This window comes from Sander vitreus, chromosome 17, assembly GCF_031162955.1.
Source record: "Sander vitreus isolate 19-12246 chromosome 17, sanVit1, whole genome shotgun sequence".
NCBI lineage: Eukaryota > Metazoa > Chordata > Actinopteri > Perciformes > Percidae > Sander > Sander vitreus.
Window position 1 is genome coordinate 25,916,889 of NC_135871.1, and position 72,089 is coordinate 25,988,977.

At 39.9% G+C, this 72,089-nt stretch overlaps 2 protein-coding genes across 2 annotated transcripts in view; both read right to left on the minus strand.

Annotated features, from left to right (window-relative positions):
• The window catches only part of bean1 (brain expressed, associated with NEDD4, 1), a 50,488-nt gene extending 49,920 nt beyond the window's left edge, over nucleotides 1-568 (minus strand). The window contains exon 1 of the mRNA XM_078273581.1: nucleotides 87-568. The gene's annotated coding sequence lies outside the window, so the exon portion shown is untranslated. The remainder of the gene's footprint in view (nucleotides 1-86) is intronic.
• An 8,121-nt stretch (nucleotides 569-8,689) lies between these two features.
• Nucleotides 8,690-45,956, minus strand: cdh5 (cadherin 5). The gene is made up of 15 exons (XM_078272461.1): nucleotides 45,135-45,956; nucleotides 32,781-33,014; nucleotides 32,162-32,441; nucleotides 31,034-31,153; nucleotides 30,679-30,846; nucleotides 30,352-30,533; nucleotides 28,295-28,408; nucleotides 27,965-28,107; nucleotides 27,728-27,861; nucleotides 26,320-26,429; nucleotides 25,356-25,458; nucleotides 21,278-21,408; nucleotides 20,906-21,020; nucleotides 16,557-16,689; nucleotides 8,690-15,588 (listed from the first exon to the last, which is right to left on the minus strand). Exons 2-15 carry the CDS (start codon nucleotides 33,012-33,014, stop codon nucleotides 15,204-15,206), a joined length of 2,352 nt encoding a protein of 783 aa, XP_078128587.1. The 5' UTR covers nucleotides 45,135-45,956; the 3' UTR covers nucleotides 8,690-15,203.
• Between the last annotated feature and the right edge of the window lie 26,133 nt (nucleotides 45,957-72,089).

Here is a 72,089-nt window from a genome sequence, read left to right on the forward strand (position 1 = left end):
GTATATATTTGTAGTTTTATGAGAGCGAGAGAGTTTAGATAGAGATGGAGAAAGAGATACAGTAGGAGAGATGGAAAGCTGCTTACCTGCAAAGAAGATGTAAAAATGTGAACTAGAAGTCCGTTCATCAGCTCCTTAATGTCGCTACACATCACTGACAACAGCAGCAACACAATGATCCCCCAGCCCTCTCTCTCTCTCTCTCTCTCTCTCTCTCTCTCTCTCTCTCTCTCTCTCTCGGGACTTGGCCTCACCTCCTCAGAATAGCGCTTCGTTAAACTCTCGGTGATACCCGAGATTTACTCGCACGATGATCAACACTGAGCAGAGAAGCGCTCCGATCGTCCGAGCGTCCTCCTCCGAGCGGTCCCGTCCTTAGCCTACAACATCCTCATCATCATCACTGTCACGACCCTCCAATCCGCAGATCTTTTATTTATTTGTCTTCTTTCCCTATAAACATGTCTCTGTCGATATAGCGGCATCGCCATTAGCTCTTATCTGCCTTTTTGTTCCCCGCATCCTCATCATGTTCGTCCGACTCTGTCCTGTCTCTGTCCCGTGCCTCGTCCCGTGGCTCGGCTCCGCAGCCCAGTAAGTGTGTCATGCTTGGGGAGAGAAGCGCATCATTCAGGACAGGCATATTCCGATGGTGAGACAGCCAGCCAGGAAATGCCTCACCAAACACACAAAAAACGTGATGCTCTGAGAAACGAGTGCAATGATTGAACTCACCCCAGAGCTACAAGTCACAATGTTAATGAACTGTGAAAATGACATTAAACTCCCAAAAAAAAACCACAGGGATTATCTGGTTGGGCCACAGTTTAGCCCCAATAACACAGATACATTTTAAAACTATAGCGATGCCACAAAATAAAGTGATGCATGTGTACACAGGTAATAAAGATATGGACAAGGACAACCAAGCTCAACAAAGATAAGTTAAAATAAATACACATACAACTGTTATGCAGGCTACATGTACAAGTAGGTACAATATGTAGGTCTATATAATTTATAAAAAAGCAACAATGACCAACAACATACAGTACAATGTCTATATACAAGTGTTACTGTATACATTTTAAACAAATACAAATAGTGAAAAGAAATACATATTGAATGGGTAATGTAATAGATTACTTATAAGTATAATTTGGGATTTCATATTAAATATTATAGTGACAGACAGATATAATGTTAGGGATGATAAGGTCTTTTAAATACTCATAATCAAAGTGCACCCTTAAAGTACATTAAAGTACACACCTGTCCACACACAAATACATGAAGTGGGTACAGTATGCATGTATACAACAGTTACATATTTTAAACTGTAAATATATTATTATATTATATATAATAATATTTTATATTATTTGTATTATATTATATTATATATATTATATTATATATTATATTATTTGTAGTTGAGTTTTAGTGTTACAGGCCTACATGGCATGTGGAAAGAAACTCATTGGGGATGTTATATTGAATATTACGCCAGATATAATATTAGATATGATAAGGTATTTTATTTACAAAGAATCAAGGTGCACCCTTAAAATATACATTAAAGTCCACACACTTTTGTGTACTTTTGTTATGTTTTTCATGGTTTGGGCCCCATCAGCATAAACATTTTAGACAATAGTGAGGTTTTTCCTTTCCTTTGGGGAAAGCTCTCTCCTGTTTCAACATGACAGTGCCCTGTAAACAAAGTGAGCTACAAATAAATGGTTTTCCAGTTTGGTGTGCCGTGCACAGAGCCCTGAGCTCAACCCTATCCAACACCTTTGGGAGGAACTAGAACACCGACTGTGAGCCAGGCCTTATCACCCAACATCAATACACCAACAAAACCACATCATTGTTCAGTATAAAAGTAGTTTTTATTTGTGTACGTTATACGTTGGGATGATTAGGGTTTACAAGAGGGTTAAAAGGGTCGAGGTGAGGGATGCAGGGTCGGACGCACTCTGGAGTGGCTGGGACGTCTCGGAAACTGTGGTTTTGAGACTTGGGGTGTCGATGAGCGTCTGGCTTCATCATCCCCCAAGGTTTAAGTCCAGGGTCTTCTTGTTGTAAGGCGATAGCGCTGAGCTACCATGGTGGCATACTAAGAGGGGAGAGAGGAGAAGAAAAGGGTTTGGGAGAAAGGGAATGGACCTTTTTAACAGCAGACATTTTGACTTGTCATAGTAGGAAAAGCACAGCTGAAATTGATAACCTTAACGATGGCTCAATTCCATCAAGTGTCCCAGTAAGCCATGTCAGTGAGTCAGCATGCACAATACCAGGGCCTCTCCTAAGTGGAATGCAGCCATCATTAATGGTTTTGAATACACCTGTGCTTTTCCTACTATGACATGTCAACATGTCTGCCATGAAGAAGGTCTATTGAGATGATCCTGAGAGAGAGGGATAGACACACACATAAAGGTCTGAGCAGGTGATTTTATAAATGAGTCACAGGTGGGTCAATTAGCGAGACGCAGGTGATTTGGATTAGTGGGGAAGAGAGAGCTGGGGCACGTTCAAGCTCTTCAATCTCAGCCACGGTTTCCTGGTTTAACGCCATTTTTCCTCGGTACGGTGTGAAATGGTGTGCAACAGGCTTTGAGTTATTTTTTCTCTCATTTATTGGCTGTGTCCCAGGTGATACCCAATCAGCAGAGACCTGTCTGTAAACATGTGGTAATAAAAAGGCAGAGCGCTTGCGCACACAACAGGGAGTTGTCACCCCCTTTTCTGTTTAAAAAAAAAAATATGCGTTGCTGCGTTTTGTCTGGGCTGAATGTGGCCGTGGTCTTGTTCCTGAACCTCAGTTATAATAACTCCATTGACTCACCTCAATAATGCTTGCAGGACACATTTCACTTTTATAAAAGACCAGATATTTTGATACATATATTTTAATATGTCAAAGTAGGAAATAATGAAATGAATAATGGCTGGATTGCTTTGGGACACTGGAACAGAACAGAGCTATGATTACCGTTCTTAGTAACACCTGTACTTTTCCTACAATGGTCCCCTGAGCAGAGGTCCAATCAACCAAAATGAAAAACACCTGTTTAGGTGTACAGAGCCTTTAAAAAGAAGTAAATGCAAATACTTCAGTCATTGTCTGCATCAAGTTTCCTGTTTTTGCTTTTGGGGTAAAAACAACTTCCTGTACAAAACTAAATTTACTTAAGTCATGTACTGTCATGTTTTTAGCTGTACTGGTATTTTAATCGAGTATCTTCATTTTGAAAGAGTTTATACCTAGGAAAATGCAGGTATTGTTTACTAAGATTTAATTTAAACATGATATCCTAACATGTTGCTGTTTAATGTAAAATGTTACATTTTTAGGAAGTTGCACCATTAGCACACATTGACTTCTTATCTAAAGTTGTTTTTTTTTAAAAGGGCAGCAGAAATGTCCTAATCTCTAATGCTTCAATTGATCTCAAGTTTAATAGAAATAAATATACATAAATAGGCAACGTAAAGTAATTCCGCACATTGTAATCAAAACAATACACATATGATTGTGTAGTACTACAGGTTATGTTTATTAAATGAAGGCCAAAATATGTTGCTGACTAGAAATCGTTAGTATCAGCTAGCGCTAACCTAACGTCAACGGTAGGTAGCCGCTAGCTAACGCTAACGCTAGCTAGAAGGGTTTGTTGTGACTTTGCCTGGAACGCTACCAAGTCAGGAGTCGTGACTTGAAGTCATAACTTAGGGGCAAAAAATTGTGTCTGGAACGCAGCATAACACTTTATTAGAGGCTATTCTTCAAATGTAATAATTTTACTTTTGATACTTGAGATCATTTTTGATATTTGTTTCCTTCTTGGAATGAAATGTGAAATTAACCAAGATGATTTGAGTGCTTCTTTTATCACAGCTGTATAGCATTCTGTAAAAGGAAAAGATATATTGTATCAGATTGATTTTAAATATAACATTTGAAAAAGCATAAAAAAGGCATTTCCTGCTCTGACATGTTTGAGTAGGCATCAGGGAACATTTTTTGTAGGACAGCTTTCTTGAATAGATTACAATTTACTTATTTTTTTTTACAGATTTACAGTGTATTTTTGTAATTTGCCACAAAACCAGACAAAAACTTGTATGAATGGAAATGACCCAGGGTGTATTTTGTGCTTTAAACCACAGTGTGGCGACAGAGCACTGCCAGTTTTAAGCCAGTTGTCAGTTTGGCTTTTCTTTAGGTTGTGCTGGTTTCTCGTTTTGGTGATTAATAAATGATCTGTTATCTCATTTCCCATGCACGTAATGAGTATTTTATATATATATATATCTCCACCTTGGAGGAGGGTCTGGCAAAGCAAGACTAGTTGTTCTAAACTATCCAAGACTCTTTACACTAGATATGGATACAACTTACTACTACTCAAAAAGGGACAGTCAAAGAGGATGAGAGGATGGGGAAAGGGGATATCCTCCTCTTCACATTGTTGTGAAGTATTCACCGTTCACAGACAGGACGTTAGTCAAATAACATTGGCAGTCATTGTTTATATCACCCTTCGTGTATGTTTTCCTTTACATTACAGCAGCTGATAAATCAGTCTTTAGTGTTGTAGCGCAAAACGCCAACATCTCCCGGCTGATTAGTTACCAAAGCATGTCTTTCTTTTCCAAAACGGGTTCCATTAAACACTGTCGACATGTGCAGCAGCCCCTGCTTTTGTAGCGGTTGTTTTGAACCCAGGTTTGTTTGCCAGCGTGTCAGTGGAATGTTTGATGCAGCTCTGCTTTTGTGATGGTTGACTGCAGTGCTTTTTAAACTAGAAATGAGGACCAGGCCTGTTTCCAGTGGGCATCCATATGGGAGGGGTGTATTTGAGTAATCCTGCTCCAATGTGACTTACACGTAGGGAACTGAACCCCTAAATCTAGAAATGCCGTGTCCTGCCTTCTTAGCTACATGCCGCAGCTTTATTTCTGCCTTTGACAAAGACAAAACACATCTGCTTGACAGACCAACAGAGGACATGAAACAAAAGAGACCCAAAGGCAAATCCTGATCCACAGCATGAGGCCAGAACCTGTGTGCCACAGTGTCTAGTCGGTAGATGGTTGTGTTAAACCACAGTGAAATATTTGCACAGACAACCCAAAGAAAACAGTTTGTCTCCTCCTGCAATAACAATAGAGACAGAGTATTTTATTTATGAGATTTTATCGACAGATGTGGGCAAGGAGACAAGTTGGCAGGTCTTAGAAACAACACTAGCTTGTCGCTGACAATGGAAGACATTCCTCGTGTTGAACTGGACACAGAGACATACAATTTGTTTTAGAAGCATGGCGTCTTGTTTAAACTCGTTGAAATGTATTCTGACTTTCTTGTTTAGATTACATTTCCAAAGATCCCAAAGTGCTCCAGGTGTAATTATCAGGAAATGTGCATCAAATTAAAATATTTTTGCATTCACTGAAATGGTGTCTAAAGTGTTTATATTTCACTCTTAAGTGATATCTAGTGTGCAAAATCATACTTTTGTTTCTTTCAAAGTTCCCTTTAAACAGCTTTTAATTGAGATTATCTTTTTTGGGATGCATCAAAAATTAGGGTGATTCCTGACTCCTTTAACGGGTTCATGGTGTGATTTTTTTCCCCCTAAATTTTAAAAGGGCTTGTACAGAAACTGATTTTAACTGACATACTTTATACTTTAATCTAAGTAAATTGATAGCAAAGTAATTTTACTTACTTTAACCTATGTCAATATAATTAGTATAATATTCTAGTCTAATCTTTCCATCCCTGATGAAGACATGTTGGGGTTTTTACTTTGATATGACCCCAGTTAAGGTACATTCCTGTATTAAGAAGATATGATTATGTTTAAATTAGGTAATGAGATATCAAAAGAGAATACCAGGTTGGAAAAAATACCCCCGAAAAACTTGCTCATAGTACAAAAACTCCCCTGATGTACGTGTAATAGATTGTGCGAAGGTAGCTGCTACTCTTACATCCATCTGTGCTGTTTTTTCATGCTAACAGACACAGACATAGCTCACGTGACACGACGTGGAGTATTCTCTAACTGGATTACATGCTCTAGTCATGTAAACAGCTACACGTATCAACTCCTTTTGCATGTAAACACATACTGCAGCCCACTTCAAAATTCAGACTTTCTTTGATCAGGCTTCAAAGGATTATCCATTCGCAGTCTCCATGTAATCGTATTGAAGGATAAAGCCTGCCTCAGTTTAATAGTCTGGTTTTGTAGTTTGACCATAACGCAATGTTTAGCACGTTGCCGCCAGCTGCTCCTGCCCCATCCTCGCCACAAGTAGACCAAAGTTGAGCTTGAGGTTGAGTGAGGAGGGAAGATGAGATGGAAGTATGCCTCTCTCCTCTCTCACTCACCGTCTTTCTTTCCTTTCAGTCTCGCTCCTTCCTGCAGACATCCGTCACATCTTCCAGCCATCCTCCTCGCCTGAATAACTGATGAAAGAGTACATTTGGTGTCTGTGCAGCGCTCAAGACTCGGTGAAAGCTTTTTAAAAGCATTCCCTATTCCTGATTAGATGGTATTAGAGTGTTATCATAAAGGAAATGAGAAAATATCAAGGGTTGGATGGTGAAGTACATGGAATCATTAAGAGTTGTGTTGTGGTCATACTGTCCATGGAGATATGATGATGAGTCAGAAATCTGCTGGTTTCTTATTTAGAAATATATCATGTAAAGTTTTGGACACTACTTTAAAGTGTCATCTAAATGCATATGCGTTTTCTGAGGTCGTTTACAATGCTCAAAGGTAAGGTAGTTTTTTGGAGAAAAAAATGCAGTATTCTTTCTCCTGTCCACCTGTGCTGAGCTCGTTCTCCTCATTTGTAGTCTCGCTTTGCCAGACCTTCCTCCACAGCGCTGCGGAGGAGGATCTGTCTAGTCCACACAGCATTCTGGGATTTAAGAAAAACGTGCTCTGGTTTATTGGCATTTCTTTAAACCAATCCCAGTCGTCTTGGGTGGTGCTAAGCACCGTATGGAGCAAAGGTGCCGCTGCAAAATAGCCTCGGGAAGGAACTTGTTTTGGTGGAACGTGCTCGTTCAAAAGTTGTTTTAGTCGTGCAACAGAAAACTCTGATTGGACAGATAGTCTAGCTAGCTGTCTGGATTTACCCTGCAGAGATCTGAGGAGCAGTTAACCATAGTCCTCAGAAATCCACCGGAGTTTAAAATGCCAACACAAAGGAAGCGAAAGGTAACGGACATCCGGTTGAAAATGAGGAACATCCGGCGGAATTTCCAGCGGGACCAGAACAATCACGGAAATTAAAGCTTGTTGATATAGACTACCCTCGTTTGCGGCAGCCTGGGTGGGTCGTCATAGTAACTGGCTGCACCTGAGAGATGGGAGTGGCTTTGGATATTTAAGGCCTGTTTTCACCCAGGTTTCACTTTTTTCTTGGGCAGCCTCCATTCCCTCACAACTCCTTAGTCAACTTTAAGTGTATGCTTTGACAGCACTCCTGTATACTTTTATAGTTTGGCAGTATGATATTGCACTAAAGTGGGTGATAAAATGTTCTAGAAAAGACATAATAGGACACAGCCATGAGTTTAGGTATTGCTTCTGTATTAGGAAAATTAGATTTTTCCTATCTTTGTTAAGATAGGACAAGCAGTTAAGATATTTTTCTGTAATGAGGCCCCTGGTTCAACTTAAAAGATGTGTCAAAATCACAAAATATCAGATGTTGATCATAAGAAGTGTGTGTAGTCCCAGCAGGTTGTTAACCCAAGACGTACGCCACTTTGGCATTTCCCTCTCATTATTACCCCTGTGATCTTGTACACACAGTCAGATCAAGTTTTTATGTCTCATATGGATATGATCACATCCATATATGGAGGTCCAACCCCTCAATCCACCCCTACTATAATAAAACCGCATGAACCTGTAGTGAATTTACACTTGGTTTGAAAAAGAAGAAAAAAGGAGGATATCCTCCAACTCACATGTCAAAGATCAAGGTGGAGGAGATCAGAGCTTTTCCTCACACCGCCTCACAATGTGTAACATTTGACATATTGGATCATTTTACAGAAAAGAACAGAGCTGATCTTCACCACATGGAATCTTATATATAAAACACACTGACTTTGTTAAAACTGGCTGCTTATATAAACACTTAAACTTTAAAGTTGCTTAGTTAAAATGTGATACATATCATACACCTGACCCAACTTATTGTTGGGTTATTATCAACAAATTCCACCTTCTCCTTTTTTGGGCATGAAGGATGATTGTTATCATAAAAACCCATAATTTCGTTGTTTCACAACCAACCTTAAAAAATCCAAAGCCCAGAAAGTAGGGGAACTTTTATAACAACTCTGAAGCAGCGGTTTCTGTAAATGAATATCTTTACTTTTAAAATATACAATTGTTTCACGTGCTCTTTTTTCTTTTTACTCTATTTGTCCTCCTGAGCTTGATGAAGGGGAAAAAATAAAAACGTTCTTTCTTCATACTGGTCTCATGGCCGTGAAAGTAAAACCTCCATAAATGTTTGTTTTTCGATAAATAGAAGCTCTCTTTCTGGCTATTATTTGGTTTGATTCATAAAAAAAAAATCAAACTAATGTTGTAGTCATGGTAGAACTTAAAACACACCAAACACAAGACAACAAAAACAGATTTGAGTGTTTTATTTTAATTCTACACTTACAAAAATGTCAGGTAATAAAAAGTAGTTGCTATACAGTACACCATAAAAACAATATATAAAACGTTGTGGTTGCAAAAAAAAAAAAAAAAATGAATTAGTTGTTTTTTTTAAAGAATAAAGGCACATGTTGCTCCCTTGAAGACCCTTAATGTATTTACACAAACATTGTATTTCTATGTGGTTTCTCTTTTGTTTTTTTTAATTGGTTTGACACCCATTTGTTTGTATGTACATGTGCACAATCCCAAGCACACACACAGAGAAACACGCAAGTGGACACACAAACAGAAAATCACATATTCACTCAGGCAGCCACTCACACACAACTATTTCATTTGTAGAAAAAAATCTATTGTTACTTTTTACAGCAATAAAAACAGATTGTGTCAAGTTTGACGTCTTCTAAAACAGTAACATAGGCTAAAAAAGAAAACAAGGTGAGGCCAGAGAAAAATCACTTAGGCACATTTTTTTTTCTATATACATTTCACTCAAAGAACACTCCCTCAATAACATATGGGATACACAGATAAAGCTAAATCACTTAAAGGTCTGGTTTTTGAAGGTAGTATAATAATACATACAGTACGGGGTGTTTGTTTTTTGACATAAAAGGTGAAAAACTTTTTTCTTCCTGGATCGCAACCTGAGAGATTTATTTTCACTGTCTGGATCCAACGTGATTCAGTGTTTGATAGAGGAGACAGATGCTCTCACACAACCATTGATGGACAACAAATAAAAATACAAATAAAATTGCACTTTTTAGGATTTAAATAACTCAACTTGACAAAATGGCATCACTGTTACATTGTGGATTTTGCAAATGCACAATGATGATGGCAAAGAGAAAACAGGAATCCTCATGAATTTAGTAATGTTTTCAATATCTGATGACCACACATCACTAGAAAATAGTAGGGCACTCAGAGAGTGCAGACTTCGGCCAAGGCATGCCCTATCTCACAATGTTCATGCAGACGGGAACTCATGTTTTTGATTATTCACATGAATGCAGCACAAACACTAGAAATGTTAACGAAAGTTAAAAATAATTTGTGTATCCGCCCCGTGATTTCGGATCTGCACATGCTATACTCTTCCACCAAGTTTCATGAAAATCCGGCCAGTAGTTGTTTCCATGTTCCTGCTGACAGACAAACAATCCAACAAACTCCTGGGCGGAGGTAATTAGTAGATGAAAATGGCAGCCTGAAATCACTGTGTTTTACATGTTGAACTGTAAGGAACACATTTCCAAGTCATTACAAAATAAAAACAAATACACTTTTTTAAAGGAATAATGCAACAATAGTCCTTGTCTGACCACATGCTTCATATTTTCAATGAGTTTGATTGGTGTTTTCTATTAATGACTCTTTTAGACCTAGACATTTTTTTGGAACAGAACTAGAAAGTGAAAACACTGCTGGCCAAAATTGTTGGAAAATGTACCATCTACCTGTCCAAATGTCTCAGCTGTTCTCACCCTAAGTACACACAACACTTGTTGCTGTTAGGAAAATATAATGGTGCATCTCTTTCTGCTACAGGTGCTGATTTCAACAACACAACCTTTTTTGGTTCACATACCCAGTAATTTAAAAAAATAAAAAATAAAAAAAGGTGCAATTTCGATAATGGTGATACCGTACAGACAAATATGGCAAGTACGGCAAAAAAAGATTCACAATGTGGGTCTCCATTCTTTGACCCAAACAGATCTGCCTTTTCATTTCACGACCAGAAAGCTTGGAATAAACTGCGAGGCATACTTAACTTGGAATCTTTACCCTCTCTAGACATGTTTAAAAATACTTTAAAGTCAGTTTTTACAGAACAATATTGCTTGTAACAGGTGCCAGTATTTGCCATGATTCTTTTTAGCTGTATGTTTTGTGTCCGTTGTGTTTCAGTATGATTTCTGTCCCTGTTTGTACTTGTGAAACCTTTTATTTTGCTGCCCATTTTGACCAGTACTCCTGACAGAATAGATATTGTATCTCAATGGGACATTTCTGGTTGAATAAAGGATGAATTAAAAACAAAAACAAAGATGGCAGCCAGAAAAGTGTCCAATGAATGTTAAACATGGCTTTAAAACCAGTTTAAAATCATCTTTATCTTGAATTGGATTTTGGAAATGTCTAACAACAGTAAAAGGAGACTTTCCAAGTTTTTCAAAAGTTGTCCTCACTTTTTTGTCTTACAAAAACAATGGTCCACTTTTGATGTTGAATGTAGTCATCAGTGCAAACTTTGAAAATGTATAAATTCTGAAAGTGAGGAGCTGCCTATTATGAATTTAAAGATTCAACAATGGGTAATCTTTATTGATTTCTGAACATTGCATTTAAGGTTGCTTCAGAATACCACTTGCGTGTGTGATGTGTCTCAACGTTCAATCACACACACATCTTTGCTCTCAAGTGTTTCTGCCCAGCTGGAAAACATTACTGCTCTACATTGTTCTCTTCATCTTTCTTGTTTCTTGCCCTCCCATGTTTCTCCTTGCCTCGCTCCCTTTTCCTCTCCAAGGTTGTTTCCCAGGCCGGGCTAACGGGAAGTGAGCACAATGTGTTGCCTCACGGGAGAGATAACACAGACAGGAAGGGGCGGGAGCAACCCCCCAGATGGACAGGAAGTTGACTCCACTGTTTGGTTTAGCTGATTAGAGGACAGAGAGAGAGGCGGTGTGGGAGAGATATGGGGCAGCAAACAAAGGGGAGCTGGAGAACGAGAGAGAGACTGAGAGTGATGTGGAGGAACTAGCTGCTCTAAGTATATATATGAACCCAACAGGAAAGCATTGCGAGGGCTTCCAGCTATTGTATTCTCCGTTTATGAAATGGCATTCCAAGGAGGCCAGAAATTTAAAGAAGCAACTTCAACTCCAAACAAAACAGAATAAACAGGAGAATAAATAAACTATATTCTCTAAACTGGAATGAAATTACCAAAAAACTAAACAAAGGGACTGTCTTGAGTACATGTGGCGGTGTCTTCAGCACAATGTATCTGTGTATTGCATTGTCAACTGGACTGTTTTAAAGAGAATGGGCAAGACTTTACAGTAACGCAAACTGATTTATAAGTTGTCACTACTGACAATGAGTGACCTTTTACCTTTATGACTTTTTAGAAATGACTTCTTGATTTATCCAAGGGGGTAAGCCTCTCCCCAGAACGCATAGCTCCTATGGCACCATTTTGATGTTACCAAGACATCACCTCCCGTTAGCATTCCATTGACTGCCATTCATTTTGGCGCCACTTTGACAGCGAATAACTTTACATCTGAAGCGTTTAAACACTCTATTTGTCCATTGTTTATTTCTAAAGAAACACGACAATGTATAAAAGGCTCCATTACCTTGTATCTCACGTTATGGCTCCGTAGCAGACATTTTTGTAAAAATAGGCTAACGATTGTGTCACAACCACGCGACTTACTGTCGCATAGTAGAGAAATTACCGTATAGTACAGGAGAAGCTCGCAGGCAGTTTCGACTTACATTCGCTGTTAATCAACTTAACTAGCATTTTAGTTAGCAATAATTAGCCTGTGCCTATGTTATCTCCTTACATATACCTACGCTCTGTAAGATTGGCAATGATTGAGATTTCTCTTGGCACAGCTACCAGAAGACTTACAACTTTCAGACAGGTTGCTCACGTCACATCTACGTCGTCTCTCTCAGTTGGAGGCTGCACAGTAACGCTCAGCCATCACCGGAAAAGTGCTTCTAATATCCTTCACTGGTCTCTGTCCAGAGCAATGGGATCTGTTGGTCCAGTTTATATACTGTCTATAGATTTATCTCCAGAGCCTTCATTTAGATAATAAGCCAACATGTCTGGAGTTATTGTTTAAATGCCAATGATTCACTGATAAATAGTTCTTTGCGAATATACAGTATATCCTACATTATCAGAGCCTCTGATAATGTAGGATGTAATATGTATATCCTCTGATTCAGAGGACCACACACCCACAAAAGGGAACTCTTATGTAATGGGCACCAACAACCTGGCAACCCAAGTGAATTACAAAAATGATCTATGTAAGGGATAACACCACGATAGAGCTACAAACGATTAGTCAACCTACCAGATGAATTACTATTAACTATTTTTGCTAATCGATAAGTATTTTCGTCACTTCTCAAGCCATATCCCCAAACATTTTGCAGGCTCCAGCTTCTTTCATTTGAGGTTTGCTGCTTTCTTTCTCTATTATGTAATTGTAAATTGAATACTTTGGGTTTTACATTTTTATATATTTGTATACACAAGGAAAGCCAGAATCTTAAGCTCTGTGACCTCACCTTGGAAATAGTTATGGGGTTTTTCACGTTTGGACATTTCATAGATAAAACAATTCAATTAAATATTCAAGAAAATAACCAGTAAGTTGCAGCCCTAATCTACAAAAAGTCATAGAGTTATCAAAAAATAATAGTTTCTGTAAATATGCTAAAAATCATCTTAAGATTGTCAAGATCAGAGAGTTTGTGACCTGACAGTAGCCAAAAAGGATGCAAGGTTAAAGTTATTCAAGCCACCTCAGAGCCATCAAAACGGCCCAATTGGCTGCTTTGGCCACTCTGTGTTTCCGGAGTTGTCTGAATGACTTTTGTTCTAGAAGGCCTCTGAGAATTGGGCTTTCATCTCAACAATAACTGTGATGATAGGTTCTGTCAAATAAAACCTGGGAGCATGCTGTAATTCTGTCTGAGCAGCAGTAGTGCCATTTCCTTTCAGTCTGTCTGTTGTCTTTTCTCTCCTCAGAGCAGAAGATAAGAGAGAAAATGGACAAAATGACTCATGACTCATTATATCGCATGGTTGGTTTCAGAAAACAAAAAGAGGGAAGGGGATTTTTTTTAGATTTCTACCTTGGAAAATTGCAAGAGTGATCAATATCAGGAACTTTCTGTGCAGTTTTTACTTACAATTGATGTGTCAAGAATTGCTGCAAATTTGCATTAAGGGAAATGCATATTACAAAACCACCTCAACCTCAATGAATGGCGTGCGTTTTCCAGCCTAGAACTTTCCCTAAAGATGACCCTTTTTAGTATTTCAGATAAAGCAAACACAACTGGCATCTTGCTGTGATCAAACACTTCAGAACTCTTTGAGTCAAAACTCTTGTGGCTGCTCAGTTTTTCAGTTCAAACAATAAACCCCTCAAGCGATCATATTTGCAAATCAAATCATTAGCTTCAGATCAAAAATAAAATCACCTCGTTCTTGCCGTGTTTACGGCCCTTTTGTCAAATATAAAAAACATCAAAGATCGAAGAGATTACAGGTCATTGATACCAAAGAGAAGAGTAAGACAGAAAAGTGGCGAAAATCTCAAATCAACAAGCAGTTGTTTTTACATGCACCATTTTGCATCCCCAGTAGGACGGAAATAAAGATATGTAAAGCTTTAGTGTGTAACTTTTTGATATTAATGAACGTCCGTTACATTCAAGCCATTGCCAAATGAGTTGCTACAAAGCTAATTAAGACTCCCAGCTTCACAAAACTTTCTCTGTATTTCTCAGTATGGCTAGGTTCAGAAACTGGTGTCGTCCAGCGACTTTCGTGCGCAGAAACTTGAGTGAAGAGTGAAGATAATTACTTCTTCTGAAGAGTCCATCATGTTTTTTTTAATCCTCCGTGTCCTCCTTGGCTACCAGCAACTGCGTGGAGGACGGGTGGGGCTGTGCACGATCACGGAAGGCTTGTATCATGTGGACGCGCTGACAGTTTTGTTGTCATTACTTGGAATTCCTCATGGGGGCGACAGAAACTACGCACTATAGCATTACATTTATTAAAATGTCATTCATTCTAATATTTCATTGCTAATTTAATAATGCATAGTTTTAGAATATTGTTTTTTTGGTCAATGTAGGCCTCGTGTCCATTTATAGTTAGTTTTTAGTTAGAAATATGCATCATGGGTAGGTGTATATAATTTGGATAACTGTGCAACATTGCTGGCCAGCAGTGACCTGATTAACCCATCAATTATCCAAGATAAACTCTTATTAGCCTGCCTTGGAGCATCATCTGATTGGACTTGCAGATCTTCTCAGGGGGAATATAAGGGTTATGACGTCAAACAACACAAAACTGTGACAGAAATAAAAAGCATCCTCACGGTGTGAACCTCACACTGTCAACTTTGTTTTGTAAATGGCATCATGTCCTGGTGTCACTTTAAAAATCTTTCCAACATTTCTTCGGAGGAGGAGGAGGAGGAGGAGAAGGAGGAAAAGGGAAGCATGTCATCAAAAACAAAAAATAATACTGAAGGTCTTAGAAAGAAACAAAATGGACAGCATCAAAGCCTGGTTCTATGGGTGTGTGAATGTGTATATTTTTTCTGCATGCTTATGGATGTGTGTATGAGTGTATTTTTATGGCTGTTTTTGACGTATGTTTTGGCTTCATATATACTTATTAGCGGACGGTTTCCATCAGTATTGATGGTAGTAGTCAGGTGCATCCACACCGTACAGCTCGGCCAGGGTCCTGAACCTCGGCCCCCAGTCGTTCAGGAAGTCGTAATCCAAGTTGGAACCGGTGGAAGAACTTTGCAGCGAGCTAAGGCTTCCGGCTAAAGACTCCGGTCCCTCGTAGCCGTAGATGTGGAGAGTGTCATACGGGAAGCCGTCTCTGTCGTGATCCGCCTCGTCTTTCTTCACCTCGATCATCACGGCCATGTCGCCCTTACATGCGGTGGGTTGTGCGTGGTGGGGGGGTTTCTGCACCATGGCATAGAGAGAGGGGTGGGGGGGGTGGTCCGGGTGACGGAGCAGGGAGCCATCGTGGCAAGCGGAAGTGAGGATTGAAACATCGTAGCTAAAAGAAAGATGAATACTTGTTAACTTACTAAGAGCTGGTTAACTAATTTAAGAATGGGATCATGGGAGTTAAAGTCATATCAACCATGTAATGTCCATTTTCAAAAACACAGTGAAAAAGTGCTATTAGAGGGAATAAAAACATAACCTAAGATTATATGATATAAAATGCAATCCTATTTCACAACTAGGAAGTATAATATTTCATCTTTTCAAAACATAGGTCATTCAGAAAGCCTTCAATCTAGCATGAATTTCTAGTATAGTATGAGGGGAGAAATGTCATAATAATTTCTACTGCTTGTCTTATCCATTCTTGACTCGGTTCTACCTCCTGCAATGTGCTTATGTTCTCTACTTTGCCCAAGCCAACATGTCTTTTTGACAGCATACGGCATGGTGCAGATATAATGGATAGCGTTTAGGGATTATGTATGGGTTTAATACTATTAAAATATAAATAAGATTAGATTCCAATTGATTAAACTTTAATGATTTCTTTCGGGCAAACTGGGTATCAAGACAGATACATCAAAGAAAATAATGGGGAGAGTTGATAGAGTGTATGCTGTTTAAAGAGCAAAATAAAATAAAAAGTAAAACATCAATACAAAGGAACATTAATACAGTATAAAAAAACATTTATACAGGAAGGTATAAAATGAATATATTTGTTGTATTCATTTTTTTTAAATATAACTATCAAGATGCATGCAGTTTGAACAGAAATATGAAGGTGAACAATATTTAGATCTACTGTACAATGAATCACGTCCTTGTTTCATCATCAGATATTTCATTTATTGATTATACTGTAGTTGTTTTGTTTAAAAGGTTAAAAATCTTTGAAACTTTCAGTATTTTGTGAGAAAGGAATGTGTGGAGAAAGGGTACTGATAAACTGTGTCAGCACATTTCATCCTTTAGAATAAAAGTGTGTTTTTTTGTTTTTTTTCATCTACATACCCATTAGTGTCCATCTCTCCTCCTCCCTCCTCATCGTACGTGACCAGCTGCTCGTGAATCTCCCCGCTGTTCTTCATACTGGCCAGAGAATCCTTCTGGTAGCGCTTCCTCATCACAAACAGAATCACTATGACTGAAAAGCAGCAGAGGAAAATGTCTTTTAGAACATGAACTGAACATGAAAAGAAATAAATGTATGTGGGCCATATATAAAAGATGTCTCCTCTGTTAAAGATATGAGTCTATATTGGTAACAAAATGAAAGACATCCACAGTAGAACACAGATTGTCCTGCCATCTTTCCTGGCGGACCAACCGTTCTATGAATATGACAACATGAGAGAAAATTATGCCCGGAAAACCGAAATATGAAAAAGAATGGGGAGCAAGATACAAGTGGGGAAAGTGGAACACTAACGAGGGATTGAGTCTAGAAAACAGAGCAAGAATGCGGGGAGTAAATGAGGAGCGGATGGTTTTAGGTGTCTGAGATGTTCGCCTCGAGCATGAAAACCTTAGATGAAACTACTCAGCCAGAGACAAACAGAAGGGAAGAAAAGAGAGGGGATCGTTAGAAACAGAGAGATTCAGTAAATACAAAAGGGGAAGTGGAAATGAGTTTGAGAAAACAAAGTGAAGGGGGATGAGAAAGAAAGGAAAAGGAAGGAAAGTTGGACCTGGCAGATGACGAAGAAATAAACAATTGAGAAAGAGAGAAAAGGGGGTGAAGAGAGGGGAAACAGAGGAAAGGAAGTAAAAGAGTAGACAAGAATACAAGGATAAGAGTTTGAAAGAATTTAAATGCCCAACACCGACATTTGCTCATGCTCAAGTGACAAGCAGCTGCAGGAATTATGACTCTTGTCCGTGTAGCTGCAAAGACTGCAGAGGAAGAAGGTCTTGGTAGTTGGACGGGTCAACGGAGACCACTGTTCGACAGTGGTTTCTAACCCAAAACGTGATCTTTCCCTAACCCTAATCAAGTTAGTTTGTGCCTAAAGCTAACCACACCTTAACCATGTCAAATCAGAAAACTAAACTTTTTTATTAGTACTGTAAAAGTGAGTCCTGTCGATAGATCAGAAAACATATGTGTCAGCTGTTGGCAGTTACAAATGATGTATGCGGTCATATCATGTGGAGAACATGTTGACGGTCTTGCATAAAAAGGTGAGACATAAAGTGATGTTGGCATCAAGGACTTTCAAGTTTAAAACCTTCTCCCACTGTGCATATGAACAGTCAAAGTTATAAAGGTTAAACGTGTTTAAATGAATCTTATTGAGAAAGACAGGCAGCAACCCTTGAACACCAGACTCTGTCTGAATTTATCTCCTGGTTGTCAACACACTGGAATTCTGTCTGCCTTTGGTCGGATCAGTCGTAATGCCCTAATGCTAGCTATAATAGGCCCAGCAATCAATTTAAAGCTTAAAGAAAATTGTGACATTGCACCAAAAGACAAAGTCAAAGGAACACCAGAGATTTTGAAACTAACAGGGGCATAGAATATAGACTTTTACAGGTTATGTGAAGACAGTAAACCTGGTTCAAACTGTTGATGGCAATGTCTTTGTTAATTTGTACATTTATTTTGTCTAAACTTACTGACCAAGTTAAGAAATAGGTTCAGAAAGTTCAGGGTAAAAGAAAAAAAGTAAAGTTTTAGTTTTGTCTTGCTTACACGAGAGAACAAATACGGAGAGCATCAATGAATGAGGGAAGGAGGAAGTGGAAGAAATGGGAGAAGTTGTGGCTAAGGAACTCAAGAGTGAGGACAGATGAGGAGGAGAAGAAGGATACATTTGACATTAGATTAGGCCCAGAGCCTCGGTCCCGATATGAACCTCTTTCTTTCTCAGCGGACAGGCAGCATTAGCCATGCCTTTTAGTCGAGCACGAGCGGGACTAATTTAAGATTGCCTGGGAAACCAACAGATTAATCTTTTACAACACATGCTCTGCAGTTTAATAAGCTCAGGAGATATCAGACTTAGAGGGGAGACGAAAGAGACAAAAAAAAGAATAAGAAGCCCTTTCTTTTTACAAAAAAAATGACTGAGAAAAATTTCTTTACGTGAGTCAAACCAGACTTCTTGTGAGAAAATGCGTCTGTGAAAAGGGAGCGCTGTAAATTACTTTGGGCCCCGACAGATAATGACAAGTGCATTAAATAGTTAATCTGGCCTGTGTTGGGCGTGTTTGATAAAGAGAAAGAGAGACAGAAAGGGGAAGAGAGGGAGGCAAAGAGAGAGACAGAGAGACCCAGAGGGAAAGGGAAAGAGGAAGAGAGATGAAGAAAGAAAATGGAGTGGAAAAGGCGTGATAGTGAAGGAGTGTATTAATAGTTAATAGGTTGAGTGTTTGGCGGTGTTTGATAAGCAGACGGCACCTAAAGAGCTGATAAACTCTCGTCATTAACACTCCTATTCTTCTGCTGCTATTCCCACAATTCTCTTCGGCATCTCTCTTCTCTAACCTCTTTCTGTCTCGCTCTGTCACTCAGTCCGTCTCATTTCACATCAGTTCCCTGTCTCACTCGCCTCTCGACTGTCTGCCGTTTCACCCCTCCCCACCTCCCATATCTAAGTCTAGATATAAGTTTTTTTTTTTTATTCCATCTGTCACTCCTTCTTCCCTCAATCTTCTTGCCTTTCTTCCTCAGCACTTTTCATCCTAGATCCCTCTTGTTTGGCCAACTATCTCTGACGTGCCTCTCATCCAACATGACAAGTGTCTCTTTTTCCCCAGAAAAAAAGGAGCAGGGGGCGAAGGTATCAAAGAGAATACTGAGCTCACAACCACAGGCATTATTCCCACATCCGTCGCTGCATTATTCATAAAACCAACAACAAAAGGGAGGGGAGAAAGCTCCCCACAAAAACACCAACCTTATTTATCGCAAAGCAAGGGCAAGTGAATCTGTGCACATGCCGCAATCACTCAGTGCTAGCGTTTTGCATCCATCATTGATGCCATCTTCATGAATTCCTGTCTGTGTGGGTTTAGGAAGGTACTTTTGCAACATTTTCTCAGAAACGTCTGTTTTTCGGCTCTCTATCACTGATTCAAACTACGATTTTTACAAATGGCCGCATATTAGTGTTTGATAAAACTTAAACATCGAGCCACAGCATTCCTACTTCCAACTACAAAAATATAAGACAGTCCAAGCTCAGAGAAGATCTCAAACCCCAATTAGAGATTAAATAAAAACGTCCATCCACACAATAAATGGGAAATAATACTTAAAAACACTTTTAATTGGGCAACGGTAACTTAAAACCATGCTGGGTGTGGACACCAATCACCTTCTCCCTGAAGGTGGGAAATGAGGGGATTTTCAGCTGCTTGTTAAGTTTAATTTTGAGCCTTCTGAATTACTCAACATACCGTTACAACTCAGCATTGTTGTTACGGTTTGGCTATGTTTACACAGCAAAAAACAGTTTGGTCTTGGTTGGTTTGGTGTGAAAAAAAAACAAGGAGTGTCCCTTCTGTAAGACAGGATGTGAAGCTGGACCTCTGTTTTCAAAGGGAAGAAGTTACATCCTTATTCAAAACCCCTTTGTCCACATTCATACTTTTTGCTGTGCTCAATAATCAGAGACTCTGCTGCTTAGCATACAAAAAAATTCAGAGGCCAATTCTTCAAGCAGTTTTACATGCAGTAAATCCTGGGACCAATAAAAGATTACTGCACCGATTTAGCATTGCACTCCTATAGACTACAATGGACAGTTGATGAAGAAGAACCAGAGATACCGTGTTTCTTATTCCATGCACCCTTATTCTTTGTCAAAACCTGGCGCCTGTATCACCCACAATGCAACTCGACCACTGACATGCCCGTCTGAGATTCAGGTGTGTATGTGTTATGCTAGTACCGACTAATACAGCCTCAAGCTGAGATTAAGAGCAGGCTACAGAGGGCTCCCATCTGCTCACTTCTTTTTAACTCCCAGATTTTCTTCATTTTCAAACTGACGTGGACTCAACTGACATCACTTGAGGCAATTATAAGTTTAAACACAAAAAGGCTTCATAAAACGTTTTTTTTTTTTCACATACGCATGATATATTACTCCCTTCAACACCTGTAAAGAGACTTTGATGTGTACCATTGTTAGAGTTCCCCTTTAAGGTTCTCTTGAAGATGAAAAGATGGTCACCGAAAAGAAAAGTTCTTCAGGCACTCTAGGAAATAGCAATTATCTCCACCCTGAGGAAAACCTTGACAGATGATCTCTGAGAAGTGCTGTGCAGTGCAGCGATGAGCGTTCCCACCAAAGATGGAGAGTATGAAAGGAGAGAAAGAAAGAGAAGAAAAAAAAGAAACTTAAACTTACCCAGTATGGTCAGTATGCAGAGCAGAATGGCTATCAGGGCATGAACACTCACTCCCATCCTCCGAGCACCGGCTTTGCACTGCGTAGGAATGCGCCTGGCATCACACCGACACGACTACAGGCACGACAAACACTCAATCAGTACACTACTGAAATGAATTGATTTATCTTGCAGTGTTCATTTACTGTATATGTCCATATACACTGCATGTGATACGATATTCTGAGTTTTACTGTATTAAATCTGGTGATTTTGAATAATCAAAAGATGATTACATTTTTTAGAATTCAGCCGTGGAATTATTTAAATGTTTCTGTGCTGAACCCCCCCCACCACCACTCACACACACACACACACACACACACACACACCTTGATTGCCAGTTTGGTGATGCTGGTCTGGATGGGTCGCCCTCCGTCACTGATGCGCACATCCATGCTGTAATCCTTGGGGTCATCCAGGCTGAACGGCCCCTGTTTCACCATGATGTCTGCTGTGTTGTCTTAAAAAAGAAGCATATAAATACACAGTGAGTGTACAAAATGACAACCACCTTCACCTTCTACACAAATTTACCTTTCCTTTTTTGCAAACTCCATATCTAATTTGTCTGAGTCATCACTTTGTCTCACTAAAGCGGATCTAATGTTCACCTGCTCTGTACATGGAGTCTTTAAAGTCTATTTATACAGCCAGCGTCTGTTCCGCAGAGATATAAGAACAAGAAGAGAGTCGTTACATAAAGGCAGACAGATCATTTGTGATTATGTGTCAGTTTGGTGCATTTAGGATTTGAGTCATGTAGGATTATAAATAGTGGCAGCACCTTAAAAACCTAAAGCCGAGCCCTATATGAGGCTAAACATTTTGTAACTTTTCAAATACATGCATCAACGTACTGTTATCTTGTTTGCAGATGTTGTGACAATATAGACTCTAATCATTTGAATGTAATGTGGTGAATTGGTGGCCAGACAGGTTCTGAAAGTAAAAAAAAAAACTATGAACTAAAAGTCTAAAAGCACCAAAAGGGAATAGAAAAAAAAAAAAAAATAGAACAGGACATGTTGAGAAGAGTTTAAGGTTTCCTCTGCAGGCCTGACCAACAATACATCCATTAGTCAAATACCCGGCAGGCTGAAGTTTCCTGCTGAGACGATGAGGAGAGCCTTTCTCCACAATAACCCTTCGCTGGAGGAATTTCAGCGAACACAATGACAGGAAAGACCCTTGCAACCCACTTAAATATACCTAGACACACACTGTTTAACTCTCAGACAAAGTAACCTACAGTATATCTCTGGTTTAAGGGCAAGCTTAAATAAAAACAACCTGGGTGTTGCTGACATTTGCACATATTGGATGTTGAATACAAATTATGTCGGTCTTGTGAAAGGAGTAAGTAAATACTTGGCTCAAGAATTTTATCCCACCTGAGAAATTTTTTAAATGAACTCTGAGCAGGCATGCTAACTGCCAGTCAGCAAGCTCATTAGCTCGGTCATACTATGCCAAACATGTTCCCAGATGTATATCTCAAATCCTCTTCTCAATCTGTTCGCATGGCAACATTATACTAAATGTAAGTAAACTGACCCATTAAAATACAGTTTATACAACCCCCTCCTGTGATCAAGTTTCCATTGTTGTCTAACATGTAGTCACTGAAGGTGTGTGTGCGGGAGGACATGGGTACAGAAGAATCCCTAACAAACTGAATAAAAGATGAAAACAGCTTCTGTCCTCCCTTCATCTCATCCCTCTTCTCCGTCTCGTCTCCTGCTCCTTCTTTGTTTGAATTCGTCTCTTCCCTGTCCCTCTGGATTTCTGTATACTTCTCACTGTCCTCTCTATATTTCGTTTGTTCGCTCCATCTCTCTCTTCCTGCATCTCATTACGCTCTCTTCATCTCTTTGTTTTCCTTTCCTGCTCCTCTCTCTTGTCTGCCTGGTATTAATGCAGTGAGCCTGGTGTAGCCGCCCGGTTTTAACACCGATTGCTGTCACTTCACTGTGCAGCTACACTGACTGTCGGAGTCAGTGTAGCTGCACAGTCCCGTAATCAAAGCACGGTTGTTTTCTGCAAGTTTTAAAGAGCTGGTAGTCAATAAATATTTTAAAAGCCTTCCCTTTGCAGCTCTTGTTGCATGAGTGTGTGTGTGTGTGTGTGTGTGTGTGTGTGTGTGTGTGTGTGTGTGTGTGTGTGTGTGTGTGTTAGCAGTGTTAAGTGGCGTGAGGTGAGGTGCTGTCAGATGCTTTTTTGAGGGGCACAGGGGAGAACAGAGGTTTACTGACAACCACTTATCAACAACTATCCACCTCCTCTCCTCTCTTGTCCTTTCTGTCTCTTTCCTCTCACCCCTTTTCCGTCATTCTTGGTAGTTCACCTTCCTCTTCTCATCTATTGACTTCTGCACTCCTCTTACCCCTTTTAAACATTTGATGTTTCTGATATCATCTTTCCTTCTTTTATCATGTCCTCATCTCCTCCTCGTTATCCTCAATTCTTCATTAACTCCTTTTCACTTTAGCCTAGTTTTTCCCTCTCCCCTCATTTGTTTTCTCCCATTGGTTCTCCTAACCTTGTTTTCTTCTTTTTTTCCCTCCCCCTTTCTCATCTTCTATTTTCCTTTCACATCGTCCTGTTTTTGATTGTCTTGTTTTCTCCTTATTAAATAGTTTTCATTATACTCCACTTTCCACTCATTCATATCATCTTTCTTCTATTTCCTCTTGTTTGTCCCTCTTTATTGTTCTCTCCTCTTTTATATTTGCCTCCTTTCCTCATTTTTACACGCTCTCACTTTGATATTACCCGCCTCCCTTAATCCCGATCCCTTCCTCTCACCTCCTTTCATCTTTTCTTCCACCTCTGCCTCATCTGTCTTTCCTTTTGCTCTCCTCCATCTTCCACTTCCTTTTCTCAATCAGTTCAACACGTCAACCCCTCTAGGCACAAGCGGTGAAGAATTGGATGAGGCAAGTTCATGCCTTTTTTCCCTCTGTTTATCTTCCTTTCAGTATGTGAAGTTTCACTTAAATTAAACAGTAACACTTAAATCTTTCATCTGACTACCTAAGGCTTTCATCTATTCAGACTTTTAATATTTGACTGGAACAGTTGGTACCACTTTTCCTCGGGCTTTCATGTTTTATATGTGTATGTGATGATTAAAAATGATGAAAACTGTTTTACTTGTGCCATTTTGTGTCCTAAACTGAATAACCCAAATAGGCATTGGAAATCTGATGTAACAGAGCACCAACCTTTGCCTAAATATCAATGTCTGGATCAAAGCAAATGTCTCCGTAGAGCTTCACCATCATCTATGTCACAGTCTGTTTATTCAAGCTGACATTTTCATTTACACTACCCATTTATACTCACAAATGGCACCGGATTACTGACTGTAGATGCTGCTTTGAATTTAAAATAATCTTTTGGTAACAAAAAGCTCTCTTTTTATGTTGAGTATGAAGGAGCCAGCTACTGTGGCAAAGAGTAGAATACAAGTGGGTCAACTGAAATATAACTAACTACATTGAGTGGTGTAATAGCAGGTCCCTTAGCATTATTTTAAAATCACACAACAGTATATGAAATTATGAAAATGTGGAACGCTGTCTGTCTGACTGTCTGACTGTCCGTCAGTCCACCGCTTTGGTCCGTACTGAAATAATTGTATTTTTCAAGTGGATTGCCATGACACTTGGCAGAGATATCCATGGTGCCCAGAAGATTACTATGACTTTTTGATCCTCTGACTTTTCATCTGTCACACCAAGCAGGTCAAAATCAATTATTTAATTATATTATTCAGTGATATTTAGTAATATTTCAACACCTACCAGATGGATTGGCTCATTCGTGGTTCCCAGATGACTGACTGTGATGTTTCTTTGATCAATAAAGCTTGAATACATTTAAGCTGATTAAAGTTCTGTTTTGTCTTAGAATATTTTTTAAAAGCCCTATAATTATTAAAATAATATAATCAAAACATGCATCCTCTCATGCCTCTTGGTGTAGTTTCTCCTGTACTCTTTTCTCCATGATTTTACTGTAAAATGCACCACAGTAGCACTGTGTGTGGCATGTTTCTTTAACATCCTTAGCTGCGATGAGTTTAGAATACATAGAGAGTCATCTGCAAGTCCACTGAGCCACTTTCACTCATTATTTTCAATATTTGCTGCTGTTGTGCATTCCAGACAGCACTTATGGTCCCAGACAGGCTTTTTAAATCCCCCATATGGCTGCGAGAACCAAAGCATACTTTGCGAAGTTAGAATAATTTCAACTTTCAGCAACAAAGCACTGAGCCTCAAATGGAGTTTTCAATCGTTGCATAGCAACAAGTGCCAGGGCCAGCGCTTCTTGCGAGCACCGTTTAGAGCAACAAGCAGGAAGATAAAGGTAAATATATGCTCAGTGCAGACAAATACTCACTGCCATAGTCTTTGATGGAGAAGTTGGAGCTCTCACTGGCCAGACTGAAACTGAAGGAAGCTGGCTGGTCGTCTTTATCTGTGGCTCTCAAGGTTCCAATTACCTGAGGAAAGACAAAACTATCTAATTAATCCATCCTGGACACAAACTTTGTTTATACCCAATGCAGTCTAAATGTTTGCAGCATATATGTCCTTCGGGAAATTAGCACGATTACTTAAATGCAGTTTCAGGCACGTATTGTTGACATATATATTCTAATTACATTTCTCCATCTTTTAAAGATCGGGTGTAGATTACATTGCACATGAGATTTAGAGGTAATTTATCATGCAGCCAACTGTTAAGTATTGGCAAGTTATAAAACATTAGGTTAGGTATAGATTGGGGTTAGACTTTTTCGACTGGGTTTGAACCTTTTACACAAAATTAACACTTCACTAGATAGATAGATAGATAGATATATGTATGAAATTGAATGCAGTTCTATGCAATATGAGCTGTATTGTTCACACCTTTAACTTCCACCTACTCTAGTTGCTTCTTTCATGCTGTAAAAATAGGAGAAACGCATTGCAGCATCTTAAGACTCTAAACACCAAACTGAGGAGGCCAGTACTTTGAATAGCAGGTAGACCTGGCATGAATTTGTGTTTGTGTGTGATTTCATAAAATTTCATAAAACAGGGCTGAATACTGTCTATTTTTTTTTATTTTTTTTTGCCACCGTTGTCAACAGGATGTGACACAGATGTTGGTGAGGCTCCTGTTACAAGAAAAACGCAACTTAAAACAAATAAGGTCAGGTATTAAAACAGTCTAAACCCAATGTTTTATTAAGTGACTATCAGATCTGAGGCTGATACAGGAGTCTGTAGACAAACAAAGACATTTTGTGAACATCACTCTTGTAGAATTATTCAAATCAAGTGAAAACCTGCTGTAAACACCGTCTTTTTCTTACCATATTAGTGAGGTCGTTCTCACATACGAAGATCTCATCCACACTCAGTTCAGGCTTGTTGTCATTGATGTCCTGAACTATGATGTTAACTTTCACAAATGACTCCAAACCTACAGAGGACAGACAACAGCACGTGATTAACTGCAGTGTAATAATGGATGTTTGTTGCATTGGCTTACTTTGTCATTTGTAGCACTGACTTAGCCTGTCTTAACTATCTCACAGTGTGATGACATAGAAATGGAAATAGACATTTCATTGAGCTGCCTGCAGGGATTCTTCAGAGCAAACGTATGCAGGAGGATAAAAAAAAAAAATCCTTTCATGCAACTCTTATGATGTAATATAATCTCATTTAACGTGGAGGGAAAATAAATCATCTTGTTAGCACAGAGGTTGTAGGAAACAGGTGTGCCAACAGGAAACAATTACACTTGAAATAATCAATTCTTCATTAGTCTTTTTTTGGTGGTCGCTCCATTTCCTTTTTTTTCTTCTTTTTATTGAAACTATTTAAACATCCCACAGAGAAGATCACATGTGAAATATATTTAAAAATCCATCTACATTACAAGTCTCCGAAACTTTCAGCTTTAAAGTTTTTTGTAGTATTTTTGTTTACTTGACTTCTTTGTCTCAGCTCACTTCACACTTGTTTGTCCTTTACCTTAACAGGCAGATCTGACAGCGATTACCATGATAATGATCAGGTGTGTGTATCTCTGTCTCTGATTAAACTGATTAATGTCAAGTGCCCGAAAAAGGATTTCTATTTGTGAGCATTTTGTTTGGCAGGTTGTTGTTTTTTGTCACATTAAAGCGGCTTTTACACTTATTTTCCATTACTGATGTTTTGAATATTCATCTTTTGATAAATGTGGGCCCCTTGTACTGAGATTTTGAAAACTATCTTTAGTACAGTACATGTACTATATATCGAGGACCTTGTCAAGCTCAGGGGACCATTGTGTTTCTTAAACATTGTGACAAGCCACTAAAATAGATGTCTGTATTTCATTCATTGCTGGTTCTAAAAATATATAGTTTAGTTTGGAAGCTGCAAGTGAACAAAGATACCCACTGATGTGATTTCCCTGCCTACTCGCTCCTTCCCGTGTGGGTCAACCAGGTGTTGAGGCAATATGTTGAATCTATAAAATTCCCTGTTAATGTGTTCCCATCCCTCAATAAATCCAGAAGAGCAGCTCAGTGAACAACAAGAGAACTCCCTCCCTGGATACACATTACCGTTGTTAGAGAAAACACATGGTTTTAATTCTTTAGCTGAGGTTCTATTGTTTTAAAGGAAAAATGATGAATAAAATGTGTGTGTGTGTGTGTGTGTGTGTGTGTGTGTGTGTGTGTGTGTGTGTGTGTGTGTGTGTGTGTGTGTGTGTGAGACACGTACCACTTGGCTCCTCCTGTGCTTTTACTTGAAACATGTGGGTGGCCTCCAGCTCTCTGTCCAGCGTCCTCAGGGTGGACAGCTGACCTGTGAGCGGGTTGATACTAATCGGACAGTCCTTGTCTAAGATGGAGTACCTAAACAGAACGAGCAAGAGATGGGTGTAACAGCCACTATGCAGAATTAGTAACTTAGTAGTTAGTAATTTTTTCTTTTTTAGAGGTTTACACAGCATCGTACCGTATGCTCTTGTTGGCTCTGTCAGGATCTCTGGCTATGACTGTTCCTATGTTGCTCACAATACGTTCTTCCATCACATTGAAAGTGTAGATGGGCTGGGAGAAGACCGGTGCCTCGTCTACATCCAGCACCTTGATGTTTACCTGTCAATTTATATTCATTCACATTTGGTTAAAGATTTAAATGGAGTAGAATTGTTGTACTGAAGTAACTGAGACCTACTACTACGAGGCCTTCTCTCCTTTTTTAACAGAAAATTAATGAAAAGCAGGGTGATAACATCACCTGGATGGCGGCTTAGAGTCTACAGATGGCCTGTCTGATATTTACCTCGGCTGTGGTGACAGCACTGTTAACGTTGTCAGCGGGAAAACGCAGGTTTCTCAGGTTTTCTCGCACCTGGACAGTGAAAGTGTAGCTGTTTGTTGTCTCGTAGTCCAGAGCCTGATGGGGATCCCAGAAAGAGTAAAAAAAATAAACACTTATTAGATCAGGATTTGATTTAATATTGAGCACATCTGATTATGAACTCTTCTCAACCTTATATTGGCTGTGATTGGCCAAGAAATGTTGTTCCTATGGTGACAAAAATGAACCCCCATTGATGCTAAAGCTGGAAATTCTAAATTGCTCTTTTCTTTTACTTAAATGCAGGTTAAGGCGCTCCATATTTGGATTCATCCTCAGATGTATATATTCTCACATGTATTGCTCTTATTTTTAGACTGAGGACACAATAAAGTGCATTTGCACTTAGTTTTTTACGTTCTCAAATGCCTCCCCTATCTTCATCTTCAGTGCATTCACACTGTTGATGCCAGGTGTAAAAAGGCTCTAAATGTCACAACTCATCTGAAATAACCTTGTTACGCTCATACTCAAACACAGTAAAGTGCCATCTATTTCCTTCATGTTAAACATGTTACCATGCATGAAAATACCTTATTCCTTTCACTTTTTGACCGTCTGCACAAACTATAGTGTCACAAATACACTTCCATGTCAACAAATATAGCAGCAAGCACTGCTTACTGTCACATTTCTGCTTAGCATTTCTTTCCCCTGTATAAGCAACAGCCTACTGTTCAGTTAAATGTTGTTTCTGGCGGGCTGTTTTATCTGTGGATGGGACACCACAGGTAGGCAAGAATATTCAGTTAAATGGATTATTCATGGTAGAAGGGATACTCAGTTGCAGGGTATCAAAGGCATGTGTAAACAGCTTAACACAAATAAGACTTTAACCGCAGTGTGGCCGATATCTGGCTTATAATGTACGTGTAAACACAGCCCGGTGAGAAAGATGAGAAGGGCTACAGAGCTGAGGGGCGAGTTAAGCAGAGAGAAGATGTTGGTGCCATTCGATTCCAGTGTCAGTACAAGCTATAACAGAGCTCATTTCATTGGAATACATTTTCAGTTTTCTGATGTCCTTAATACTTTATCTGAACAGCAGAATCCAGTGAAATAAACCTGCAAGAATTCCTGCACGCATAAATAGCTCTCCTAAGCAGAAAGAGGCCAGCACTTTAGGGTTTGAAGTCTGTGGTATACATCATTGTCGTGCAAAAATATCAATATCTTTTCATGTAATTGGTGGCCGTGTGTAGGGAGTCATAACCAAAAACCAATAATGTCAATACATGCATACTTGAAGTCATGGCACTGTGGCCTTGATCCTTATGCTCAGCTCTCCGATGTTTATAATGTTGGTGATGCAGGCATATAAATCTGTTTTTGTGCTATTCTGGGCTGGAACATTAAAGTGCGAGTATGAAACACCACTTATTGTAAAACACTTCCATTTAATTTTGGATTAACCATAAAAATGTGCAACCAACATGTTATTTTTAAAGGACATTTAACTCCTGCAGGTACTTTGCAGATGCCCAGGGTATGAGGAGAGATTGTGGAGTAGCTCAGCAAAAAAAGTTGAAATAGGATTAAAAAAAATTGTGTGATGCTAATCTATAATTACTGACCTGAGTCTGTAACTGCTGGAATACTTAAAATCAAAGTGTTGTGATTGAGAACTTGTAAAAACTAGTTGGAAGAAAGCACACACAAAGCAACTTCAAGTGGTAGTAGTATGATTGCAAACATGACCAACTACTAATTAAAAAAACAAGAAAGACACCAAACTAGATAGAAATTATAGATACAAATGTTGTGTATTGATGCATATATGCCAATGATCAACCACAGGCAATGTGTTTTCCCTGCTGCAAAATACTATCAAATAATGTCAGACAAAAAACATCGGGAACCGCTGCTCAACTTAATCACAAATTGCAGATGGCAAACATTGAAAAAAAATCACCAAAAACAAGGAATATAAGCTGATTTACATAATATCATACTCACTTGATGCTACATGAGCCTCCTACCTGTTTGAGCATGAGGTTGCCATCCTTGTTCGGGCTGAGTTCAATGTTAAAAACTTTGTTGTTTCCATTTAGAATGTTGAAGATTGGCTCTTTGTTCTGAATCTGATCTCTGTCCTCCAACTCCAGAGTGCCTATCTTCTCATTCAACTTGTGATCCTCTGGAACGTGCAGTTCATATGTCTCTGCAGACAGAAAACAGACATCGCTGTGAATATAACAGTTACAGTAAATATGATCATATAAATAACCCTGATTTGAAAAAAAACAAGAACAAAGTTTTCAGAAGAGCAACTGATTAGAACTTCTCTCTTCTAAAATATTCCTTACTTCGGGTGAAAGAAGCTATGTTGTCGTTGGTGTCGGTGATGGTGATGGTGACAGAGGTGGTGGACGTGCTGCCAGTGGCCATTCCTCTCATGTCCTGAGCTTTTACCACCACTACATACTGACTCTTGGTTTCCCGGTCCAGAGTGTTTGTCTTGCAGCTGATCACACCTGCAGAGAGACAGTGAGAGAGAGAGACAGACGGACACAGAGGGTGTTATCTTTGAGGTCAGCTCTGACTCATATTCAAGTAAAAATAGCTTGTACATCTGCACCTCCCCTTCATTGACTTGTTAAGGAAGAAAAAGACAATGATGCACGAAAACAATCATGTTGGACGTCAGTGAAGCGAACCTACCTGTGATGCTGTCGATTTCAAAGCCTGACAGGTCTCCTTGGGCCAAAGAGTACCTCAGCTCTCCGTTAGCAGTGGTAGGGTCATCAGCATCGGTTGCTCTCACTTCAACTACTTTAGTTCCTAGATGAAGAACACAAATGTATCATCAATAAGGCATCGTGCTGTTTTGCAAAAATGTCCAACCTAAATGTTCTTGCATTGAGCATCATTGCTGTTGAATTGATTAATACATTATGATTATGTGCTAAGATTGTGTTATAGAAGTCGCCAATGTGCCTTTTAGCACAGAAGGATGTGCTAATGATTGTGACAGGTGTTGACATTATGTTTAATTATTTTCCCCAGACTTTTCACAGTCCAGTCTATTTTCAATCTAAACTATCACTCAATGGTAAATGTCAAATACATAGTTGCTGCAATAGAAATATTGTCCTGCTAAAACGTGCTTCATTTATGGTCTGGGGACATAGTCTGCATCATATTGGACTGGTTGGATTGCATTGATGTTGTGGGCCAACCTGTCATCTAAAGAATTAGGTTTCCATAGATTTAAACTGCATTTTCAACTACATTTTGAAGGAAACATATTTTCTCCTGGATTACACGTCCGTGTACCAGCGACAGGTGCACGTTGTGAAGCTGTAAAGATGTGGTTAACGTAACAAAACTACTTGGTTAGGTTTTGGAAAAAATCATGTTTTGGGTTAATATAAGTGCATTCGTTATGTAACTTAAGTTAGTTAGTTATGTATGTGACGTTAAAATAAGTCAACGTTGACTTCTGGTTTCACACGGGACACAAAGAGAGGACTCCTTGTGAAAGTCCCGTGTTTGTTTGACCCATCCATCCACCCTGACCTCCTCCCTACGCAGACTATGAATGCAGGCTTTGATTAGTATTTGTGATACATCAAAAACAAATGTAATCCCGGACAAAATATATACATTTTCCTTGAAAGAGACAGAGCTGTGAGCCCATAAAGCCGATTTAAAGCATCACAATATAGAGCACAAATAAACCTCATTTGATCTCCCTCTTCCATCACACGTTGAAAAACAAAAACTGTGATTCATTTTTTAACCTACTATCACCTGCTGATGATCTTTTTTGACAGTAACTCTACTCACCTATGGTGGACCTTTCCATAATGGATCCATTATATGTTCTGGGGAAAACTGGGGTGTTGTCATTGATATCCGTCACCTGGACAACAAAGTCTCCAGAATCCTCTATCAACTTGTTGTTCCCATCATACATCCTGGCGGTCAAATGGTACGCGCTCTTCTCCTCTCTGTCCAGAGTTCTGGTGACAAACAGGTCTCCTTTGTGATCCACAGTGAAGATGGTGTTTGCTCCTTCACCTTCTATTTTAAAGTTTTTCACCTCTGCCCTCTGGCTCGACTTTAGCTGTGAAAGATAAATAATACGGTTGACTGTCTCGTAGTTGTCAGCATTCAGTTTTTTCCCCAGCTGGAGTGAGGACTCAAATCAACAACCTTCAAGCAAATTATCTTCAAATAAACTGAGTATTCTAGCAAAATCACTCAGATATTCATCAAAGTGCTGGTTAGCAACAAGTAAATGTCCCAGATTCTTGGCATGCTACAGCATTAAAACTGAATGGATGTGACAGAAATACACATTTGCCATGGCAAGTAGATTACTGAACATGTAAAGCCTAAACTGTAGAGCAGTAGGAAGTAGACCAGAAACATGACCAGGATTCTTGTTTTAGTTCTGAGCTACCTGTCCTATCTTGTAGGCGATGGGTGCAGGTTGCTCCTCTACCACGTAGAGAGAGTTCCAGATCCACTCTCTCTTCTGCCTGAACAGGACAGGATGGGACTCCTTTTTTACAATCTCGACAGGGCCTCGCTGCTCTGCTTCCACCACTGGTAGGCCAGAATCTTCAGCGAGAGAGACGGACAAGGCCATCATGGCCACAAGCCCCATAGTCCTCAGCTGGAGCCAAGCCATCATCTAGGACAGAAAGGGATAGGGACAAGAGGAGGGAGGGATGAGGGAAAAGAGGGAGTAGAGAGGCGTACAATAATGAATAAAAGTGACGTGAGGATGCAGAGAGGAATATGGAGGCAGAGGAAATGTGAGAGGAGAGAGGGAGCAAAAAAGAAGAGAGAGGAGATTGCATTTAAACCACTTATCAGCTGTGGACAGACCCCTTCACTGTGCCAGGGTGAGACTCAGAGTGAAGGCCAAGGACTCGCTGTCCCCTTACAGTTTGTCGCAGAGCCCGAGGTCTAGCTATCATTTAAGACCAGGGCTCTTAAACCTTTTCAGCTTGGGACCCAAATGAAACATTTAGCCTCTCATCATGGGACCTGGGCTGAGGCATATCACTAATGTGGTCGTATGGGGATCTATTAAACATAGGCTTGTGACCCATTTTAGGTCCTGACCCACTGGTGTAGCACGAGAGAGAGACAGGAACAGAAAGCGATAGATATACAGACAGAAGGAGAGGAGCTGATATTAAAATCACGTAGGATGCCTGTCTTTATCAGCCATTAGAAAGGCCATTTTCCATAAAGGGAGTTTGACATTTAAAATTTTTGATGGGTATATCTTTTTTTCACAGCACAAATACATCAAATTGTGGGGGAAACAAAGAGTTTGAGTACAACACACTGGGCCCTATCTTGCATCCAGCGCAACTGACTTTGTACACTGACGCATGTATCATTTCTATTTTGCACCCGACGCACAGCGGACTTATCTCCTCTACAGACGCACGTCGGTAAATTAGGGAATGAACTCCTCTCCCGGGGGCGGTTCAGCGAAAAGAGGAGTGTTCAGGCGCAAACGTTCCCTAGGGCTATTTTGCCACAGACCAAGAAAAACCTAGTCTGGCGCGTTATTCAGATGCTTTTTTAGAGGGGCATCCTTGGCCGTAACATAGCGTGTGAACAACGCGCATACACTTTGCTTCTCTCATCTACACGGACGCAGCAGTTCCCATTTTTGCAAACCATACATAATTACAAGGAAAATATTACTGAAAATGTTCTTCAGGTGTTTGGATATGTCAGGAGGCACTTTACAGTACAGTACTCAAAAAGTCGCAGCATTCTTTGTGGCTTGTTGTGTTTTACACAACATTTCCATGAATCATGGATGCGTTGATGACATTAATGAGGAAATATTAGAGGACTTAAGGAGACGTGATGTTGAACTGCATGTGCCGATGCCACTTGACCCAAATGCCCCATCAGCAGCACGGGAGAGGAGAGACAGAAGAGCTGCATCGTCATAGTGAAGAAAGCAAAGTAATCTCGGTCTAATGTTACACTACATATCAAAAATACCACCATGCATTCATAACTTCGAGATTCAGTGAGAGTGAGCTCAAAACATCGGAAGGTATGTCTTTGTGACATTTCTTTATTTACATTCTGTCAAAAAAAAAAAAAAAAATCAATAGCAATTGTAACTGAACAAAAAAAAATACAAACGGAAAATGAAAAGCAACATCGCCACCCGGTCAAGACGGGCATTTATACTTTGCCTCATCCCGGACAGCTCCTGCTCCAGCCCTGACGAGAACGTCGGTCTCCTCGGCTGTGAACCGCTCCTGGCGTGCGCCTGGAAAATCCGCCATGGAACAAGCACGCCTGCTTTTAAAGGGAATGTGAGATGACGCTCTGCTTGGTTTATTGCATGTTACGCCCAAACCACACCTATGAGTAATGTAGCTACTTCAGACCAACCCATTTTAGATTTGCGTCGGGCGCAAGAGTCATTTATCCCGCCGGTATAATAGCAACAGCGCCCTAGATCCGCCCACAAAACTACTTGCGTTTCGTGTTTCAGATCCTTAAAATAGGGCCTACTGTGTGCTTTGTTGCTGACACCAGTTCTTGATTCAAAACTAGGATTATAAGAGAAGGATGAATCAGATTTGCACATTCATTTTCAGTCAAATATGAGTGTGTTACAAGTCAGACATTAGCGACAAGGAGGTTAACACAGAGGGCTCCGGCAAATCAAACACATGCTGTTGTTCCGCAAACATTGCCATGGGGTAATGCAAAGTCATCTGGCTACAGATTGCACTGCATTGGCCAAAACAAATAAACAAGCAGCACGCATTCCTGGTACTTCATTACAGAAACGCCCCAATTCTACTGTTTACCTTGAGATCATCGAGAAGGAATTTAGTTGTAAAGTACGTATCATACTATATACGGCTGTGCAGTGTTTTGGCATCAGATAATCCTTCAAACTCATGGATTTGCGACTTGTATACAGCAAATAGCCTGCATTAACACAGACCGTTGTTTTTTTTAATGCTATTTCTGGTCTGAATGGCGTGCAGCAAAATAAAGAGACAAGACAACAGTCTACAGCCACTTTAGCATCTCTGTGAAGCTATAAAGAAATCCAAACTGTTACAGAGATGAACCAAAGTATTCAACTAATTTAATTTAGAATTTAGAACAAAGAACACGACTGTCTGCATCAACATTTTATAGCAATCCATCCAACTGTTGTAGAGACAAACACTCCAAATCACAAATTTCGTGGCCGTTTAGCTCAGTTGGTAGAGCAGGCACACGTGCAGAGGTTTGTTCCTCGGGTTCGACCTGTGATGGTTTTCCTGCATGTCTTCACCCCCCCCCTATTCCCTTTCATATCTCAGCTTTCCTGTCCAATAAAGGCAGAAATGCCCAAATAAAAAAAATCACAAATTTCAACAAGCTGGTGGCGCAATAGGAAAAGTCAGAGAATCACCAAAGTCATTAGGTTTCATCATGTGGAGAACAGAATGTATGTATGTACAAACGTTCATGGCAATCCACCTCGTACTTGTTAAGATATTTTAATCTGGACTGAAGTGATCATCCCACCGACCAACACACAAAATAAAAGCGATGCCACGACAGAAATGTACTCAACTGTATTTGTTCGCACAATCTTGGAACCCAACAATGACGAGCCAAAAATACTGTATGTTTCAAACCAACTTGAGTCCAACTAATATTAAAGCTGAAATTTGGTGGAATCACGTAAAAAATCCAAACCAAACTGGCAGCTCATCTGATGTATGGCTTTTGACTGATAACGAGTAAGATGTTTCACTGACTTGTATCACTTGTTCCTGCCTGCAAGTCATTTTAGCACTATTTCATCAAAATAAAAATGTATAGGGCACACAAACACCAGCAGTCTAGTAAACTTTAGCTGTTCCTCTCATTCTTTCTTACGATCTCAACCTCTCTGTCTGCCTCTCTGTCTCCCCATGGTCCCTTCCTCCCACCAATAGGCTCTATCTAGTAAAGCAGAAATGCCAGGGAAATAATCTTCAAAACATTTCAGTCTATATGTGCTCTGCACTCCAGTAGATATCTCAGCGCAGCCCTGTGCCATCCCAGTAGACAGATTAGTGCATCTTATTGTCTTCCAGCCATTAGCAGCATGGAGGGAGATTATGATGAGGGGATTATATCGGCACAAAGTCTTCTCCCTCTAATGGCCTAATCTCGCATTCTGCTGACCTCCGCTGACCTCTTCACACGGCTCCCCACAAATCAGCTCAAACAAAGACTCAACAGTGTTTTTTGGACTTTAGTTCACATCCTTTTGTTTGGGTTTTATTTTTCCTCTTGTGTTTTTCTTTGTTTAGTTTCCTTTCAGGACTAAATTAATTAAACAGAAGCGCATCATCTTTTAATGCAATTTAATGTGGACTGAATAGAAATGTGCATGTATGTGTAGTGCCAATAAGCGTCTACTGAATCAAAAGTATTTAGCCTTTTAATGCATAATCTCACTTGCCACTAACATGCTCACTTAACACTTCTTCTTGCTTAATAACTTCAAAAGCACTGATGTTTTTCCATCTTATATGTAGTTACAATTTAGAGTTTCAATATTTTAAAGCAATTCTTCTGGCATACACCTAATTAACTCAACAAATCGATGCCATTTATCAGTTCGCTCTGAGCTCCTAATATGTTAATGCATGTCTCAATCTTGCCATCCCATCTATATTTTCTACTATCATATAAAACACCTCAGAAACACCAGCTTGAACCTAAAATACTAATTAAAACAATAGCGGTGTAAGGGGTTTTGGTGCATTAGGTGAACTCTTATTTAACCATTTTGATGGGAAAATCTGAGGAGTGTATTAAAAAACATGACTGAAGAAAACATCTGAAAAATGAATGTGAGATGAGGTCAGAATCATTTCAAAACGGATTTTTGTTTGTGTGTGTGTGTGTGTGTGTGTGTGTGTGTGTGTGTGTGTGTGTGTGTGTGTGTGTTCATATTTGTAACATGACTCTGAGAACAAGGGCCTGCCAAGTGATTTTGTTCCCATTCTCTGTGCGTTCCCAATGCACTGACAACCTTGGGTACTTGTCTATGTCCAACCAACTCGTGAAATACTGTCGCTTGGTCAGTGGCTCTCAGCATCAGATAGCGACGCAAAAATCACCCTGTAGTGCAAAAATCACCCTTTAGCGCAAAAATCACCCTTTAGCGTCTGGATGGGACGCACCGGGCATTGCAGTAGCTCCACTGCTGTGCCGTAAGATGACATTGTATTAAGAGTGACCCTAACCCATTTTGTAACCCCACCCACAATCTTTTCCTAAACCTAACTGTCCCGTTCTTGTGCCCCATGTCAGTTAAATCGGTCCCAACCCAGAGTGTCAAAAAGTGCCGCCAAGAATCCCGACCAAGCGTGAATTGGTTGAAAGCCACACTGCGTCTGACTAAGACGCTAAAGGAGACTTTTTGCGTCAGTAACAAACGCCAAAGGCATCTGACCAAGCAATGCTTTTTGTTGGAGTGAGAGATGTGTTGCTGAGTTGCCTCTACCATCAACCACCATTAATGGAAAAAGTCTTAACCATCACACCAACAGGAAAATTAGGATGTAAGAAAGGAGGAGGGCAATGAAAAGCTGGTTTTCCCTTTGTAACTTATATAAATAAAATATTACATTTCACATAAATAAAACTGATACATCATTTTCTTTGAAAGCTCAGTTTACTGTCTTTAATCTCCCTTAATACTTCCTCAAATGAAGATATCTTTCATGACCATATCTTCTGTTTGTGTTGCTTTTGATTAGTGTGGTTTGCCCAAGTTCAGTTGAGTTCAGTTTAGCTCTCATGCTGCTTTAACTTTTGTTCAGTTAGGTTCAGTGCATACATTTTAAAAAAAACATTTGCCCACATTACAGACATTGATAGCAAAAGAGTGAATATGTTGCTTTTTTTCTTCACTTAATCTTCACACACTTCACAGTGAGACATGACTACTGTTAAAGACCAAGCATGTTTCCTGACTGTGTCCTGTAGTCTCTTAGACTTATCTCTTAGCTATTACTGTGCGTCACGCCGTATCCTTCCTCTCAACATGTTCTGGACAAACTAAGCAATCACACCGTGCATGGCACATGTATGTTCTCACGCAGCTTCCACAAACATGAGCACAGGAGTCCTGAAATGACTCTCAGGGAAGAAAAAAAATCAAACAAGCAGAGTATGTGACCTATAACAGAACACTTTAAAGCAACACTATGTAACTTTTCCAGCTTTGATCCCCCTATAGGTTGTCTCATTGGAACTACAGCTGCAGCTAAAAGTTACATAGTTTTGCTTTAAAATGAAGAATGTAAGAATGCAAACTGTGGATAAATAAGTAACTAAGTTTACTGTAACAACTGAAGCTTGTTTAGCTGACTAAACTTGAGCATGAAGAACTTTTTAGATCATCAAATATAAACATTTTGTGTCAAAGATATGATTTTGTCAAATAGATTTTTTTTTTTTTTTTTAGAACTGGTTAACCCACATTGAGACCCATTTAGGTGTATTTAAGATTACTTGCTTAACCACATAAGAACAACAAAGGATGAGACGTTTATCAAACACACAAACAACATGAATGTTGTGAGTGTGTGAATGATGTGATGGATACATTCATGGATCAGTTGTTCATTTGATCAGTACTTTGAAGTGAATTAGTGAGTGAGCTTTGCTGTCTGTCTGTCTTTAGCTGTACTGCTGTTCATGTTGTTGGTTGTTGACTAAAGCCAATGGGATGTTCGAACTATAAGTCGAAAAAACTCAACTAAACTGTATTGATTTTACGTAACACCACTGGACACTGAAGATTCAAGATTGTATCGACAACATAATGTTAACAAAAATAACATTTCCAAACCAGAACTTTTAGGTTGCTATAATATTAATTTTATTGGATAAAAGTAGATCATATTTTAACAAATTGGAGCTTTAGCTGTCCTGGGATACTAAAGAAAAAAAGTGTCTATCATGCAAAGAACACTTGCTTGACTTAAAACCCAACTAGACTTTTCCTCGCCATCACATTTAACATGTTGCTCACACATATACAACAACATCCTATGACATTCCACATACACACACACAAACACACACACACACACACACACAAACAGAGTTATTTCTGTGATGACAAATCCATTGGGGGCATTTTCCCTAAAAAGGCATTTTTTTTGCATTCTTTCTGCATTTCCGTCTTCAGATGGCGGTGTATTACTCCTCTTTTATCAGCAGCAGGAAGTATAAACACAATGCCCTCTGGGAAATGATGTAGGGTCTTTTAATGAAGGGTCATCATTAGTGAGTGGACACACCCTTCCTGGTATTCATCAGCTGCTGACTGCATGTCTGTCTCTCTCTCATGGGTCTGCTGTCTCACTTTGTTTCTGTCTGTGTCACACTTTGTCTTTTTCTCATTCATGGTGTTAGTTTTTCTGCGTCTCTGCCTCTCGCTGTGTCACACTTCTGTCTTCCTTCCACTTGTTCTTTCTTGCCCATTCTTTCAATCATTTCTTTCCTCTTAAATGTCTCCTATTCTCTCCGGTTGAATCTCTCAAGGTGAAAACTGCATCTTGTTTTTCACACAGTCTATTTCTGTGTCCTGTCTATCATTCCACCTTTTTCCTTTTCTCACCTTTTCTTCCTCACCTTTTTTTTCACCCTGTCACTCTTTTTTACCTCACCTTAAAAGCAGATTTAGCACCTTAAAAGATGGTGTGGAGGACAAACACACCAATTTAGCAACTTTTTAATCGCAATTAAAACTCCAGTTCACTTTTAAATCCCTTACTGTTATTAAAGCAGTAGATCGATACAGACTGATGTATGAAATGTGTGAGGAGTCTGGAATATGAGCAAGACGATTTACATAAAGTTTATGTTTTTTGTTCATACAGTTGTTTGTACCTGTCATTATCTATTTATGCTATTAGTCGTAAATAATGATAACCACCTTTTTAATTTTCCTCTTAACTGTGAGTGCCATGCATGCAAATCTCACTTCAGGATTATACAAATTATTTATGGCATCATTTATCAAAGGTATCTTTCTGAGGTATGAAGAATAAATAACACCCAGGAATATCTGTAATTACATCTGTACATTGTCCGCAGGCAAGGGAGTGTGCGTGAGATTGACTAGCAGAAAGGAGGAGCAGAAACAGACAGACGTAGAGATACAGTTGTCATTCTCCGGGATGTTTTGTGACTGGCAGACAGGTCTGACCTAGTTTCACTCAACCAAAGGCTAAAGCATAGAAACAAGTCAACAACACTTCATAATCCTGGCGGTCGCTGAGGGGTTGTTGAAGTTCATGCAAAGAAATACAATTCAGCTCTGTCCTCAATGATGAAATCTGAGCAGGGACAAGGGATGTATGTGTCTTTTGTCTTCTGTGATTGTCTATAAGGCATTAATCATATATTGGACACTGGTGAATGGCACCTATAAACTTGAGTAACAGACAGGATTTTCTCTTTACTACTCCAGTACAACTTTTACAGAAAGTGAGATATCCAATGTATTTCTTTATTCTCTTAAATGATTTAAATATATGACATTCAAATACAGGTGGCACCTCTGTCCAGTGGGTCATATTATCATCTGACATTCCCTAATCCGAACCCCAAGCAGTGGCAATAGCCGACTCCAAAATAATAAGAGTTTGAGTGTACAAGAAGAGCCTGACTCCAGACCTGCTGCCTCCATCTTAAATAGGTCTGGTGTTGTGCTCAAATCAAATTTGAAAACAACAAGTCGATAAGAGTTTTGTAGACAAAAATAAAGATTGGGGTCTTCATCCTCCCAGGCGAGAGCCAGAAAAATGGCAACAAGCATGAATTGATTGATGCATCTATAATTGTTGTTGTAAGTTGACTTACAGAAATACAAACTTTTAAATGGACATATTTCTTTGATTGAAATAAAAAATGGGTTCCAAGTGTTGATTAAAAATGTCGTTGATGAGAAACATACATCACTCGCTACTGACTGAATAGAGTAAAATCACTGGATTGCCATGAAGTTTGTTAAGGCTACTTGTGGTCCCCAGAGGATGAACCCTGTTGACTTTGATGATCACATTACCTTTTCTCTAGAACCACCCTTACATGGAAATTTGTACTATGCACACAAGATAGCCTGCTGCATAATGGAACAGGCTGACTGCCATGACATTTGCTTATACTCCCCAGTGGAAGAACCTGTTCTATAGAGCCATCCTGGGGTCAAATTGGACTTATTTTGGCCTGCTGCTACAGTAGTAAGGCTTAACATCAAAATGATTTCTTTTGAGCACATCAGCCTATATGAGCACTAGAGGAGCTCCAGTCTAAAAGTTGTGTTACATACTGTAGAAATCTGAATCAAAATGATGTCTTTGACACAGTGTGGCTTACTACCACCCTAAAATCAAAAAAAAATAATTATTCGTGTGTATGTGGCACAGGAAATGATTTCACAGCCTCAAATCTGTGATTTCCAATTGCTAAATACTGTAGTGTGTTTGAGATTAAAACAGGTTTAATCACAGAGCAGCCTCTAACAATCTGTCTGCCAGCAAGTCCCAACAGGAACCGCTACTACACACACACACACACACACACACACACACACACACACACACTCACACACACGGTGTCCTGACACTGTCACGTCACAGAGTATATTCATGCTCTGATTGGTGTTGAAGCGCCTTCTAGTTAATTCTATTTCCTTTCACAATCAGACAAATCAGATGTTATTACAGCGAGCCTGTTATGAATGATGTGGGCCAGCTTTAAAACTGCCAGTAATGACCAACAGTCATCTGAAAATAATTTAGAGCCTAGCGTGTTATCCACATTGGTTTTGGCTCAGCTGTCAGCCCCTGTCTCCGATGAAGGCGAAATTTCCCAACTATGGCACCTCCTAGAAGTAAAATGTTGAAGGAGCCCAACCACAAGGGACTAAAATGTTCCTGTCCAAACTGCACATACTGAATGATCTGAACCTATACAATCATATAATTCATGTTCTTAAAAGTTGTTACATTTGAAGCCGATTGTCTTTTGTTACAGCCTCCATCTTTAACCATCACATGCCAACTGCAGGTGGTGAAAAATCTGTCCAATCAGGTCAGTTTGCAGCATTTGAAAGCCTCACATTCTCCATATTGAACTGAGCTGGAGCTATGAACTAATCAGTCAACCCTTTAAGTACATTCAGTGATTTCCCATACATTTTTAGTATGTTTAATTCAATGTTCCTATTACTGGAACATGTTTTGACACATTTTCATCTTGTTGAATGCATTGCCATATGTAATTTTCTGATGTCAGACATTTTTTCGATTGTATGTCCCTATTGATCCATTCCTTGGGGATGGAAAAGTAAAAGGTCTTCAAAATAAGATTCAAGATGAAGTGTGTGTAGTAGGTCAAAAAGGCTACATGTTTAGTTTTTGTTTAAACAGAACCCCCCCCCCCCCAATTTTTGTTAATATTTGAACCATTTTAACTAATCCTTACACAGACTTATTGAAGCTATTACGCTTCCACGTCAGTAGATGGCGCTGCTGTGGATCCATTAGGGAGACCGTAGCTCTTAGCTCTGCTCATGCGCAGCTCAGAAATAAACGAGCTTTGCCGTGACCAACACGCTAACATTGTGCTCTCTATCTATTGATTCACAGGTACTGAAAAACTCACTTTTTCATATTATATTGTATTCTCATACTGCTTGTATCAGCAGATTATCTAAATGTTATAGAAATTGTGTGATGTTGTGAGCTGACTTTGAGGTGTTTGTGTTAAGAGTAAAAAGCGTAACTTTGAAGCTAGTTGTTGTTGTCATGCCGAGTAGTTCTTATGAACTTCGGTTTTACAATGTAGTTTTTCATAGTAGTTTGTAAGTGTAAGTTACTGACATTAGCATCCTGTAACATAAGAAAACATGTTCTATATTTTGTTGAGTATTAGCCAGCCAGCAGTGAGGAAATGGTGATGAGAAATACTGTTTTAAGCTAGTTTTACATTCATTCAGTAACATGGCGACGCCATCTTCTCAAGCGCTAATATTAAGTGCACGTGTATGAGAGAGCATGATGTGTAAGAATGTTGTATGTATGGGTGTGTATTTGCTACCGTTACATTAGTGTTAGCAGGATAGCATTGGTTATATGTGAAAGCCTGTAGGTGTCCAAGTCCAGTGAATGTGAAGTGAACAAATTGTTCAGAAACAAATGAGCTTTGCTGTGAGCAACACGCTAACATTGTGCTCTCTATCTATTGATTCACAGTTCCCAGTTTTCTTAAGCTACGCAGTGCTTCCTAGCCTGTGTAGCCATTGCTGCCGGTCCAGATTTCCCCTAGGTCTGGTGCCGGTAACATGTGGTTTTATTATGTACAATGCAGAATACAGGTCAGTCACTGAAAATAAAACCGTAACTGGGTCTTTCAGTTGTAATCAGCGACTTCAGCTGAGCTAACATCGCCACAGCTGGACAGCTTGTCAACTACTCTGACATATATCTGAATGAATGGCTCTAATCATGAATTGTGTGTGTGTGTGTGTGTGTGTGTGTGTGTGTGTGTGTGTGTGTGTGTGTGTGTGTGTGTGAGGGTGAAGTCTCCCAGATGGCACCCAAAGGATTTTCACTGATAGTTCCCCCTCCAGGAATTAGACCACTGGGTTTAGTTGCATCAACGGCTTTCGACCTACCAACCAAATCAAATCACCTCTGCCCCTCTGGGCCATGGATCCAGATCCACAAAGAAAAAACATCACTACTGAGGAGCTATTCTCACACACACAGGGTAGACAAAATAACAGAATAACAGAAACAGTTCACCTTGTATTGGAATCCAGGACAACTACACCACCAACTACAGCATCAGAAATAGCTTCTCAAACAGCGTCTCAACAAAAATAAGTGCTTTTAATGAGAGTCCATGTTATTTTGTCCACCTCTTCAAGTACTGTTTGGCATAAACTGTTGAAGGGTGATATATTACACAAGTTGTATAGCAGGGAATGCTACAGCTGACAAAATGACATCACTCAACTGACAAGAGCTTTGCAGCTTTGGGAATATTAAATGGTGTCATTAATACTTTATAGCCACACCAACTTGACATCAAGTTGAAGTTGAAGTTTTTTTTACAGTAGAACTCCTTGAAATTAACAGCTGAAGACCTGGTGGATTTAGTTTAATTTAAAAAAAAAAATCCTGCTCTGTCCACAGATCATCCTGTATCGCCTTAATGGTCACAGCCGTCTGTCTTCGGGTATGACAGTCCAGCCTCTGGGGGGAAACAGCGCTCAATTACAGCATTCAAATCCACACCGAGATCATAGGCATACCATATGTGAACAGTGACGGTGGCCGACAGCCTGTCCTTAAAGGGGTTATAACCATCATTTCAAGTTATTTTGGTACCTTCTTTTCGACAGTTTGACCAGCATTCATGAGCGTTTCACCCTGGTGTGACTGGGAAAGTAGCCCGGAGCGTTTTTCAAAGGATCTGGGTTACATTTTAGGGCAATGCTGCTTTACACTGCTTTTCAATCAGAAGGAAATGTAATTCACACTCCCATTTGCTGAACAGGAAAGCTCTGGATGCACCTATCTGTACATTTGTTTCGTCTTTAGTTTAGCACCTTTCTCACATACAGTACCTTTTATCTAAGGTACATACACACACACACATAAGACACCTGTGTAATCAATATTTCCTTTTCAATTTTTTCCAACCTGAGATATAAAAAAAAAAAAAAAAACCTTACCACACAGACTGAAGGTCCAAGCCAAGAACTGTTGATCAGATCTTTACGTTGGTACAAAATGAAGCCCAAATCCTTTAAGGTGCTCTCTTCCGCAATCAAACTGGGGTTATACTTTATTGATGTGGCAGGTTGTTGTAGAAAATAGTGGCTGGTAGGTGGTCGTATTCTCAACAGGGAGTAATACCACCTCCACTACGTCTTTTCCTCGCTCTCTTCTCTCCGTCTTCTGGTTTTTCTGATGTTGAAAGAGAGCAGCAGGTGTTGTTGTACAGGCAGATATTTCTCTCTCGGCTAGATTTTCACCAGGTTTCTGTACAAATCCTTGTCTGGACTGTGGACCAGATAATAAGATAAGTCTGTGATGAAGTATGGGTGGATTCCTCTTAAATGAGAATGAATTCCAGAGCTGGATTTCCAAAGACCAACATTATTGGACCAGCAAATTTTTAGGAAAAAAAAACAGAGTTCACAAGGTTTTTCCGCAGGAGTCCAACAGGTTTTGAGGCTCTCTTGCTCTTTTTCCTCCTGCTGCCTCTGATGTGGTTTTCTCATCCAGCGGCCAAAAGTGTTGAACCACAGCTGTCTGACCACAGTCCTGTCTCATACAGGTCACTGCCCACTTCCTCTTCCTGTTATTGTGGTCAGTCTTCTTTGCTAGAGCTCCCTGCTATCGCTCCTTTTCCTGTCCTGGAGGGGGAAACAGTGAGAGAGAGAGAGGTATGGAGAGGTATGGGGGAAAAGAGAGAAGCAGAGAGGGAGCGCATATGTCAAAGCAGCTCAAAGACGCTCGCAGAGGCACAGAAAGCAGCCGGCTCATGTTCATGAAGCAGATGAAGTGAGAGAGTGTGTGAGAGAGAAAGAAGGGAGGGAGAGTAAGGTGGGAGAGGCGTTACTTCTCAGTCTTTCTCAGAAAGAAAGAGAGAGACGGAGAGTGGGGGAGAAATTTATTATTCATGTGTGTGAGATAAGGATTAAGTTAAACAGGTTATTGGGGATAATCCTTAGAGATTTCCCCACATGAGGCTAGTAAATATTTCACGGGGCTGACTTCGGCGGGTGAGTGTGTGTGTTAGTGTATCTGACAGAGCGATCTTGTCTAAGCCGGTTAATGAGATGAGTCGGATGCCCCGCCACACACACCCACACACCATCTCCATCTATCTCACCCCCCTCATCTTCTCTTCAGGGGGGAGTTGGTCGTCAGTAATTTGGTGGATTGGACAGGAAAGCCGGCTGTGTGTTTTTACATGAAACCTCTCCCGTGGCAACAGCAGTCCTCTTTCTTTTTCACTTCCATCCCTCTCCCTCTCTTTCTCACTCTCTCTGTTTGCTCGCTCTCCTGTTTGCAGTTTCAGTTCCACTCTACATACAATATTTTCATTACACTGGGAGCAGTACTGTCGATTATCAACATCACAAAAATCAACATTTACTCTGAATCCTCTTCCTTTATTGCAGTAGCTGTTCATGTAAAGTATCTCTCTAATAGTAAATGTATGTGTGTTTTTTCAACAAGTTCTACATACTGAAGGACAAAAAAGGTTGTTTGTCACAAAACTGTTACAAATCAGCCACCTTTAGGGAACAGTTTTAGCCACTAATGCCGTGTTTCCACCGTATGGTGCAGCTCTGCTTGACTTGACAGAGTCTGAAAGAGTGAAGTGAGTGAAGTTAGATGTCAAGTGAAGAGGAATGTCTGCACTTCGTCAATTGTACAGCGTAGTGTATGCATTGAACAGCGCAGTTTTACGGGCTGCCATCTTTTTCAATCTGGGGCAAGTAAATGAAAAAACTGCAGTCTCTATTGACGGTATCTTGGCTATTTAAAATTGGCGGGTTTATGCAGGGTGTACCTTGTCGCGCTAATGACATGGACCTGCACTGCCCAATCAGTGGTCTGTAGTGTTTTAACTCCACCTTCTAGTATCAGTTCAGCACACTTGGAACCTGGACCAAGATGGTACCAAAAAGGTACCAGGTACAATCCCCAACTTTTGCTGATGATAAACCAAACAAGATTAAAAGAAACCAATGGTGGCTAGTGGAATGTAACGGGACACGACAAGCATTGTACAGTGTCAAAGTCACATCCTTTGTTTACCCATCTTCAAACTCATGGATCTTTTAGTAAAACCATTCTTCTTGTATTGTATTTTATCACCTCATGGTACCTGAAGCAACACACTGTCACTGTATCGTCTGAGCATTTGCTTGCAATCTTACAGCAACAGGCTATGACTCTTTCACTTGTGTTTGCAGCTTTCTGCGTTAGCTTGTATTCAAATATAATTTGGATAATTTATATAACCCCTCTTTCTTTTTGTTTCCCCGGTGAACTACACTTTTCTAAGTGTCTTGTTTTTTACAAAGAACTAACATCTAACTTCACTGCGTGTGTGTAATGTGTGTGTGTGTGTGTGTGTGTGTGTGTGTGTGTGTGTGTGTGTGTGTGTGTGTGTGTGACTGTCAATTTAGACAGATAAGGGAGAGACTAGTGACTTTGATGACAGTTACACACCAGAGAGAAAGAAAAGGCCTGGAGGAAAGTGTCTGAAAATATATTTTTTAAATCTATCAACCAACTTTACATAACATAAACTGCTTTGTACAGCTTTGTAAGTATTGATCATTTTTTAAAAACCATGCCTTTAAATCACCTTTAAATGTAGTTAAATGTGATCAAACTGATTTGGGCAGTGACAGTGATGTAGCCTATGTATGTAGAGAAAAGAACACGAGAGGAAATAACAAACAGAAAGAGTGTGTCCTCATGCCGGCTGTCTGTTTTCTTTTGACGTGTACACGAGTGATGGTTGTCCCACAAGCAAGCAAACAAAACGTCACAAATATGATGGAAACTCTCTTGTTTTACACATCTCTTTTCCTCTCCTCCTCTGTGTCTCTCTGTCATTCTGTCTTTTCAAAACTCCTCATGCTCTTGGCCTACTTTCCTAGAGAAAAAAATCACTTTGGCACTAAAAATTGCATCCTCGCTCAGCTCATGACATGTAAGGAAACGGGTGATATCCCACACTGGTGGTTTGACTGGAAGAAGACCTCTGGGAGTCGAACATCAAGGACTGGAGGACTGAGAGAGAGAGAGAGAGAGAGAGAGAGAGAGAGAGAGAGAGAGAGAGAGAGAGAGAGAGGAAAATGTCTGACATGCCAGATCTTTTTTAATGGTGCTATATCTGCCTAAAGAGGCCGCTTTCATCATTAACATCTCAAGTGCTTTTACATTTTTTATAAGCATATTTAGACGGTTGACAAAAAAAAAACATGGAACACCCAAATCACCACCGCAAGCACTGCTACAGAGGTGGGTGATATTGGGTTGGAGCGATGTTTACATTGCTCTGAAAACCCACATATCAAAGTGATTGATTTACGGAGCTATTTTATAGACAATATTATATAAAGTCCTTTCCCACAAGCTTATTTTGTCTATACATAAAGCAGAGTTTCTGATTTTAAAGGGCAAGTTCACCAAAAAACAACAACACATATTTTTCCACTTTCCAAACAGTGGTCACAAATTTAATTTAAATCTATGTTTGATTACTTATTTAAAGTAAAATATTGTCTTTTTAGTTTTACAAGTTGTGACGGCCCAGAGCCTATTGCCTTGTGCCTGTGTACTGTTGTTTTTCTTGTGCACTTGCAGCTCTGTGGCTGAGGTGCTAACAATGTAACTGGGAGCACCTAGCCAGTCCTTCCAGTCTACTTAACGCCACCTGCCCAGAGGCCAGTGTGCAGCAATCCCTTCACCCAGCACCAGTATGAGTTCACCTTTGTTTGGTTATTTCCTTTGTTAGACACTAACAACATGCACCACACATTGTTTATTGTTTGCACTTTCATTTAATAAATGGCAGTTTGTTAATATTAAGTTTGCTGTTCATTCCCCTCTTTTGTTGTGGCCTGTGAGCCGGTCATAACATGTTGGGATCCCGGACGAGCCCCCAACATGTTATGACCGGCTCACTGGCCACAATAAAAGAGGAAGATGCACAGCAAACTTAATATTAACAAACCGCACCTCAGCCACAGACCTGCAAGTGCACAAGAAAAACAACAGTACACATGCACAAGGCAACATGCTCTGGGCCATCACACAAGTATTATAATTGATGTCTGCAGGATGTAACAAAGCATTAACCCTAATTGAAAACCTTTAGAACTGTCAGTAAACTGTAGTTACTTCTACCTACTGCAGCTATGCATGGGCTCCAAAGCCTCTTTGTAAATTGGTTAGCCTGGTTTAAAAAGCAGCACCAACACAGTGCTGAATTGACTTTCATTAGGCAAGTTTCTTTTTTTTCTAATTATAGTGAAAGTTTTCACTATCACTAGTTTTATGTTTTCTCATAATTTTTTGGAGATTGGAAATAAATGGCTGCCTGTTGTCCTTAGGATTTGAGGCCAGCATTATGTTTCATCCCCTTTACCCTTTGGTCACAACATGCTACCTCCATGCTACTGTTAATTGCAACGATTACCATTCCACACATTGTTATCTGCAAGCACCAGACAACACGTAGCCCTACTTGTGTAATCAAGAAGAGCAACAGACTGCAGTTGTGAAATCTGACCTTCTGTCCATCCAGTGCATGGATGGACATTGGTATTATCCCTAATTATCACAAAGAGCTTTAAAGAAACACAGACGGGCTGGTCAACCTACATGTTAAAGGACCACGGCGCAGTTTTACTGTATCTCAATCAATTTCCCATCAACTAATAAAAGACAACATACACCAGTAAAATTAGTGACTATTGTCATATATTTCTTTCCCCATAAGCCTTTATCTAATCAGACAGTCGGAGGATGAGGAATAGTAAGCTTTCCTGGTTTTAAAATCTTTCTTTATCTCCTTTTTTACTTATCTGGTAAAGAGAACGATTACAGGTCTTGGGGGTAAAATGAGACTTTCTTGCTGCTGTTTGGCGAGTGCTTGCATCATCAGTTGTAGGACTTTGGGTGGTTAACAGAGCCTGCCAACGAAATACAGAGTATTGCAAGTAGTGCAGTGGAGTATAAAGGCATGTCATAATATGACAAAAGCAGATATATGGTTGAAAAACTGTGAAGTGGTTCCTTAAATGATGAGAACAGGCACCTTTTCTCCATGTGTCCTTGGCAAATCATTTGATCCAAAGCACCATGCTAACATGTAGCCTTTCATTACACTATTTCATGTATAAAAGAGAACATGAACTTTAACACAAATAAAAGTTATCAAAAGCTAATTCAAAATTTGAATTACACAAATCAAAAGAAAGGTAGAAACTATTTTGTTATTGAAAAAGATAAAGAAGACCAGATTGAAAACTGAATTGAAACTAAATTAGACAAATACAGTACTGTAGCAGTTCATTTTGAGTCAACCCCTTTCAACTTTAGTTTCATGAGCAAAGCTATAGTGCATAAGAATGGAAGTGCTGCTGCTATTTTGTTTAATAATTTTTTCCAATGCAAGCAGATGTCTTGTGGAAATTCTGTGGAAAGCACCATGGAGAAATGCCACGCTGGTAAATATTGAAAAAAGAGAGTGCAGAAAAGCTGAACACAGGTGGCTAAAGACAAATCTCCAGCTTCATTATGACATCAAAAAAGTGAGCCTTTGCATATGTGAAGCTTTGAATTCCCTTGTTGTTGACAGGTGCTATACAGCGGCACTCGCCGTGTATAGATGCTACTTCATGAATCCAAGGATAAACCTATTATTATTAGGAAAATAACTGGTTATGTAAGGGGGTTTCTGATCTGCTTCTACATTATGAACTATCCAGACCTTTCAGGTCCTCTGGGACAGGTCTGCTTACTGTCCCCGGAGCAAAAACTAAACACAGAGAAGCAGCAAATAGCTGGAACAAACTCCCAGAAAACTTGACGTCTGCTTCAACTTTCAGCTCTTTTAAATCAGTGTTTAAAACTTTTCTGTTTGCCACTGACAAATCAAATTTCATATCTTTCATTGCACTGTACTTTTTACTCTCTTGTTTTATCTGTTTTATTATATCTATTTGTTTATATTCATTTCATTTTTTGTTTTATTTTAAATCCTGTTTAAATGTGTCTTTTGATAGTGTGTTTATTTCTGAATGCCTTTCATGTCATATGTAAAGCACTTTTATTTCCCTTGCTGTTGAAAGGTGCTATAACCTACAAAGAAACTTGCCCTGCTTGGATTCTACATCTTGAATCCAAGGTTAAACCTCTTATTACAAACTGGGTAAATGGGTTTGTCCTTGAAACCATTAGCCTTTAACATGCACTATATCCAGACTTTCAGAATTATTATGTCACATATTACACTTTCTGCATGAAAGACTCGGCTGAACTCTTACATTAACAGACAGAAGAAGCTATACTCTACACCCACCTCATATGCCTATAAACAATGTTTCAATGCTTTTTAGTGCACAAGCCAATCACTGAATAAATTCAGCATGTATTTTAAGTTTAAAATAATTAGTCGCGCCACAACACATTTCTTACAGTTTTTTCCAACTGCTTAAACACGTTTCTCCTTTTTTCAAAACTCCACACACAATTCCCAAAACTGCACACACAAAATGCAAAATGCCTCACATCTCACATCAAAATGAAACATGTATTCACTTTGTGCAAAACAAAGTCTGATTGATTTGTAATGCTGAAATAGTCATTAGATAGTTGCATGCAGTATGGACGCCACTGTAAAGCTACTCAAGATGGGTTTCTCTCATGGTCAATCCGTGGTTGATCACATGATGAATAAGTGTGGCCCTCATCTCATCAGAGATGGCTCTCCTTCTTCCTCTTCTTCCCTCCTCCTCCTCCTCCTCCTCGTTGTTGTCCCCTCTCTCCCTCCTCTTCCCCTTGCTCTCTGTCTATTGTTGGCATCCATTGTGCAAAACAGGTAATACCTTTGACCTCTGTATAGGCCTATACTAAAGCAGTGATTGGTTAGTGTTCAGTTATGACATAATGTGTTTGCAAATGTGAGGAGTGTGCGTGTGCCCTGGTGAATAAGTGAAGCATTTTGATTATTTATGTTTAGAAAAGGAAAGCAAGTCACTTCCTGTTAGATTTTTGTGTCTTAGGTAGAGAATTGTGTGTAATGTTTTGAAAAAAGTGTTTTATGCAATTGAAAACTGAGTGAAAGGCTGAGAAATAGCTTATGGTTTTGGAGATTTGCTGTGTAATTTTGCACTTTGAGTGAGAGGTTTCAAAAATCATGTGACATGAAAAGATTTTGTGTGTAAGCAGTTGAAAAAAACTGTAATTGCCTCACTATCACATAAAAGGCTGTTAGAAAAGCTCTATGTAAATGTCAGTCAGTAAATTTCAGGCACAGTGATTTCAATGGTTTAATGTTTTTTAGAGACTTCCTCACTGTGTTGTTGCATCAGACGCATCATTCATTTCCAGTGAAGCTGCGTTTCTTTAGTTTTACCTCATCCTTAGCAGTTGCTGTACATTTGTGTCAAACATGGGATTATATATCAAATTCAAGGTATACATTTGAGTAGATGTATTAAAATATCCAATATCATGCATGTGATTAGAGGACTCTTAACACTTTAACTTTTATATTCCACTCGGGAAATGAAAGCTAGCAAGTAAAACTTATTAGCTTCCACTTTCCAAGTGATTTCAGTTAGGCGTTACTTTATGTCCCACATTGAAACTCACAAAGGGGGGTCTAGCTCGTGTTAGTCTCGCTTTGCCAGACTTCCTCCAAAGCGTGCTGCAGGAGGGTCTGGCTACTACATATAGCATTCGGGGATGGGAGGAAAACGTGCTCTGGTTTATTGGCATTTCTTTAAACCAATCACAATCGTCTTGGGCGGTGCTAAGCACCGCAAAAAAGCCGCGGTGCGCTGCAAAATAGGCTCGGAAGGAACTTGTTTTGGTGGAACACGTGCACGTTTAAAAGTTGTTTTAGTCATGCAACAGAAAACTCAGATTGGACAGATAGTCTAGCTAGCTGTCTGGATTTACCCTGCAGAGATCTGAGGAGCAGTTAACCATAGTCCTCATAAATCATCCGGAGTTTAAAATGCCAACACAATAAATGGATGAAATCCAGCGGATTTTCCGGCGGCAACGGGGCAATCCTGGAAGTAGAATGTCAAGGATATAGACTAAGCTGGCGTTAGCTGTCTCATCTTCATGGATCCAATTGTGGTGATGGAAAATGATCAGACAACAAAGCCTTGTACTTTAACACAGGAGGCTGCTGTTCGTTTCTCGTTTCCGACCCAGCCCAGTCTCATGGCAGTTCGTGAAATGGTCACGTTTTTGAATCTATTGATTTGTGTACTGAACACGTTAATGTTGTTATTTTCGTGTGGTGATCACAAATTTTAAAGTAATGTATTTCAATGGGAAGCATATTTTGTGATCACAGAACAATTATGGTAGTGAGTAGTATTGATAAGGCGAAAATCCGCGCAGGGAGGTTGGTCGGGTTGTGGATGGGTCAAACAACACAAGACTTTCACCCCGGTGACTGGGGAAATTCTCTTCCTAACCACAACCGTCCCGCTGTTGTCGGTGTCTCCTGCTTGTGACGGTTTTTTTCCCCGTTCTTCTTTTCCTAACCATAACCGTCACGTTGTTGTGGCCGGCGTGTGGCGTTTCATGTCCCCGTTGTTGCGTGCCACAGAGACCGCGGATCGTGTCCCTGCGCCCGGGGATCGCGTCCTGCGTGTGGCAGTCCGTCCCGCTGTTGTCGTCGGCATGTGGAGTTTCATTTCCCCGTTGTTGCGTTTCATTTCCCCATTGTTGCGTCCCCCAGAGCCGCCCAGTGTCATGGCAGTTCATGACGTTCGAAAATCGTGACCTGTACACGAAATAAACGAGAAAATCGTGACCTGTACACGAATCAATAAATTAAAATAACGTGATCATTTTACAAACTGGCGTGAGACTGGGTTGTTCCAACCAACAGTCAACGTTGGTTTCTTTTAATCATGACCATAATCATTCCCAAACCTTAACCAAGTGTGTACTAACTATGTATGTGTATTTTGTGCCTTATCCTAACAAAACCTTACCCATAGAGTTGTTACATCATATATATTTTTTACAGTGATTTGTAACATTTTTGACGGCACAGACAACTGACTCACAGCAACAGGTAGTCCTCCGTAAGCAACACTGTGAGCTACATCATGATTTGAGAAACGACGCAGAGTAACGTAGTCACAGAGTTTTGCCGGGAGCGTCCAAACAATTGGGACTAAGCAACAGCTAACAACATCAGTCTGATATAGATTTGGTAGAGATCTTTTTCTCAGTTAAAAATGCACAGACCACAATAAAAAGTCACAAACCAGCTTACAGCTTACTTGTAAGACTTGAAAGATCAACAAAATACCTTTAAAATGTTTTGGCCCAGGATGCACCATCCACAGGAGGGAAAGATCTCTGGTGTACCAGCTACTAAAAGAGAGCCTAACAGAAGCCTTTCTGCCTCAGGCAAACTGTGGCTACCCTGCTTCATCACAACAAACAATTTACAACAGATCAGACTGAGTTGCAGGTGATTTAGTGTTTGCTTTTGCTTTCCTTTATGCTGTCAGTCAGCTAAATCTAGAAGTTCACTGTGAGTTCTAAAGCTCTCCAAAGTCATTGGTTCCTTCTGCTTCTGATAAGCTGTAATCAAGAGTAATGGAGTGACACATGTAAGTATAGTTTTGCTAAAGTATATTTGTCAAAGCCTGCATAACAAATATGATCTAATGAATAGTTTCAACTAAGAATCAACAATGCAGCTAAAGCCTGTCTCTGCTGTTGCTATTCAGCACCTGTTTACCTGTGCTTGTACAGTTTATTATAAGTAAGAGTATATCTGTCCACTGGTTGGTCTTATTTATTGCATCAAAGTTTATAAATAACAGCAGAAATATACCAAATGTTCTGATGCTGGTGGCTGATCTAACACAGTATGTTGTTTTTTGTCCTATTAACTAAATTCTGACACATTCAGAGTGCTCTAAAAATGTTGTGAAAATCAAGTCATCGCGAACAAAGAAAAATGCCTAACTCTCCCATGACCTTGGCTAAAAAAGAACGTAATTTCATTTTTTACTAGCTTCAATTATTGCGACACACAGATCCGGAGAGATGGGACATTAACCCCTACTGTGTGCATATGTGTGTGAATACTTTTGTGTGACTATACAATGCTTGCTTATACTGTGTGTGTGTGTGTGTGTGTGTGTGTGTGTGTGTGTGTGTGTGTGTGTGTGTGTGTGTGTGTGTGTGTGTGTGTGTGTGTGTGTGTAAATAGACAAAGATCCCTGAGGACAAATGATGAGGAGATGATATCTTGTGAAGTGTGCCCTTTAAAAATAGCAGGGTCGCTGTCAACTTTACTCAGCTTTGGATGAGCTTTCTGTTTCTGTGTGTGTGTGTGTGTGTGTGTGTGTGTGTGTGTGTGTGTGTGTGTGTGTGTGTGTGTGTGTGTGTGTGTGTGTGTGTGTGTGTGCGCGTGCGTGTACGCCCCTACATGCCACCATGATCTATGTGTGCACTATTGTGTGTGTTTGGAGCACAACCCTTCCTCCACTATGTGTGTGTGTGTGTGTGTGTGTGTGTGTGTGTGTGTGTGTGTGTGTGTGTGTGTGTGTGTGTGTGTGTGTGTGTGTGTGTGTGTGTGTGTGTGTAGACAAGTAACAGCTATTAGGATCTGTCGTCATGCATGACTGAGCTCTACATCACCTGTGTGTGTGTGTGTGTGTGTGTGTGTGTGTGTGTGTGTGTGTGTGTGTGTGTGCAAATAAACGTGTGTCTGCATAGAAGTATAAGGTGCATTTAACCAGAGCTCCTATGACAGAACATGGTAATGTGAAATACCGCCTCAGGGTGACACACAGAAAGAGAGAGAGAGAGAGAGAGAGAGAGAGAGAGAGAGAGAGAGAGAGAAAGAGGGGGTTGGGGGTAATACAAGAGGAAGATGATGAGACAAAGGAGCAGTATAAAACAAATATCAACATTTACAGTATTTAACATTTACCATTTCACTATTACAATATTATAATCTTGTATTTTCGGGAACTAATATTCAGACTGAATGGCCATTTAGTTACCCCATCTTTATTCAGTGTTCTTGTTTGCTACATTTTGTGGATGCAGGAGATGATTTTGCCCTCACATGTCACTACTGTCTGATGGATTCAACTGCTCTCATATAATGTCAACACTAAAGGCCTCAGTATGCTATAGCAAAGCGCTTTTCTGGACTTTTGGGGACTCTTACAGTTTCTGGGAATCCCTTATCAATGTTCAAATAAAGAGAGTTGAAGTTCCCACAACTTTTATAACTTTCTGAAACACACAATTTTGACAATCAAAAAAAAAAACACAATTGAATCCAGTTGAACCTGGCTCAACTTTTGTTAACTGTTTAATAAAGATAAAATGATTGCTGATATGACAACTTTCCAGAACAGCAAAATCCTGTTTGTGAGCATTATAAACAGCTGTGCAATGTTTTGGGTTTCTGCTAAAACCTTCAAACTCTATTACCAAACTGAATTTATAGACCATATTTAATCATCCCACCTGTACCTGATGCAACACACCAAGCGCAGCCCCTTGCATTCTTTAAACGCAAGGCTGTTTTCAGAAAATGTACCTTTTGTAAAAAATCCACAATGAGGTATCATGATAAAGGAAAAGAATAGATTAGGTAAACTCAAAGATTTCCACGTCAGGCTGTGTTTAAATAAGATTAAGCATTTTCACAGCAGCTCTTTCAACATATAGCACACAGGTGTAATTAATAACACTGATGATGGCTGTTTCATTTCATTTTATTTAGATGATCTAGTTCCAGTGCCCTGGTATCATGCATGCTTGCAAATAAACACCTTTACTTCAAATACGAAGACATATCGAAGTGTTTGAGAAGTGGGCATTGATTCAGAGGTATGAAAAGAAGCTACTGCTTTGGCTGGATGAAAAATTGTATTGGAAACATTTGACTTGATGGTGGCGCTAGATGAAAAGTTAAGTTAAGGGAACAGCTAAATTAATACAATTAATCCGGAGGGGACAATGGATGTGCATATGAAATATGGCAATCCATTCAATAGTTGTGACATTTTACAAATAAACACAAATGTTAACCTCATATTGGCGCTAGAGGAAAGGGTAGGGCATCACCAAAATCAGCAGGCTTCACCCTCTGGGAACCATGAATGAGCATTCAAAATTGCATGGCAATACATCAAATAGTTATTGAGATATTTAAGTCTAGACCAAAGTGGTGGACTGACATATCGAGATTTGTCATCCATTCCATTAGCATGACTAAAAATCTGGTTGTATTACACTTAGGCAGATGAATGCAGTCTAAAAGGCAGTTTTAAGCTTTTATTAGAAAGGAGTATAGTAGGTGTAGAACATTCCAGAGAAATATGAAGGTAGAGAAGAAGTAAGTAGCGGGGGTAAGAAAAGGAGGGAGGTGCTGAAGGATAGAGGAAACTCTCTGTTAGTCATGCACGCGCACACACACACATACACACACACACACACACACACACACACACACACACACACACAATTAATATGCAACGCCCCGATTAAAATCCAGAGATACGAAACGACCTACAAAATTCTGCCAAACTGATTGTCCTCCCTGCTGCCTCGTTTTGTTTCACTCCCCCTTCTCTCCTTGTCTCTCCCACCTGTCTGTCTCTTATTGCTCCTGTCTTTCATCACTCCCTCCACTCTGTGGCCAAAACCTGTCAGAGGTTGAATCAATGACGAGACGTCTGAGGGTATCTCTGCGTGTCTTTGGATGTGTGTTTCTAAGGTCTGACTGAGATAAAATGTGTCTTTGCACATCTGTACCTGTATGTATTTCTTCCTCATTATGCAGACATTTTGTGATTGTGTGGTTTAATGTGCTCTGCCTTGCTCTCATCTCAGTATTTCATACATCAAAAAGTGTGAAAAAACACACGTGTGTGTGTGTGTGTGTGTGTGTGTGTGTGTGTGTGTGTGTGTGTGTGTGTGTGTGTGTGTTTCTTTGAGGATGCTAACTAGTGGATGCTAAATAATGCAGCGGTCTGCCGAATGCTTCTCCTCCCCAACAACATCCCCATTAGTGATTCAGGGTTTGATAATGTTAATGCTTTTAACACAGTCACTCCTCATTCACATCAAACTGGAGAAAATAGCAGGGCTTGAGAGGCTCTCACATACAGTATACACAAATATGGGCAGAGGCAGAACCACATAGACAGACTTGTACCAAACCACAGCGCATACATAGAGAAACAAAGACATGCAAAGATACTCACAGAAACATATACTGACAGATACATACAAACATATAGGCTGGATAAGAAAGAGGTTCAGAAGAGAAGAGCTTTTGATCTTTTTTTTTAATTATTTATTAGTCCATACCATCTAATCAAATGGTCTCTTCGCTGTTTTCTCTGTGTTTCTGCTGTGCCATTTTTAATTGTTAGTAGCATGTATGAAAAAAAGATACACTGAAACACAAGAGACTTTCCTGTTAGATAAAAGAAAAAATAAACTAGCTGACTGGCTATCAAAGAGGTTAGAAGAGCTGCGCATGTGATCCGGAATTTCCTGAGCAGTGTAACTCCACTTTTGGCGGGGGGAGGAACCAGATGTGCTTCCTCTGATACACACAATGTTGTCAGCCACTGCTCTTCACCTGCCACTGCTGAGATTCCCCAAGAGGTCATGACAATGAGTGGAGATCCAAGATCCCACCGACCTGCAGTAGTTACAAGGATGTGATCCCTCACTGACTTCCCACCCTCAAACAGTGCCAACAAATCAGATACGAAATACAGACACGTGAATCTGCAGGATGACTTTACGACAACAAACTGTGGTGCAAATGGAGAAAAGAGCATGGCTGTATCAAGAGTGGTGGATTTGACGAAGTGAGTCATTTTCTACCAGTGGCCAACTATGGTACTGCAACAAAAACATGGCCCAAAAACTTTTTACCTATAGACCTACCGTACTAACTAGACACCTTGAATGACAAACATGGTCAGTTATTACTCTGTATAAATCATTTATAAATCAGGAAGGGTAATGGCCTACTATTTGGCTATGTGTCCAGTTGGCAACACAATTTAGAAGTAAATCAGGTGGAGAAATGAGATTGTTCGGCATATGTACTGTATGAGTTATTTTTCTTGGAATGAATGGCTGCCTCCTTGGATACCGATATCAACTCCCAGAATACACCAGTGCCTTTCAGAGGTTTTCCTGATGAAAACATTATCTGTGTAACAGAAAACCACAGTTTATAGGAAATGTGGTCATAGTTTTTTTTTTTAAATCACAAGTACTAACAATGATGTTAGATGCCAATCATAAACCGTCCACCATGGTGGCATTTGTTTCTACTATCAATGTACAGATGTTTAAATTCTCTACGTGGCACTTTCAGCATCTTACAGCTGCACCAGTAAGCAGCGCAGTTCAACACTTTGTTTACAGGCAAAGGCAGTAATGCCTGACTTCTAAAATGAGGCAATAGAAAACCAACTCACATTGCAGCAAAGACCATTAAAATGCAAAACCGTGAAACTGGCATGCGTTTTATTCCCCCTTGTTTGAATTTCGGGCCGCGCTCAGCAAACAAGGTGAAAAGAATGAGCTCCCGATTTTAAATACAGAAAAAAAGTGACAGAAAAAGACTTTATCTTTTCAAATGACTGAAATTCAAATGAACTCACAGAGCAGAAACAGAAAAATGTGTTCAGTTTAAACTGCCTGAGGCAGAAAGGGAGAAATAAACATGCTCTGCACGCTTCCTTTTGTTATTCCTCCCTCTCTTTTGGTTTGAAAATGGAGCATCTTTAGAGGAATTCTACATCACTGTGACATTTTAGATTTATAGAGAAACCAATATAAATGAAGTATGTCTTCATTGTTTCAGATACAGTATTGTATTATTTAACATCCACACCCAAATTTGAAACACAATGATTGCTTTGTCTCATTTTATATTCAGAGATGCTTTATGTGCGCTCCCTTCTAACTTACTGCTTAACTTATTTATTCTCTTTTTAATCATTTGTCTACAGGCACAGGAATATTGTAGTTTCCACTATCTAGGAACCGCGCTGTTGGGATCACTGTATGTCCCTTTTAATTAGAACATCTTCGAAATGTGTTAAAACTGTAACTTAAATGTAAATAATTTCATTTCCAAGATCACCATACTGTGAGGTTTTCTTTGACACCGTTATGCAGCTATGATACGGAGAGCATCAAGGTTAAACCGTTTTTGATGTTTTCAGTAGGTGATCTCCGTCTTTCCGTCTCTCTGGTGATGCAACCTCTCCTCACTCCTTGCCAAACGGTGCTAACTAGTACCCAGACTCTGGGACCGCATCTCGCATGCCTTTTCCTTGTTTTTTCTTCTTCTTTATGAGTGTTTTTTCTCCTCTGTATGCGATTCAAATGCCCTCCCTAGAAGCACGCGGAGTGCTGAGCGGGCCAAACAAATCTGACTGAGTTGTTTATCACAAGCGCTTGAATGTCAACTTGGCAAAACCTGCAGCTATAGCTGTTGTGAGGGGAGGAATGAGAGTAATTACACAGACTGACAGACATAAACACACACAAAAAGCTTGCAATAGATGCAACAGCGCAATCAGAGGCACAAACACACACACAGTGTTTTTTTTAATGATAAATAGACCGAGGCGATGCTTTCATGTTGTCTCTCAGTTTACTGTATGATGAAGCCATTAATTCTCTCTCTACCTTTCTCTCTCTTTACTTTATGCCTCTTTCTTGCAATCTCTTACCCTTCTTTTTTTCTCTCTCTGTTTCCATCTATTTCCCTTGTTCCTCCTCTCTCCCTTTCCCCTATGTTTCTCACTTTCTGGTTCAATGATTGGAGACTTCAAATTGCCACTGAATTTCATCATGAAACCCCACTCTGCTCCTACTGCCCTTGTTGCCTCCTGCCAAACACACAGAGCTATGCTAGCACACACGCAAGCTCATGCTAACATGCCACCAGAACCTTATTATTCAGGGTTTCTATCAACACCCCCATGTCAAAAACGGTTAGAGAAAAAGGGGCTCGGAAAGAGAAACAACAAAAAGAAAATTGGAAGTTTCTTGTTTGCTAAGAGCGAAGAAAATATTTATTGAAGCGTCTGATGCACACAAATCCACAAAAGCACACAGAGCACAGGAGGGAGATAAAAATGACTGCAAAAGAACATTCAAATAGGCAGGCAATGTGTTTCGAGCTCAGTGTTCTCCCTCCGGCTGCAACTAACCACTTTTCACCTAAACATGCATATATTCAACCAAATTGACATGCAGGTACAATCACTAAATACTCCTGGATCGTCCTCTGGGTTTCAGAATAGGATTTCAAAAATATCACACCCATTCATTCTTATTTCACCAGCCAAATGCAAGTAAAGAAATATATTTCATTGAAATACAAATCTATCTTTTTAGTCACTTCTTGCTTTGACTAATTCTAGCACAACTTTGATTCATCCGTTTGCCAGATCTCATCAACTGGCAGGTCTTTCCAGTGAAAAATCCTTGTGATGAGTGTTACACCTCCAAAAGTGGGTTGTTTAAACAGAAGATCAGAGTTACCATGAGCAGTTATATCTGTGGCTAAATGAGGCATTTCACTCCAGGTTTTATACACAGAACAATCTGGATCTCTTGGTCAAATCAATGCTGGGGGTCCACAGGGGACAATATTCAAGTCTCAACTCTTGGATGCAATGCCAAAATGTTTCATTTTAGACAATTATACAGGTATCTGTGCCATTAGCCATTGTCAAATTGCAAGCCAGGCACACATCATAATGACTATTATTCCACTAGTTGCACCAGTATTTTTGGAATGAACTAAATAGTGAAGGACAATATTATTATTATTTCATTGGGGGGGGCTTTTTATATCACAAAACAGAAATTTTATCTCACATAAAACATCAGTTGAATTACAATGTATGTGCGAATATGACTTTTGTGGCAATCTGCCTCTTAAGAATATTAGATATCTCTAGTGTGCAAATGTGATGTTTTAACCCAGTGGTAGTACTAACAAGAAGGGTTTATCCTCTTGGGAGCATAAATGTACTCTGTAGTTTTGTGCAATCTGCACTTCAGCATTTGGCATTTGTTTGGTACAAAATGGCTAGTTTGAGGACCTGGAGGAAAGGGCAGGTGATCTCTAAAAACATCAGGAGTTATCTTCTGAGAACAACTTCTATCCACAGCAGATTTCGTATAAGGCAGGTTGAGTTTCTGAAGCGTCAGACTGACACTGACAGACAAACATCTCTCAATCCATGGCCACTAACTGAAAAAAAAAACTTACTTGAAAGCTTAGCTGGAAGCTTTGGTTGTTCAAATTACACTCTGAGGTTACAAGTGAGGTCACTTCATTGTTGACAAAAGGAAGTGGGTCACACATCTGATACAGACCTGAACACTTTGTGATATCATTGTTGTGGCATTTACGTTCATAGACTGGTCAGCTGGCCTTCAGTTATCTTTAGCACACAATGTTAGTTTTCCACTAAGGATTTCCTCCTGCTCGTGTGTGTGTGTGTGTGTGTGTGTGTGTGTGTGTGTGTGTGTGTGTGTGTTTGTGTGTGTGTGTGTGTGTGTGTGTGTGTGTGTGTGTGTGTGTGTGTGTGTGTGTGTGTGTGTGTGTGTGTGTGTGAGAGAGAGAGAGAGTGTGGGATTTCTAAAAACGTGAAGCTTCATCCTCTGTGGATCACACATATCTGCAGCTGATTTTGTAACTGTTGAGTGTAAATAAAAACAATACTCAACTGATCTATTCTAACTTCAACACTTGAGTAGAGTTGTTCATCCAACTTGTTTCTGCAACAGCCAGAGTACTGAAGCGAAGTACTTGCATCATTCTAGAGTTTAAATCATTGTTGTCCAGCTGTGTACAGGTCACAAGTTTCCATTGGCTCAACAGGAAGACAGAGGTTACAGGGTTTCACAGTGCTCTGTGTATGTGTGTGTATTACATGCTGCTACTGTTTCAATAGGAGGAAGTCAGTGTGACCCTGCACAGCTGCAAAAAGAATCCCTGATTTTTTTGCATTTCACCCTGCTCACGTCACTTTGTTGAGTTATCATGTACTCACACTTACTGTCCTGTAGGCCATTGTGGGTGATTCATAAGAGAAAAATGAGCAAGTGATTCATTCCACTTGATTCTAGGTGAAAAGAATGCTGCCTAAAGCAAAGAGCTGGAGGAGATCAAACTTTCACAGACCAAACAAGGGACACACACAGATATAGTGGGAAAGCAGAAGCATTAGAAACGGGGGGGAAAACATGCAAAGACAATATCCATCAGATGTTACAAGCTCACATATTTAATGTATTTCTGTAGAGATCCGTGCACATCTCTCTCGCTCCTTTTTTGCCACTAAGTTCAACCTTATAATGCTCTCTCTATATAGCAGCTTGGTGCACATTGTTTGTCACTGTACAGTACTCACGACATCTATTGAATGTCTGTCCGTCCTGGGAGAGGGATCCCTCCTGAGGCTTTTTCCATTTTTCCACAATAAACCTCACTTTTTGATTGATGTCATAGTAAGTAAGTTAGTAAGTAAAGTTTAATTTTATATTATACAGGGGCTGTTACTGCCAGATCAAACAAACACAACTTAGGCTAAATGTGACAACGTCAACATATTGAACAACACCAAATAATTAAGGAATAATTAAAGTAAATCAAAGTTTATTTACAACTTAACTACAGTTAATTAAACCAAAACTATGGGAGTCTAAAAAGAACAAAAGAAGGGAAGAAGCCTGAGCCAACCCATCAAGTGCCGTCGGACCCAGAACTTCCCCCCCTAACTAAAAAGTAGTAACTAACTAACAGAAACAAAGCCGCGAAAACTAGACTACCAGACCTCCATCCTCAAAGCAATCAAAACACAACACAAAAGAAAGACAAAAGTAGATAACAAAAGGAACAACAGCGATCCAAGCTGCTTCAGTCACTGCCTCAGGCATTCCCCTACAACATTATCCCTGCCACGGATGTGTTTAACGTCTACATTGAAGGCTTGCATAAAAATACTCCAGCGCATCAGCCTTTGATTTGTGTTACACATTGTCGGCAAAGGATTATGATCAGTAAAAACGGTGACGGGAACATTAGATGACCCAACATACACCTCAAAATGGTTTAAAGCCAGAACGATCGCAAGGGCCTCTTTCTCGATCGTAGAGTACACGCACTGATGACGATTGAACTTTTTGGAGAAGCAGGACACTGGATGTTCCACTCCATCAGCACTATCTTGGAGCAGCACAGCCCCCGCCCCCAATTCGAGTCACCACTTATTTGAATGAGCAGAAACCTGTAAAGCTGTCTGATGAATAAATAAAACTGTGTTTGGTGAGAGATTTGTTGCGCAAAATCGGGTTAGCGATAACCGGTTTAGAGAAGGTTCGAGTGTTCCTGGTTTTCCATCTAAAAATCTGTCCAGTGGGCCTAGTGCAGACGGGAAGTTTAGGGAGGGTTAGGGATCTAAGGAGAGCCCAGTGTGTTTCTATTGAGATGAACAGAGAGGAAAAGACAGCATATAATGGGGCTGCTGCTGCTTTGTATTAAGTTAAATATTAAGTAAGTGTTACTAATATAAATTTAGAATTGAATTACTAAGATGTGATCCAGTAGTATAATTATTTTATGATTAAATAAAATTACCATGAAATTGATAAAAAAAGAAATGGCCCTAATACACAAATTGGGTGAGGAACAAAATGCTGTCTGAATAAAAAACTAATTTCTTATCTCACTTTCTCTCTATCTGTCTCTCTCCATTGTCCTTCAGTGGCCTTGTGACATGCATTACCCCTCTTGTTACTCTCTCACTTTCTCTCTCTCCACATGTCGGTTTCACATCGCTTGCGGTTTCTCTTCTTTACTCAGTGAACTTGATGAATATAACCAGAAACGCTGAGTTTTCTCTTTCACTGACTGTATTCCCACACTCTCCCAAATCACCTGATAAAACAGGATGAAATAGAGTTGAATTCAACAGAATACAACAGAATACAATAGAAGACTAGACTTTAATGGCTAAAACCCGAAATCCATTAAGTGGATGGCAGCTTTCTCTAATAAAATCTCTCTCAATGTATTCTCATGTACAGGTTATTCCATAATGTAATTCAGCCAGAGGAACAGAGCCAGCAACGCAGGACTGACCGGTGGACCAACAGGATTACACAGACAGTAGATTTGGAAGCTCCTTTCAGTTTCACACTGCAAAATCTATTAAGGACATCTCTGATCTGTCTGAAGTCAGATGCACATTTCTCTCTTAATCCCATCCTTCTTTTCTCTCCTTTCTCCATTCTGCACCTAATGTTTATTTTTTAGCCATAGTTAATGTCATGGCTGCATGATCGTCGGTCTGTTGTTAAGTCCACCACTTTGATCCAGACTGAAAACAGCTGTTGGATGGATTGCCGTGACATTTTCTACAGAAATTCATGTTCCCCAGAGGATGAATCCTTCTGACTTTTGTAGTCCTTAGTTTTCCTCTAGTGCCACCATTTAGGATTACTTTTTTTTATAATGAAATATCTCAACAGCTATTAGAAGGATTGTCATGAAATTTAGTACATACACTCATGTTCCCCTCAGGGTGAACTGTAATAAAACTTTATCTCTTGACGTTTCATCTAGCACCATCATCAGGTCAAGTTTCGATAGATGTAGATGTGTTCTGTTCCACTATTAGCCTAGAAATCTAGATGCACCCTAGCGGCAGCAAATGTAATTTGCAGCCAGGGTCGTCTAGCAACTCTGCTGAAAAAACCAAACTCTAGTCAGGCCAATCACATCGTATATAGAGTCGGTGGGCGGGCTTAACATAATGACGGCAGAGTTACGACGGTTCCGTGTGAATTCCCTGCTACTTGAAAAAAAGACGATGGCTGCTGCTGCTGTCTTTCGAGTTGGCTTTGGCCGCGACTCTGGAAGACTTGGAGTTAATCTTTTCTTTGAGAAAAAAACAAAGAACGGCACTGAAGTCATTCTTAAAAAAGGAAGATGTGTTCGGAGTTCTGCCGACAGGATACGGCAAAAGTTTAATCTATCAACTAGCTCTGCTACCTTCTTCGTTGCTCTGCCTGGTTGTAGCGCTATCCTATTGCGTGCAGAGGGAATTTGAAAAACAACCCTTTATCCCGCCCCTCGGATTGAGCTCCATCAATGGTGAGTTCCCAGACCCAACATCTTGATGTGGGTCTGGCTTGTCAGGCTATTCCACTATAGGATGCTCAAATAATGTCCTAATAATTACTGTCAAAGTAAACACATTAGCTTTGCTGACATGGCATCCTGCCCCCTATAATGGAACAGAGCTGTCGTTAATGTTATTAGTTACACCTACTGCATGTTACACCTTTTCCTGATATGCCAAGCCGAGATGCACATTTCCTGACTTTCTGTCCCTCGTGACTGGAGGGAGGGTTCCTCCTTAAGACTGTCTGATTGTGTTACAAATTCTCTTCAGCTTTCATGATTTAATCTTTTATTTCAGTTAATTGTATACGCTCATGTTCGCATTATTACTTTTGGCTGACCCTTCCTTTATTTGTTCAGCTCAATTTGCTGCTTTGGTATCAGTGGATCATTCTGTTGTATTGTGATTCTCCAAAACTAATAAATAATGAGGGACACTGCCCACACATATGAGTGTCTGGGTGTGTTTGTTGAACTCCTCTGCTCTCTTTCCTCTCCTGATATTCAGCAGTGAGACTCCATTACGTGGAGTAATACTGTCCCAAAACAAATGATCTGACTCTGATTCTCTGAACAGATTCACTAAGAGCTGAGAGGGGTGATACAGCTTTCAAGCCAAACTTTTACATTCTACAAATCCTCTTCCTCTATCTCCTTTTTTGCTCTTTCTCCCCCCACAGTTAATACTTTTATTATACTTTAAAGAGGCTTTGCATTTATGCAGTCATGACAATCCACTGGGGAATTTGTTGCACAAAAAAATTGTAAATATATAACAAACCAGCCATAAAAGTATGAAGCAGTCAGAGTTGGAGCTTTGGTTAAAGTCAGTTCAGTGGGCTTTTTGTATTTTTTGTTAGATAAGTACCCAGCAGGCAGGTTTACAGGCTGTGATCTAGTGATATCAAATATGAAGTGGAAAGTTCTCAGAATCTTGAGTATAAAAATAATACACTCAAATGTTTATCTGCTGCACCATAGGGATTACTGCATTCTGAAAGAAGAAAACTCAACTAATATCTTGTGAATTGCCCCAGTTGTACAAAGTAAAAAAATAAAAATAAAAAATAAAAAAGTCCACAAAGTTTCAGTCAGAGCGAACAATCCTTCCTCCTCCTCACATCTGTGTGTGTGAAAAACAGCAAAACAACAACCCGAGAGTCCCATCACCAACAACAGAGTTCTGTTATGACAACTACACATTCTGGCCACGACGCTGACCGAGCAGGCACGATTCTATTTGTGTCCAAAGGGTGCGTCCAGATGGAGGTGTGAGAGGTGAAAGGTCGTCTCGTGCTCATGTGTGCTTGTCAAGGTTTGCTGGATTCCACAGAAGTAAAACGTTTTGCTGATGCAAAAAACAAAAAAAAGCATCACACGCCTTCAATGTAGGCCTAGTTTTGACATTGGGTGGGCTTAGTGTGTCCCAAAGGGCATTTAGTAAGTGATTGGCACAGGTCAAGAGTCACCTCTGAACCACCCACCTCACTCGAGTTTCACTTTCCAAAAGCAAACAGAAACATGGAGATGGCAGAGAATGAAATACCTTAGGCTGGTTACCTCTGAAATTTTGATTTTGTATTGTTCCGTTTGCCGTTTTATAAATCAATGTTTCAGTTGATGCTGTTAACATGAAAATACTAGTTCTGTTGATGATGATTCACTTTCTATCTAGCACAATTTGTTCAATTCTTTGGCTTATGACTAAATACTTGCAAACTAGAGAGAGCATTATTTGTCAATCCACACAATCCAAGGCACATGTAGTAAGCAGTTGAAATCAGGGTTCAAATTACGTGGGAGCCAGTGGGAGCTGAGCTCCCATAGAGAGAGGATGTAAGCAGTAAAATCATACACCTGTGGGGGTCTCTAAAAATCATCAGCGCCATTATTTAAATCATAAATAAAGCACTTTTCCCAAACACACGGAGCTCTGAAGCAGACCTGTGCGTCGCTTAGTGTCCACTCTCGCTGTAAAAATAGAGATGAGCAGCGCGCCTTCCGTACGTAGTCTGTGCAGCTTCAGGTTTATAAAGGACGCACTCTGCTGTCGACACGCTGCGGCAGATGTGCTCCATTTGTGCTCCATGTAATTCTGCCGTAGATTTTGTTTTCCACCTTCGATGTAGAGCAGCGTACAGCCACTTCCCTAAACTTGAGATTCAGGAGATATGATGTATATATTCCAAAGTTCTCCATCAAGACTTCCTCTCATTCAGAGACCAGAGTCTCAAACGGGGCTCTGTGTCTGTCAGGAGGTCTGAGATCTACCATATCAGCAGAGCAATCACGTAATGCACAGCAGGCTATGGTGCAGGTAGATTATTTTCTGAAATATAGTGACTTTATTCTTGTAATAGCCTATTATCACTTTATTTTTCTCAAAATATCACGATTCCTCCAAACCTCAGAGAGCACAGATGGGATATATTTTTAAATGTGCACAAAGTTTTGAACATGAGCAGTAACACATCTGAAATATTACAGTCCAGGGCTTTATTAATCCATTAAAATGAATTAATTTATCATTGAGGTGAATAATTGTCATATGCACATTTAAGGAGGTTACTTCCTCAACAAAAGACGCAAAAGAGGAAGGAAGAGTAAATTATAGGCTACATGTGTGCTGAAAAGACGATCTACAGGAGAATAAATAGCAATACAGAAAGCCTGAGAGCCATATTGTAATATATTCCATTATGTTTTTATATTTGGATTGTAATCTATGTTTCCTTTTACATAAAGATATTTCCAGCATACATTGATTCAGAAAAAGGTAAATAGGTGCATAAAAATGTACCAGAATGCAGGAAATGAAATGTTTAATGGTCAAAAAATGCTCTTTTTTTTTAAAACAGACCCCCACAAAGATGAAATCATATTTCGAACCCTGGTTGAAATGTATCTTACTTATTCTTTATACACCCATGGACGCAATCTGGGGCTTCGGTGCCTTGCTCAGGAGGCAAACTGGCACCTCTTGAGCTACCCAGTCCCTCCAGAAAAACGTGATTATGCGACTGCATAATTCAATGCATAATCAGCCAAAGTCCGCATATTTATGTGGGGGCCACATTTTTTCAAATACGCCGCACTTTCGCCGCATAAATTACAGATTTCCGCGCAAAATATGCGGGGCTTGCATGATTTCATAATCCTCGCATTTTCGTTGCAAAAAAGTCACATATATCTTAGCAGAAAGTTTTCCCCTGTTGCCATGGGAACGTTATGAAGTGAACATCATCGAAAAGCTGCAAACCCCGCGGTGAAGCTATGATGAAACCCAAGTTCCCGCAATTTCATCGCATAAAATTGCATAAATATCCCGCATATTCCATCGCATTTTTTAAGAAAACATGCCGCATAATCAAGGATTTTTGCCCGCAACAATCACCAAAAAAACTTTTCTGGAAGGACTGGCTGCCAATCCACTCCTTGGTCTGTATGGGGACTTGAACCAGCAACCTTCTGGTTGACTAGCTAAGCACCGACAGACTAAGCTACCGCTGCCCCTAATTAACTAATGACAGTCATTGTGTTTAGTTCTAATTAGTAAATGTTGAATGAGTGCTAACAGCTAAACAAAGATGGTGAACATGGTAAGCATTATACCTGCCAAACATCAGCATGTTAGCACTGTCACTGTCAGCATGTTAGCATGCTGATGTTAGCATTTAGCACAAAGCCTTACTGTGCCTAGGTACAGTCTCCCAGAGCTGCTAGCATGCTGTAGATGTTTTTGGCCCTCAAGTGATATTTCCTAAAGTTTCTCAGGTCGTTTTTTTTTTGTTATCCATGTCGCTGCATTAATTCAAGGCCTGTGCAGAGAGTGTCACCATCCTCAGTCACCACCATCATGAAAAGGTCAGAAAAAGCCTGCAGGTAGAAGACAATGATGTCCAGTCATAAACAAAGGAGACGTGGGGGGGCTGACATCGGCTTTACCCCAGGCGACAACAGCATCTGGTGTGTGTGTGTGTGTGTGTGTGTGTGTGTGTGTGTGTGTGTTAATCTGAGCAGAGTGTGTGTTTAAAGCGCCATGGGATGATCTGTCCTCATATCCACCACAAGGAGAGAGGAGTGAAGGGGGTGGGTTTAAGCTTGTTATTAGGAACACCAGTCAGATTTTCTGGAAAGGGACGGGAAATCTCTCTCTGTCTCCGTGATTGTCTCTCAATGTCTCTCTCTGGATTTGGAATCCGTGCTCCCACTCACTCACATCTTCCTCCACCCCTCCTAATATTGCAGCATAAGCAGCGTTTTCCAGAAAGCAACAGAAAAATTACTGTGATAGGGTTAAACCAGTGCTAATGTCCAAGCACACACAAAAAACCCTCCCCATCCAAAGGAATGGGATTATAATAAAGTGCTGCACGAGCCGTAAAACCCGTACTCTGTTTTTCATCATCTATAGACAAGGGATTCATAAAACTACAAGAGTAAGGAGATTTTAGAGTTAAAGGACAATTCCAGCTTTTATTTCTGTTCAAGCCTACAGTGTGCATCACATCATATGCATATTTTTATAATACAACTTGAACATTTCTGAAAATCTGTAGTGCTGTGCTCAATTTTATTTTTTTTCAAAGATTTTTTATACTGCAGGTATAGGTCACCCTATACTTTAAAAAAAATCAGAGACCTGCATAGTTGTCAAATTAATGTGTGTTAAACAGTTAACAACTAATTCTTGCGAGCCATTTTTTTGTAATATTTCAGCCCAAATACTAGAACCCACATGTACTTTACTCCCAAAGCACTCAGCGTTACATTAATGTTACAATTCCTTTTTTTTCACAACATTAACATCATGGAAGATCCTTTGTAATAAGAGGTGCTTTCACATGTTGGTGAAATGCGCCACTTATCTTCCAGGTACATTTTTCTGACAAAACAACACTTAAATGCGCTGGTGCTTCCTTAATCCAAATGTTCTTGCTTCTGTGTTTAGGCAACTGATGACCTGCAGACATTTTAATTCAACATCTAATCAATAATAATCAATCAATAATAAAGTAAATGTGGCAGTTCATTTCCAACCGGGGACATTTGTTGCATGTCATACCCCTTGTTTCCTGTCTGCCTTTTTGCTGTCATCAAATAAAACAAACACTGACTCAGAGGATAAGTGTTACCATTAGAAAAAGCTTTGTACGGTATGCCAAATTCCCCCACTTTATCCCCCAACCATAGAAAGTACAGCATTAAAAAACTACTCTGTTCACTCTTTAGCAGATACAGACACAACCGTGTACATTCTGTCACAATACAAAGTGTTTTTCGATGCTGAAAAAGAGCCTGATTGCTGCAACATTCACTTAGCATACAAAAGCCTGATGACGAGTTCACCTAGTCGCTATTTTTGGCAAAGCGGCTCACAACAGAGGCGGAAGGATTGGATTTCAGCGCCCAGGACCAGTGTCTCGGGGCTAGTGGCTCTGGGCTAAAGGCTAATCGGGCACAGGAGACGATCAGTCAGGCATGATGAGAAGGTAGACAGTAAAAAAAAACTAAAAGTCAAAGAGAGAGAAACAAGAGCTGGAGGTAGGGATATCTGGTGCACATGGGCACTAGCAGTAACACATAGACACACACACACACACCCAGAGGGATAAGGCTTTAGTCAGTGGCCGGGGGCAGCTGTTGTATTTGATGTGTGAGTTACAAATTA

Bases quoted from the DNA above. Each gene is read 5' to 3' on its own strand.
- cdh5 (XM_078272461.1), bottom strand. From the start codon at position 33,014: ATGATGGCTTGGCTCCAGCTGAGGACTATGGGGCTTGTGGCCATGATG. The intron at 32,442-32,780 runs GTAGCTCAGAAC...TATCTTTCACAG, and splicing joins TCGCCTACAAGATAGGACAG to CTAAAGTCGAGCCAGAGGGC. The intron at 27,862-27,964 runs GTACGATGCTGT...CGTTCTGTTTAG, and splicing joins AGAGCCAACAAGAGCATACG to GTACTCCATCTTAGACAAGG.